This window comes from Cupressus sempervirens, chromosome 1, assembly GCF_028749045.1.
Source record: "Cupressus sempervirens isolate cs-2001-9-10 chromosome 1, ASM2874904v1, whole genome shotgun sequence".
Taxonomy (NCBI): domain Eukaryota; kingdom Viridiplantae; phylum Streptophyta; class Pinopsida; order Cupressales; family Cupressaceae; genus Cupressus; species Cupressus sempervirens.
In genome coordinates, this window is record NC_143118.1 from 331,554,869 (window position 1) to 331,626,957 (window position 72,089).

Genomic DNA, 72,089 nt, shown 5'->3' on the forward strand with positions numbered 1-72,089 from the left:
GTCTTGTTCATTTTATTTCTGACATTTTCAACATCTACCTTGCCTCTTCCTTTATCAAATTCACAACTTGGTGCTTTTGACCTTGTTGGACAATATTGACTAGTGTGACTAGTCTTCAAACAACTAAAACATGTGGTCTGACTGAACCACCTTTTGTAGTCACTTCTGAAGTGTGTCCTAATACAATTCTTAGGAACATGTACATACTCTTGACAAAAATGACAAATGTATCTTGTATTATAATCCAAGTTATACGAGTTTCCATTGTTCCTTACTTTTGTTTTCTTGTTTGATGACCACATGGGTTTGGATCTATACTCAAAAGATCTATGTCCATAATTTTGATAGTTATAGCAATATCCTTCAAATCTTTGAGTGTACATGGTCCTAGTTCTACATTCATATGTTTGATGACCTTGTTTTTTGCACTTATGATAGTGAACCATGTTCTTATGCTTGACATTCTAATTTGTAGTCTTTCTCCTGCTTACATTAGTAGTATGTCCTTTCTTACCACAATTATGACAAGTAGGTTTGGAGTTCTTATCTTTTTTGCTCCTTTCTTCAACACTTTTGGATGACTCTCCTTCTTCAGTACTTGTGTATCCCTGTCTAGATGTATCATTATTGGATCTAGGAGATCTTAATAATTGCTCAAAGTATTTGATGAATTCACTTGGTTTATTGAAACTTTCAACAAATTCCTTTTCCCTCTTTAGGTCATTATTCAATTGCTCATTCTGCAACTTCAATGTTGTTATCCCAATATCCTTGACATTTAGCTCATAGTTGGCATTTATCATTTGACTCAAAGTATCCAATTACATGTTAGAAATCTTAGTTAGCTTTGACGATTTCTCTTCCAATCTATTGTCTAAGACTCTTTTGACTTCTTCAATCATGGCTTTGTCTTCCATAGCTTGCTTCTTCTATTCAATCATCTAGCATAGTAGTATGGCTTGTGATTCTTTCTCTAACTTGAGATTTTTGATTTCCTCGGCTTGGGTTCTATTCTTTTCCATTAGATTTGCAATTGCTGCATCAAATTCATTAGAGTCTCCATCAGAAAATAACTTAGTAGTGTTCACATGTGTCATTCTCCTTAATAGAAATTTCCTTCCTTCTCTTTAAAGATTTCTTTAAATCTTCTATTGCTTGATTCAATTAATGTAGAATGAGATGTATTTCAATCTCTTGATTCTCAATAATCTTTCCCAACTTGTAGACTTCCATTTCTAAGATCTTTCCTCAAAGCTACAAAGTTTCTCTTCTAGAGAACAAGGCTCTGATAACAATTGTTGGAATTACAATAGGAAAGGCAAACTTCTAATTGTGGGGGGGGGGGGGGGGGGGGGGAGGGGGGGGTGAATCTATAGTTTAAACTTTGACCCATAAAAACATTCACCACACATCCATCTCATACATTTACTAAGCTAACTAAAATACCATGTAAAGCATGTACATCTAATTTATGCAAACATATAAACATTCACATGTGTATATGAGACCTAATATGATTACCTAGAAACCCTCCAATGAGAAGGTAAAACTAGGATGGGGATGAAACCCACAAATCTTCACTACTATAGTAATAAAATGTATCCAATGAAGGCTACAATGTTTTGATCATGAGACATGATCTACCCTATGAAAGGTCTGCCCCATTAAAGGCTTACAAAGACTATTAGGTCTCACCCTGCTAAAGGATTTCAACACCCTATTAGAAGTGTGTCTTGCTAAAGGACTCCAACTCACAATTAAGTAAGCACCTTGTTAGAGGATTTCAATAAAACCGGTTAGGACTACTCTGTTAAGAGATTTAACTGATTCACCTACTAGAATGACTCAGCATTGATCCTGAGGTTAGTACTTGGTTGCTTGATGATAGATGACCTCTAAACTAATGTATTCTCGATCATTCTTGGTCAGATGTCTCTTTGATGTATGATCTTCTCTTCCTCTATTCTCCTTTAATTGATTCTACAATGCAATCTTAGATCATAACTCCTTAGCCACCATGAATGCTCTATTGTGCATGCAAAATTATTTGTTCTCTCCTTCATACACCTTAGAAAGTTTAGGGTTTGTCCTCCTTAGAAGACATAGGTGACTTAGGGTTAGGTATGAATCAAGTGTTGTGATTCATCCATTTTTCCACTTAAACCTTCCCTTTACTTGATTGGCTACATGAAATTTCATAGGGATCCCAATTTAAGATTCGTCCTTATCTCCAAAATATCATAAATTAATCTTTAAGTCAACTGAAAAATGGTTTACATAGTTGTTTGTGCTATTACAAAAAACTATGACAAAACTATCTTACTTAGCATCTAAAGTCTCTAATGCTCAACATATACTAATTTCTATTCTGTAACTAAGCATCTATATTGCTCGACATGCACTGCAGACTTGGCTCCTAAATCATTTGACATACACTGTTGGCTCAACACTTGAGTGACTCGACACAAGTGACTTGAAACTCACTATGGACTCAACATGCTCTATTATATACATGTTGTACTTGGTATATACTAGTTGTTTGGCATGAACTAAGTAAATGACTTAAGTGTGTAGACACTAATTAGTCAAAACCAATCTGAGATCAACAATAATGAATTAATCTTATTTCTCAATTGAATACAATGAGAGATCATCCTTAAACGAGATCAAAACCACAAAAAGGTCTAACCTAGTTTGCATCAAAATAATTAATAAGATAATTCATTATTAGATGCCTAAAGTTTAGCTTAAGAAACTAGAGTTAATTAGGAAATATCTAATTACTCTAACACCCCCCCCCCCCCCCTTAAGATAAACTTAGGGAGTAGATAAACTTAGAGGTGATCAATCTCAGACACTACTTGAATCAGAAGGCAAAACAAGGAAAACAAATGAAATTAAAATAAAGATGTAGAATGACACTTTATCTCAATGCATTTGCAAGAATGCATACAAATGATGTCTAAATAAACTAGAAGAGACACAAGAGTAATAAAATAGATAGTACAAGTCATGAAAAATCATCTAAAGAAACAAAATTTATCACCAGACATGAAACAACCAATATATCCACCAAAATGCAAAAATGTAGAAGACTAAATAGAATGTGCTTAGAGTAGGATCTTGAAAAATAACCAGCATCACTAGAAAGATCTTAGAAATACCTTTCCAACAATATAAAGGATTCCCAAATCAAAGATCAAATGCTCAAGATATGTCTCTTAGAGTGCAAAAAGAAACTTTGGACTTTGATAGTAGAAAAAGCTATCAAAAAAGCATCAAAATTGAAAACTATCTATCATTGTAATGGACTCAAAACCAACTTTCTAGCCATATCTCATTTGCAAAAAATAGAGTCTATATACCTAACATATGAACAAAAATGTGAAGGTAGGTCCAAAGAGAGGCCAAGAAGGTGACAAGAAGTGGTGATGCAATGCTGATGTGGTGCTGACATCAACAAGTGACAAGCCAAAATTTGACAATCAAATGGTTGTCGAGGCAAAACAATGCCATTAAAATGACCCCTACTAGAAAAAAATCTAGCTACTAGAAACAAGACAATGTGAAAAACAATGTCGCCGGTAAAAGAGTTGGTGTTGGAGAAAAAATCCGGTGGCCAAGAAGCATGTGATAGAAAAAAGATTCCATCTTTCCAAAAAAAAACATGAAGTGACTACCCAAAAAAATGGTAAACCATCCAATCAAGAACCAAATCACCATAAATCACTCCATAAAAGTCATCCAAAAAAATACGAGTTACCATTAATAAAGGCACAAACTTGGGAGTTTGAACAAAGGGTGGGTTTGCTATTAGAGGAATATGCACATCCCCCAAATTGATGTGTCCATATAGATGCCACATTGGATGGATGAATTACCAACAAAATTGTTGCATTAAACAAAGACAAGGAATGGTCCACTCAACTCAAGATCAACCATCGAAGAAATGAACTCTACGCTTGCCCAACATTGGAGGTCCAAGAAAAACAACAAATCCAAGTTATGCATTGACAACAACGACTAAAAAGAACTCCACTTGGGTTCTCCAAAAAAAGTTGCACATCCATGCCACCCATAATTTGAAGGTAGAGTGGGCAACCATGATGAAGGTGTTCAAGGTGTGGATACCATTATAGCATGTGTAGAATTCTAAGAAAGCCACTATCTCTAATAAAGTTTCCAACTCCCCAAAGAATGCATAGATCACCATATCAAGTGGAAAAAATGCTTAAACTACTAATCAATTAGAAAATTGCTCCATTTCTATTGGTCCAGACACCAAAAACAATATCTTCTCCATTATAGCACTCACTCATACAAAGATGAATTGAAAGTTGGCAGTCGCTAGTGGAAGAAAAAAGAGGGCCATCACCTAGGAAAATATAGCTCACACTCCATAAAAAAATGCAAATTGAATGCTTTGAATAGAGCATAAATTCTCATGACTTGGCATAGGCCTAAGACATCTCTAGTGAGTGCATAAATAACTAAGCAAAGATGCATTTTGGGCTTCCAAAATTGCGTAGGTGATGGGGCCAATAAAACTTCCATAATTTGACATTCCTTGATGGGCAAAGAGAGAAAATAGATCTTCTCTAAAGAATTTTTTTTACCTTCTTTTACCAAATGGTCAAGAAAAGATGAGGAAGGACTGCTTGAAGTCATGAAAATCCACTCCCATCATGGTAAAAACAAAAAATGCTTTAATGCCCTTTCTAAATTACCCTTTTCGTATGTATTGTTTGTTATAACCTTCACTGGATCTGTGAGTTGTTTGACCCTTGCCACATTGCAATGTATGCTTCACTTCCAAGACTCAAGTACTTGGTCTTCAAAACTTCCTTGCAGCCTACATAAATTCTCCAACAAATTCACATTCCTAGAAAAAATGATATGGCATGCCCCTCCTATGATTTGGAGTGAAAAAATTGGCCACCAATCAAAAAATAATGCGCTAATCTTTTATGCAAAAACCACCTAAAAAAAGCATGACTCTAGCATGAAGCCGAGTAATCAGTTACAAATTGCTCCCTCCAAACACCCAAAAAAAGGTATGTTCACCAAAAGTGCATGGGGAACAATAAAATGACTATGGGTGGCACTGAAAATCATGCCAAAAGAAGTACATGTGAAATACCCAAGGTGGAGGATTAAAGGAAGTTAGGCCCAAAAAACCTTTAGCTGCAGCCAAAATTTGTCCAAGGATAGGGGTAGCTTGTTGTCTCCAATCTCCAAGGCATGTGCTAATGTGACACCCTATCAACCAAATTCTCATGCATGTGCATCCCATTTCCAAAATCAAAATTTTCTACCCAAACAAAGAGTGTCCATATCAGAAACATACCTGCAAAAGGTGGGCACTAGAAAATGTACAAATTAGTCTCCATGCATGGGACCTGATGAACATCCTTCCAATAAAATAAGTGCCCCCTTGTTTTTTGTGTCTAGGTCAAAATTGCCTAGGTGCAAAAAAATTTGCCTCAGATTTCAAGAGCATCCAAACTGGACATATTTGATATGGAAATGGGGGATTTTGAGCACTCCGAGCTCAACAGTGATGTTTGTTTGGGCTCACAGTACTCCAAAAATAATTCACCCCAGATCCAATACAAAACACTTCTAAAAATTGAAACCTTCTTAAAGAGAAAAAATTAGATCTAAAAATTGATGCCAAATCTCTCATGAATAGAACAGGGGCATGAAGATCTAGAGCTTTGATACCATGTTGAAGTTGATGAAAGATCAACTCCATAGCTCTTAAGAATCACCTACATGAAAACACCTATTACGGAAGAGAGAAGCAAAAGGCTATGGAGGAAAAAAATTTCAGATCCATAGACGAGACATTCTTGATGAGCAGAAAAGTAGATTGCTATAATTAATAATGAATTAATCTCAGTTCTCAATTGAATACAATGAGAGATCATCCTTAAAGGAGATCAAAACCATAAAAAGGTCTAACCTAGGTTGCATCAAAATAATTAATAAAAGAATTCATTATTAGATGCCTAAAGTTTAGCTTAAGAAACTAGAGTTAATTAGCAAAATATCTAATTACTCTAACAATAGTGATATACTTTCCTCATCACTCATCACTATGTCAAGATTATGCCTTGTATAGAAATAGAAGAGTTTTCTATATTCTATAGTGATATCTCCTCCTTTTTTATCATGAAAAAAACTCATCAACATGACTTATAGTGATACAACATCTCTATCACTCATCACTGTAATGAGTATATACGTTTTCCATCTACCGATGATCGCTATATGTTATAGTGATAAGCCTCCTTTATCACTCATTGCTAGAATTTTTTTTTGCAAATTCTTCGCACAGTGATAAAAGGGATTGCTATATGTCATAGCGATATACTTTCCTCATTTCTCATCACTATGTCAAGATTAGGCCTTCTTTATTTAGTGATAGAAGAGTTTTCTATATTTTATAGTAATATCTCCTTTTTTATCACCAAAAACACTCACTACCATGACTTATAGTGATACAACATCTCTATCACTCATTACTATAATAATTATATTCATTTTCTATTTGTTGATGATCGCTATATGTTATAGCAATAAGCCTCCTTTGTCCCTCATCACTATATTATTTTTGCAATTTCTTCACATAGCGATAAAAGGGATCACTATATGTCATAGCAATATACTTTCCTCATCAATCATCACTATCTAAAGATTAGGTCTTCTCTATATAGCGATAGAAGAGTTTTCTATATTCTATAGCAATATAGTACCCTAAATCTCTTTTGACCATATTGTGATCTCTATAGTATATCTTGACTCAGGAAGCCTACTTGTTGTAACTATAGTAGTATATGAAACATCAAATGAAGAAACGACATTTCTATCAATTGAGGTTTTTGACATGCCTATACAAAAAAATCGCATTAATGGTTAAATGAAAGTCAAATGGCAGATTCCAATGCTTATTCAATGGTTTGAGTGAGGTAGGGTATCAAAGAAATATACAGAGAAGTCAAGGTAGGGTTTCGTAGCATTTGTTGAATGTTTGGTGGAATTAGTGTGGCTAATGCTTACACAATTTCTAACCACAATGTAAAGGTGAGTTATGCCATCCACCCCTAAAGATATAACAATAAAGCTAAACCCAACATTTCATATGAACCCAACAATGTTTTATCGAATGAGGGTTATAATGTTTGTGCCTTTGACACTTCAATTAATGTGATCTATACAAGGAAGAGACGGTGTAAAACATAGCTACTCGCACATTCTCCACTTCACTTAATGTTATCAAGAAAGAGTCCATTGAAATATATTGAGGAGGAAAGACAAAGAAATCATATATATATATATATATATATATATATATATATATATATATATATATATATATATATATATATATATATATATATATATATATATATATATATATATATATATATATATATATATATATATATATATATATATATATATATATATATATATATATATATATATATATAAGCTAGCAAATTGAAGGAGAATTATCAATTACATATTTGAAGAATTCAAATAGGAAAGGTTTCATAATCTAGCACACATTCAATGAATAGTGCACATGACCCATCTATGACTAGAATAAGCATGCACTAGTACTATGATATTATATTAGACAAATCATCAGTAGATCACTGTAGAATATAGAGATTTAACTAGAAAACAACAATTGGTTATACACATCAAAATATATCCAGAACAACAACTTCATACTCTTGTCAACTCTCAATATTGAACTAGTGCTCAAAACAGATTACCTTAAATCATATCACACTTGGGTGTGGATAATATTATCTATTACCTTCCTCTATCAACATATAAGGTTTTCATTAATAAATTGTTGTGTAAAGGAGTTCAAATTCAAATAAAACCATGGGTGTAAACTTGGGTGTGGATAATATTATCCATTACCTTTCTCTATGAAAGTATAAGGTGTTCATTAATAAATTCTAGTGTAAAGGAGTTCAAATTCAAATTCATATATATATATATATATATATATATATAAGCTAGCAAATTGAAGGAGAATTATCAATTACATATTTGAAGAATTCAAATAGGAAAGGTTTCATAATCTAGCACACATTCAATGAATAGTGCACATGACCCATCTATGACTAGAATAAGCATGCACTAGTACTATGATATTATATTAGACAAATCATCAGTAGATCACTGTAGAATATAGAGATTTAACTAGAAAAAAACAATTGGTTATACACATCAAAATATATCCAGAACAACAACTTCATACTCTTGTCAACTCTCAATATTGAACTAGTGCTCAAAACAGATTACCTTAAATCATATCACACTTGGGTGTGGATAATATTATCTATTACCTTCCTCTATCAACATATAAGGTTTTCATTAATAAATTGTTGTGTAAAGGAGTTCAAATTCAAATAAAACCATGGGTGTAAACTTGGGTGTGGATAATATTATCCATTACCTTTCTCTATGAAAGTATAAGGTGTTCATTAATAAATTCTAGTGTAAAGGAGTTCAAATTCAAATAAAACCAAGGGTGTAGACTTGGGTGTGGATAATATTATCTATTACCTTCTATCAATGTATAAGGTGTTCATTAATAAATTCTGGTGTAAAGGAGTTCAAATTAGAATAAAACCAAGGGTGAGCTAGAAAATTTCTATAACCAGTTATATAATTTTATATAACCTTGTTACTGATATTTGGATGGATCGAGCTCACAAAATGAGAAAAAATCCAACAGAGTGCACCCAAATAAAATCTTGAATCCACACTACTATAACTTAAACATACTAAAATAGTAGGAGTAAACTATGAAAAAAGAAAAAGAAAAATAATACAAAAGTTACTGATATTTGGAGCCCAAAACATAATGGAACCGATTGAGTGAATTGAAAAAGAGATCATGATTGACAACTAATTTGTCATGTTTAACAGGAGACAGGGGAGAAGAAGGTCATGTTTCTTGAGGCACACAATCAACCATAGCCACAACTATAGCCTCAACCTCAACCTCAACTTCGTCCTCCTCTCTGTCTTTCTCCTTCTCTAACTAATTGGTATTGAAACCTTGTATATGGTTTGAGACTTGTTATAACAACATTTTCTCTATAATTACCACCATTGTTCCCCTGATACAATTCAAAGTGTTCATCACTCCTTTCTATAGTAACATTGCCTTGAATTCTAGCATCTTCATTTATTCAAAGAACTTAAGATGTATAACAATAACAAAAACAAAAAAATCCCCATTAAAAAAATTGGACATTAATATTTTACCCTTATCCAAAAGAAATAACATAACATATTCATTGATTAAAGCATCATAGTCATAGCTTGTAGTAATAAAGGGGCCTCCTAGTGCACAACCAAAGTTGGTTCCTCTATGATACTACAAATTGTGCAACTCAAACATTAATTCTACATATGACATTGATGAAAGAGTTCTAAATTGTTAATGATGTATGCTCCAATAGGTATCTCACATCATTCACATAATACAATAGAGATAACACCTATTATATGTTAAAAAAGTGTTCTACCTAATATATTTTAAAGATGTAATATACCTATATATGGAGCATAAATGGAAATGAACAACATCTTATACATTAATTGTCTAAATGATTATCTAAAGGATTGAAGACAACCAAATTATTCTAGAATGCTCATTAAATTGTGGCCTTGTATGATTAATATATTTTTCAACACATTAAGGCATCCTATTGAATTGGAAATCTTTGGAATTTGATGCACCCTAAAATGATTAACTCTCTCAGGTACACAAGAGCCTATTTAACATAAATCACTAGTATATCAGTAAAACATTTAACTTATAGATTTAAGAAAGTTGAAAAGGAAGATACTTATAGTGATGTCACCTTTCCACAACTCTTTTAATTGATTTTTGTGAGATAACCAATATTCACAGAGATTTTAACTTTATAATTATGTGAAACTTGAAATTAAAATCAAGAGATTTTTCCTTTGAAACTCATATAAAAAGATTTGCAAGTTAAATAGGAGAACTCACCAAGCTGAAAGAACCACAAGTACTAATAACTCTGCAAATACATCCATGTAAACCTTCCAATAATGAAAAAGTTAGAGTATTAAATGAGTCAAAAATACAATATATTCAACACAAAAATGAATCCAAGAACTATTTGAACAAACCATGCTCTTTATCAAAAATGATCAAATCATCAATTAGTCCATTAGTCATATTTAGATGAACATACAACATGATAAGAAGTTTAGCTTTTTTTTCTCTATGTTTTTCAACACATCTTTAATTTTTCATCATTTCCTTTAAGTGTTAGTATGACTCTAATACCCAAAGAAGCATTGGAGATAAATAATTTCTAATCCTATGTGAATAGTTAAGATTCATAAGAGATGGATACCTATTAAATGTTGGTCAAGATAAATGGTTCTAAAATGATAAAATGATGTTACATAATTCAACCCATGAAGACAATGGATTGTTCCTACAAAACATATCTGTGAGCAGAAGCTTTGGTCAAATGGGTAACAAGCTCTAATGGCATAAATTTGCAAGCAACTTTGGGGTATAATATACACTACATGATGCTAGATATTGTACATATCTATGACTAGAACCTTTCATCACATGGGGTAGAAAGCTATGTAGGCATAATTATGGAGGACACTTGTAGTTTATAACTTTACCATGCTTTTACTTGTTAAGGAATATGGATCATTGATCCCCATATTGTCATTCCAAATCTCTTGATACATTATCACACACTAGATCAAATCCTGAACTTTTAAACTCATATTTCATAAGACATGTCCATGCATAGGTTTAGAGCCACACAAGAATTTCTAACACCTAAACAGAATTCTTCAACAAGTAACATAGCTAAGTACTCTTGTAATAAATACACGTTTATTTTCTTGCATTTAATTGAGCAAATAATTTTAGTATTTTGAATTCTTTGTCCCTGGTAGTTATTCTAAATTGATTTCTATTTGGATGCATTTGTTTAGTTAACCTTGGATTTAATGAACAACTATCAAAAACATCTAAGTTCCTATTAGCTATCAAGAGTAATGAACGAAATTACCAACTTAATATCAATTGGAGGTCACTGGTAACAAATAAATTCAATGAAGAAGGAATCTCTCAAACATATAAACATATATTCACACATATCATAATATAAAGTATACATGTGTATCATTTTAGTAAAAGTTGACATAAAATGTCAAGATTGCAATATACCTCTTTTGTACGAAGTGTCCTTGAAGCATGAGTTGTGCCCTGTGCTTTATGAATGATTCTCTATAAAATCTGAAATTCATATATTGCAAGAATTATTATGATATCAATAGATCTTTTTAATGAATCCACAATTAAAAGCTTTACTTTATTCTGAAAGTAAATTAAACTAGAACATGTTGAACAATTCAACAAACTACTAGACTACTTTAACATGTAGAGAAGAATACAACAAAGAGGCTCTAGGATAAATGAACCAATCAATATTTTCCTAGGTCTATGAATTGTTGACCTTAATCTTATCATGTCTGTTGGTGTTTGAAAACATTGTAGGTTTCCAATCACCCCGATGAGAATATGGTATGTCTAGGGGCAACTAACTCCCATCTTCAACATACTATTTTAGGCACTGGGCCAACTATTAGGCTAGACCCTTCTTCTACTTCAGGCTCTGCAAAACCTAGGTGGGTGAACCTTAGATCCAACTAATATGGTACCAGTGCAAAACATATCCCTGGATCTAACAAAGCAAATTGCAACCCTTATATCTCCTAATGACTAATGAAATGACATAAATCTACAATAGCTAAATGCAAATCTATAGCATCATAAGCTGAGTGAGGGCATTACATTTTGATTCTTCAACATGAAAGGAAAAAATGTTTGATTAATGATGTTGATTCAACAAAACCTCAAATATGCAGCAGTAAGACCTAATGATCCTGTAATTGATTAGTGCCTTAACCATTGGGCAATTCCATGAATCAAATGCATACATTTGTGATATCAGGACATATTTCATATACCCAGACATTAGATCTATCTAATCACCTTGTGATTTAAACATCAATGTTCATTTAGACCTCATTCTCATGAAATATCCTTCTCAAAATAACCAGAAACCATGTGAAACACATCAAGCATTTACTTGGTCCTTTGTTCCAACAGCAAAACCTATTTGACATACAATTTTAAAGGGATGCAAATGGATCTCAGATCTTTGTTCAAAGACCACATAAGACTATAGGTTATTGAGATAGGAGATGAGAATCAAAATGAAACTAATGAAATGCTTACTCATTTGTATTGATTTCCTTGAAACTATACATTCAGATGCATAAAATTAAAATGTGAAAAACCTAATAGATCTGAACTATCTGTATTAACCTTCCTAATGCTACTCATACAAGAAAGAAAATGTTGAAAGAAATGGTGTCTCAGTATTGGGAATGCATCAAGATTGGAACCAGAACTTGGTATCATAGCAATGAGCAAATTTTCTCCAAAACTGGAACCCTACTGGTTCACAGAGAAAACTGCCAACCCTTGCAATGAAAGAGAGAAAGAATGATACATGAGAGAAAGAATTCTCGGATCTATTTTGTGTCTGACATCTATCCACTCAAAATTCCCTCTTGTAGCAATGAAAATACTCTCTCTACCTTCTCTCCTCAACTGCTAATCATATCCCAATTTTTTTTGCCTTTCCAGGAGCAAAAAACCTCAGCAAAAGACAAAATTTAATAACTAATTCTGGAAGTGTCAATTTATCAAATTGAACCCAAAACATCACAAATACTCAAAATAACTTGATACAAGAATCACTGAACACTTTTATGATGTTTTTCCAACTGAATTCTACAACTGGTGACTTGAAACACCTGATAAAACATGTAGATCAATCTCTAAGAGAAAACCTCCTGTAGCATGAATAGACTTCTTTCTATGCAAAAACTAACTCCATAATTGGAAAATTTAGTTTCTCCCAGTTTCGACGATATATAACATTGTATATTTAGCCTATCAAAAACCTCTAGAAAGTAGATTTGAAAATCACCCCCTCTGGTATAAGGTTCAGGTCTGCAACTCTTTTAAAATTTAAATTTTTCAAAAATTTCATTTAATCTAAAGTTTAAACTTCAGAATATGAGTCTCTTTTGATTTAAAAATCCTGTATGTGCAAACCTTCTAAGAAACAATAAAAAATAATTTTATTATTATTATTTTTAAATTGCTCCCTATCCCTCAATTTTAGGGTCAACTAGGTTTGACCACCCCTTTGCCACATGGTGGTTCATGATTGGCCCATCTGATTGCCACATCACCACTCTGCTTTGTCATTGCCATGTCATCACTGGATGGGCCCATTGACATGTGTTGGCCACCCACAAGCCCACATTTTTAAACCCATGAACATCTCTGTGATGCAGGCGTGTGCTATCTATCAAATCATGACACATGTCATGATCTGGGTGATTCTCACCTGAGATTGTTGTCAATCTCCACTTAACCATGTGTGGGACCTGCTGCCACTTGTCACATGTCCACTTTCCCCCAAATTTTAACTAGTGCGCATCTCGATCAAGTGGGCTTCTGCCATCCACAAGATGTGGACACATGGCGTGATCTAGTGCCATCTTTGCCACATTAGTTCGGGTGCATTTCCATTTAAAATTTGTGAAATCAACAACTGTCTCGTCAAGGTCAACTGCAAGGTGGGGTGCCTTCATAACACACTTTCCCTTTCAAAAGGGCACATCCCTTAAGATAGAACTCATGTTGCTTGTTTTTGTATTTAAACAACATGGAATATGTCTCACAATGAATGTGGGACAAATGCCTTTTATTATTTCTTTTCTCTTTAGCTGCTCATGCTTTTCTCAATGCATTGGCTTAGCTCTACCTCCAACTTGGGTGTGGGATGACCTTACTTGCATGCTTCTATTGTTGATTTGGCATGAAGATCTATGAGGACACCTCTTTTCCATGTGAGTCAAGCTCCCTTGGGATCTCAGATGACTTGTTTCTTTTACTTGCCTATGGCTTGTTTCCTTAGATGCATTTGTTCCTGTATGTGGGGTATCTTTGTCTAATTTAAAATCTACCCTTTGATTGCCCCTACTCTTTCTCATGCTCATAGGTAACCTCTTGCTTGTGGTCTTTTTAAATTGATGTGCTCTATTCTTTAAAACTTGCGTGGAGCTGGGACTTTGAATGCGTGGGCTCTTCTGGCTTTAACTAGCGACTTATAAATTTTATTAGGCATTTTTTGGCTGCTCATGCCACTTCCCTTTAAAATTGCAAGTTCTCCTCCTCAAGAATTTTCATTTTTGCTTCACCTGAACTATCCTTTATTGCTGCAGGCTCTATTTTTTTTTATGCTGATTGCTTGTCTTTTTTTTTTAGCTGCATTTTCAATGGTATCTTCAAGTGGAGCTCCTCCCTTATATGCTGCATTTTTTTATTTAGCCCATTTTCTTTTAAATGCACTGGGATCTCTCTTACTTTGGAACCTTCTTTTGACTGCAATTTTGTGAATGAGAGGGCTTTGACACTTACGTGAGCTTCCTCTTCACACAAGATGTGCTCTTACTGAATCGACTCCTCCTCTGTTCATGCACTTTCATGTGAACTTCTCATGTAGATCATTGATATCTGTGATACATAACACATTCCTTCTTGGCTAGATGCTATCATTGTCCTTGAATCCAAGAGCTATGAAATTCCCTTGAACATGTCTCTAAGGAATCCCCCATGGGCAAGCTTCTAAATAAACATTGCAAAGACATCTAAACTTACCTGTCCATTCAAATATATGTTGTATGTGGATTGCTTCACTTAACATTTCCTTTGACACCTAAATCTATCCAAATCACATGAAAGTTGTGATTCTCTATCTTTTATTCAGTGTGCCTCGTCAATAATGATATATTTTCAGTCCACCCTTGAAAGCTTTGCTTGATCTCTCATAATGAACTCATACGTTGTGACAAGCACATTAAAATTCATTGCACAAACCCCCTTCGAATAGAGTCACACCTATTGATCTTTGCTACCACATAATAAATCTAGGACAATGTAGGAAGCCAATTGTGCATTTCACTATTCCAGTTAACCATAACTGCACTGGGAACAATTATGAGATGCAAACCATAATTCCCCATTGTACTCTATAAGATAAGCTATTTGATGCTTCAACCTTCAAAATAAGTATGGACATTGATACTTGATTCTCCTTTTCTTTTTATATAATGACGCATCATTTGACATTGAATAATGGTGTTCCCATACCAATCACTTATAATAACTTTTAAAACAACTCCAATTCTGAATACTTTATTAGCTTGTTGAAGTCAGTCGGACCCCAAAATGGGTCCGGCTAAAAAAAAATTCATTTTCAGGCAATTGACATCACAAAGTGTTCTACTAATCATCTACTACTAACCAAAATCAAACTCAAGCACTAAAACAATCATTTAGAACTTTGTTTACCCACTTTATGCAAACTAGAATTTTCAGCTAATAGGACCTGTTGGCTGGCTTTAAAAATTGACCTGAATAGATAACTAGGCTCTGAAATCAGCAATACTAAATATCTGTTCTGCATATTCTTACCCTGTCGAACCTTTTCTCATGACGAATTCTTAGTCAAAAGATATTGACTGACAAAGTTACCCTGTAGAATTGCCTACAAGAAAACATGTTAGAAAACAACAAATTGGGTTTGGATTTAGCTTTGAAAACTAGGCAAATAGACACTTGGGAAGATGAAAACTAGGGCATTGGTTCTCTGTCATGAGGACATTATGAATCTAGGATTTGGGCTCATGATGAATAACTGGCCGCGAATGGCGAGCAATCAAAGTGAGATACTTAGAATTGTAGACTAGAAACAATGAGAGAAAAGTGATTTTTGCAAATGGAATGGACCTAGAAAAGTTTGCAAATGGATTCATCATGGCTTGCAAACTAGCACACTTGAAGTATTTTTGGAGGACAACATAGTGGTACAATTCATTTGATCTCACCTATCATGGATTTTGAGATATAACATCACGAATAGGGGTTCCAACAAATCTGCACTTTATGACACCAGTAAAAAGATAGAAATTCTATTTGGAATCGCGTTTGAAAACTGATCAAACGGATTCTTCATAAGTTGAAACTTGAAACATAACAAGTCTCTAACATCTACAATGCAATGCAAAAGGAATTTTAACATTTGGGTCAACTAGGTCAAAGTTATAACACATCAAATAGGGCTTCCCAGAATTGTGTGCAAAGTGCATCAGCATGAAAACAATAAACTACCAACTTTGAGGGATTCAAAACCTAGTCAAATGGATTCAAAACAAATTGAAATCTAAAACATAGGTTCTCTGCTATGGAAACTAGATACTCTCAAAGTGGTGAATCATGAAACATTTATGGGTGCGAGCTTTTAATGACAAACACAACCTCTTGTCGTTGTTTGACACTTTGGTGAAATGCAGATTTGGAAAATGCTCAAAATGGGACTCCACGAAATGGCTCGAAATCTCATTTTAACTTCATGGAACACTTAGATAGGCTGAATGGAAGGTGCTAGAAGCATTGAACACCTCTTAGGCCTTAAAGGTACAGCTAGGTACAATCTCATTAAAAAGCATTTATGGGGCTTGATTTTCTCATTGGTACTCAAAACAGGGAAGGCAATTTTGAGTTCCAACAATGCCCTCAAAGAAAAAGTTCAAATACTGAAAATAAAATAAAATAAATTACTTGTGTTGTAGTAACTAAGAGTCAAAATGAAATATGAGAAAAGTAAGAATGAGGAGCCCCAAGACAATTACACAAAAGAATCAAACAAGTAGTTGACATTAAAATGGAGGAAATAATTGTTAGATTTAGTAAGATACTCACTCGCAATCCCATATATAATTGTCTCATCTCTTGCCTTATCCCCTTCCTTAGTGTAGTCTTTTTGGTGGCACACTTAGCCTATTATACATCCCAATATGCTATTTTTTGTTCAATAGGGATGTTGGGTGGTAATATTATGTGTTTTAATGTTTGGCAAAATTATGTTAATTTATTCTCAAAAATTTACTTAACGTCAAGTTGTTAATGTTTGTTATACAAGGTTGCAACCTCTCTATTTAACAAGTCCACTTTGTCTCATAACATGGGGTATCTTTTCCTTGTTGCCACCTGCCAGTACCAATTTCTCATGCAATGTACATTCTTGCATGCATAGTTGTTTTCAAAAGTCATCACTTCTAAAAGGAGGTCATCTAAAAAACTTCTTTGGGGACACATTCTTGTTACATTCCCTATGACTAAAAGTTCCTTAAATATGCAAACCTTGAAGGAAAATATATGGCATAGCTCCAATCTCTTGGTGTGAGTCTTCTTATGGGATTATCATTGAGCCCACTAGTTGTTTGGACAATTTGGGATGAATAAAATGGAATAATTCTAGGTGTTCAAATGTGAGGTTCTGTTTACAATCTCAGTGAGTATTGCTTTTCAAATATATGACCACTTTTTCTTGCTAAGGAACATTGTTTGGGTGAAAGGTAATGTAGCTTTTGTGAGCTTAGACATGTTTTTTTCTAGTGAGTTTGAGATGCTTTGAACATTTTCTTCCATTAGGTTTCAACTCCTCCACCTTAGAATTGAGTTGGTTCTTAATGCGTAGTTGGGCCCAAGTTGCATACATGCATGATATGCTTGCTATGGTAAATCAATGTTGTTATAGTTGTATCAAACAAAGGAGATGAAATATCTGACTTTAATACTTCGATTTAGCCCAGATGTTGGAGCACAATAATTTGTCTCATATTAGAATTGTAGATGGAACCCTTGATTACCTAGCTCCTGAGTGTATGATGACTGGAAGAACAAGCCCTAAATCAGATGTTTATAGTTTTTGGGTTGTGGCCTTGGAAATTTCTACATGTAAGAGAGTAGTAGATGTGAGCTTGAAAGAGCATCGACAAGAACCACCTTCACATACTCCAACAGCTACAAGTGGACAACCACAAGGGCAAGCAACACAAGATGCATTTGCTAGGGTTGACACCACAGTCATAGTGACTTCAACTATCGAGGAGCAAGCAAAGGAGCAAATAGGACATAAGGATATCTCTATTCCTAAAGCACAAAGTCAAGGTGCACTCCCTTAGATCACTATAATTGATCAAGGAATAACTAAAGAGGACAAGGAAGAGAGCCCTAAGGAAAAGGAACAAGAGGCAATTCAAACATTGATAAATTTACCTACTATAGGGACTCCCACTAGAACAACATAGTAGTCGAGCACTGATGCAGTACCACTACAAATATTAGCACTAGGCTTGAGCTCTACCAAGGTAGCAAGGGTACTTCACTATGGAGACCCTGCACTTGATGAGGAGATAGTCATTCCAAGATATGATGATAAAACTATGAATATTGATCAGATTAATGAAGTGCAAGAGGCACTAGAAAAGAAGAAGAAATAAGAGATACTCAAGAATGAGTATAAGCAAAAGCAAGCATTGATATAAATTAAGGATGACTTTCTAGATGCATTTAGCTTGCAAGTACCTGATGAGACAAAGCCCATAATGGAGCAATTGTCCAACATAGTGGACTAGGTATAGAATGAAGACCTAGACACCAATACCAAATTGCTTGAATGGTCTAAAAAGAAATTCTAGATGAAGGTAAATGAGAAAATATCTGGTGAGATAGCACTTTCTCAAGTAGAGTTGGAAAAGAAGATAGAGAAGGTAAAAGTAGTACTTGAGAATATATTCTCACTATACTCCAAACTATGTGATTCCTAATACTTCACACAAGAGAGTAGCCAAAGGATATTGAGCTTGGAGAGGAATCTTAAAGTATCTAGCATGTAGCTACCAAAGGATCTAGCTCAAAGTGAGAAGTATTTTTCTACGATGCTTCACACACAAAAGGAATTAGTTGTACTCACAAAAGATGATGCAAACACCAAGGCCAAGATAATACAAATTTAGTCTACTATAACCCTCACATGAAAGTTTTGCACAAGGAACTAGCCTATGTAGAGAATGTCTTGAAGAAAGATCCCAATCTTTCTACTTTGGAAGGCCTAGTACACCTTGTAGCAGAGACAACCATCCAACTTAAAGCACTAGAAATTGCATTAGACAATTGGGATGTTGCTCTGAAGATCATTATGGAGGTAAACAAATCATTTTTGGCTAAGCATTCAATTAATGCATAGAACCCTTTGACATACATGTCAAAGGGGGGAGATAATAAATTTTGAGGGAGATAATTATTTAAGATACCCAAAAAGGGGAGATAATAAAATTTTGAGTTTTGAGGAGAAGATAAAAACTGCAAGGGAAGATGTGAAAAACGGGGAGCAAAAACATGGAAAACAAGGGAAGGAATGACAAGGTAGAGATAAAGAGTATCAAAATAATCAACATGAAACAAATCTAGCATAAGGAGTTTTGGTTATAGAAATGGCACATCAACTCAGGGGGAGTTACAAGTTTTGAGGTATATAGTCTTCTACAAAATTTTGAACAAGTTTTTGAAATTTTGTACATATGTTGAACAAGATGAACATTATTCTCATAAAGATCATATTCATAATGATTAGTTAAGTGTTTTTAACACTCATGTCAAAGGGGGAGATTGTTGGTCTCAGATTGGTTTTGACAATTGAGTGTTAACACACTTAAGAAATTTCTATGTTGATGCCAAGTATAATATAGATGCCGAGCTACAATATGTGCCAAGCCAGAAATTCAATAGGTGTTGAGTTATTCAAGTGCTGAGTGACAATTGATGTCGAGCTAGTAAATGTGTTGAGCAAAGTATAGGTGCCAATAATATAGATGTCTAGCTACAGTATGTGCCAAGCCAAAAATTCAATAGGTGTCGAGTTATTCAAGTGTCAAGCAAGTTTCAAGTGTTCAGTGACAATTGATGCTAAGCTAGTATATGTGCCAAGCAAAGTATAGGTCCTGAGCAAGATAGAGTAAACTATAGGTGCTGAGCAAAATAGAACAACTATAGGTCCCAAGCAAGAAAAATTTATATAGGAGCCGACCAAGAAAGAATTCATATATGTGTCGAGCATTAGCAATCAGTAAGTGCTAAGTAACACAGAATCAACATAAGAGTTTGTGCCCTCACAAACTCAGATGTAAACCATTTTTGAGTCAACTCAAGATGAATCTTGAAGGATCTTAAAGATAAGATCGAATCATTTTAATTCCCTATTAAATCAACATGCAACCAATCAGAAAAATAGAAGGAATTGAGCGAGAAAGATGGATGAATCTCAGTCATAGATTCATACCTAACCCTAAGTCTTGAAACCTTTTTAAGGAGGAAAAAATGCCATAATTTAGAGTTGTCATATGGATTATATGGAATGCATGAGAGAATGCTAGTAAAGTTTTGAAGGAAGTGAAAGGGGTTGTAGTGCCTACCCCTAAGTTGCATTTTTGTTATCATTGTCAAACTCTTTTAGGGCTAGTTTTATGTTGATGATTATTAGTAACATTATTTTGAGATTATCAGATATTGTTTCAGATTTAGTTTATTATATGATGAGATTACTTGGTACTTTATAGTTCATGTATGCATGATGATTATTCAATTGATTTCAGTTATTGATGATGAATAGATAGATGGTTTATTCTATGTGTGTTTTCTTATGGATACTTACCCCATACTTACATGTGTATGGTGTGCGGGTTTGTTTTCATTCTGTATGGCATTTTTGATGTAGTTAAGGAAGGGAGTCGTAGTCACCTGCTAGTCGGGATCTACACAATGCACCACTTCCTACCATTGCCTATTTAGCTTAGGATATATTGTGCTTATACATGCATGGATTTTATGTAGGTTGCAGGTACCAGGTATCTACTTCCATGAATTGCCAGGATGAGTGTACCCTATCGCATTATCTCAATGGTAAGAGAGGGGAGATAAATTCTCAAGTCCAAATTCCAACCCTTTAAGCCATTTGTCCTAATTGAAAATTAGGACAAGTATTTGAGTTGAGTACCCTCTAAATGCATTAGATGATGTAATTCATGATATTAATCCTTTTGGTTTGATTTTGTATGCGTTTTTTTTTAATGGGTTTTTGTATTTTACTTTATGAGTCTTTGGTGTATTTTCTATTAATTAAGTCTAATTAAAAGATTTAATTAATGATTTAATTAAATGGAAAATTAATATGATAATTTAATATTTTATTTTATTTAATCAATTAGAAAATTAAATAAATAAAAATAATTAAATTTGAAGATAAAAGTTATAAGTTTAAATTTGGAACGTGACAATAATTATTTAATAATATTTTAGAGGTCATTTTTAATAAGTGCTAAATAATATTATTATTTAAGTTAATAAATATTTTATCAATCAAGTTTCAAAAATAAATTTAAAAGTGAAAAAGATATTATAATTATTAAAAGATTCTAGATCACATGATGCATGCATGTGATTAAAATATATTAAGATAAAATAAGTGGATTTAATAAAGTGAGTGAGATTTAAAATTAATAAATTAATTTAAAAAGGAGTCAAGTGAATATTAAATAAAGAAATTTAATTAATAAATTAACATGCATTATTTTAATATTTATTCACATAGGAGTATGCGAACTCTCGGGAGTTGTCATGTAGACAACACAAGAGTTTGCACTCTAATTATGCACATGTTGTCTACACTTAAGAGTTAGCATATTATTTGAGCACATGGTATCTACAACATTCTAGACACCTCATCATCTTTATCTTCTTATCATGGAAGTTATGTGCTTAGTTGTCATGCTTATCTCCTAGTTCTTTCTAGACACATTCTAGATGCATCCTAGAGGCCTTTATATACAGGCTCTCCTAGTGTGTTTGGACAAGCTCATATGCTTTGAAATCCTCATATGCTTCTACAAGCACTCCTAGTCACTTGGGGGGGTTTGGTTCTTGAAGAAATTGTGAACGTTGGAGAAGGAAGGAATTTTCAAAAAGGAGAAGGTTCTAAGAGGAGGAGCCTCTCTACAATTTTTTTGGGCATAGTGAATTAGCATCAATGTCTAGGTAGGAACTCGTGATTATTTCACATATTTTATTATGCTCTTTCTCTTCCTGTCTTCATCATGTCTGTTATGTGTGTCTGAATAATTCTCTATGAATGAATCTTCAATTTTGTAATTTAAAATTCGAAAATGCATATTGTTTCATCTAGTTATGGGAATTAAAAATATTATTGCAATCTTCCCTTAGTAGAGTCAAGATTTGGAAATTGATTTGGGTTTGGGTTTGAATTAAAATAGAATCTTATTATTACGCATTAGTTTTATATGATTTATTAACTAATCTAATTAAATTTAACTTAATTAAGATTAGTTAATAGTAGAAGAAGTGTAATTAATTATTAGTCAATTTAAGTAAATGGATTTTTAAATGAGGGAAAATTAAAAGAAAAGAGATATTAATAAGTGTTTAGTAGAATTAAATAATTGAATTATTGATGAGATTGATTTTACTTAAAATCAATGAAGATTATTTTAAATAAATGTTTGTCCTTGAAGTGTTTTAAGGAAATTGTAAACTAATTATTTGAAAGTTGATAAGTATTATTCTTATGATTTGAATAATGGGAGATGCTCTTGGAATTAAGGGAGTTTCATTTAATTATTAGTAACATTGATTTTAGTAAAATAATGCAATGATTTTATTAAAAGTCAATGGGAATTAGTTTAATGATTAAAATAAATAAATAATTATATTTTGACTATTTTAGAAAATTGTTTTAAAATAATGGAGGGATAATTCTATGTTTTATTTGAAAAGATAAATGGGTTGACTTGGAGATTAAACGGAGAATCTTATACACTTGAAGTATACTTGAAACAAAAACTAAAACCTCATATTTGGCTTAACCAAGTGATTGTGAAAGCAAACTAAAATATGTGTTTGTATCTTGTTCTTTATGCTATCCATGTTTGGGGTTTGGGTGGTCCTAGAGTGTTGACCAATTAGGACATCTACCAGAGGCTTGGGAGTTATGCAAATGTGATGGCATGTTGATGTTATTTGATCTTGATCTTTTTAAAACCCAATCAAGGTAATGTGATGGTGTGCTCTATAAGATGTTTGTATTTATCGTTTGTTGATGTTTTTCAATCTTCTTATGTGAAGCTGAGATTTATGTGTATGAGACACTTGACTAATCTATTTTTGAGTCATTGATTAGTTATACTTGTGTTACTTTCTAGTTGCCTTGATGGGATTGAAGTGATGGTTTATTCTTTATGTTGTTATGTTGTGACATGTTTTGACTCAACCATTTTGGAGTCTTCGATCAGTATTATTTGCTTGATATGTCTTTTTGGTTGCTTGTTGAGAACCAATAGATATTGTGATTATCATTGATACCTTCAGTTGCCAATAGAGAACTGTTGTGGTTATGATTATCAATGGATTCTTTTTAGTTGCTCATGAATATTTGATGTTTTTATTGTGGATTATCTTTATGATGCTTTCCAGTCGCTTGTATAGGACTGAGGTGATTTTGTGATTTGTGATTTCTTGAATCTAGGGTAGGTTATCTACTTGTAGTGTCGAGAAGTGGCTTGCAATGGGGGTCATGGCCCTAAGTGGATGCCAGGGTAACTCATTGTAGGTTGTTTTAATAAGTGAAAAAATTTACACTAAATGGGGATTAAAATGAACCTAATAAGATAATTGTATGTTCTCACCCATGCCTCAAGTGCTAGTACAAACTAGGATGGGAGTAGAGAGAATGCTTGGTTGTGACCTTGCATTCTGTAGTATGCCTCATCAGTATGAGAGGATACTAGTGGCTGTATAAGATCACTAGGGTTTCGAGGTCTATTAAGCAACTACCAAGGTAACTCTAGCATGATCTGCACGATGACACTTTCCCACTTACATAGTAGGTATCCTACATGTCTTTGTTGTGCCTCTGGGAAGTAGATGTCAATATGTGTATTGGAACCTTTGAGTTAGTATACTTTTAGGATTCTTGAACTTAGAGAGTACTTGTGTTATGTGATTTTATATCTTGTTTGGGACTTGAGACTATCTCCTCAACATGGTGGGAGTGGACCATTTAGGTTCCACATGGTCGGGTGGTAGTGCTTTTTCACTCTTACCATTTGAGATCCATCTGAGACACCGTGGATGATGCATTCCTTATTGGCATCTATCTTCATTCTATTCTTGGTTTATGATGATGGACACGTATCCTTATATTGATGATTAGCATATGATAGATGATTTTGTTTACTTATCTTATGTTTTTAATTTGCATGTTAGATTTCTTTTTGCATATAATGTAGTATGTTTTAGGAGTGACATCCCTACTATGATAATGCCAATGATCTCTTTGATAAATTGGGATGTTACACATGGAGGGATGGCTAGGGCCCACGATGGTCTAATGATGCTATTTACGGTTAGGAGGAACCATGCATTTAGATAATTATGTGTTGTGTTTATGATTTATGGCTATCTTTTATGATGGATGTTTATATCTTCTATGATGATGTATCGTGTATGGAATTTGGTTTCATTTACTTTATTGCACTTGCATCATGGATTAGAATAGGATGATGTACTTCATTTTCACACATGTTTAATCTTTTGAGCCTTTCGTACCTTGTGTCATGTCTAGTGGATGATTGAGGATTCCGAATTTAGTTGCCAAGAGGCATTCAGAACAAATGTGTAATATGGACATTGGACTTTCTATTTATTCTTTCATGTGGATGTGGTAGTGGTTAGCATTAGTATTAATTAGATCAAATGTGACTCAACGTCTTGGGATCCTTAAGGAATGTAAATTGTTATGAATGTTTCTAGTTGTATGTATGTTATTACTTCCGCTACTATGTGTTTGATATGAATGGTTTATCTTTCATGTTTAAAAAAAAAATTGTTTAGCAAACTTAGTGAAAATTTAGGTTAATTATTTTGGATCCCTTGGTAGGGTGCTACAGGGGTGTAAACACTTAGAGGAGCAACAACATTGTAGAATCAAGTTGATTAGAATAGACTATCAACACTTCAAATAGAGTTATATTAGATCAAGAAGAATCAGATCAGATTGGATAGAACAAGGATCTAAGATCAGTAATTGAAGATTATAAGTTATCAAGTAAACACATTCTACTATACTTTCTAGCCATTGTATCAGGAGAATGAAAATCCTATGAAGATAGGTTGGTTTAACAACCATGTTGTAAATCCTTTAATAGGGTGACATTCCAAGTGAATGTTTGTAGTAGCCTACAGCTCCCTCAACATCTTCTAGTAGCATACTCAGCCTCTTTCTTTAGATAGGTCACTTTTAACAAGGTGTAGAACCTTGAACATGGTAGGTCTTTCATAGGGCAGACCATTGATGATGGTCAAACTTTGTAACCTTGACAAGTTACATATTGCTACAGTGATAAGTTGTGGGTGTCATCCCCACCCCAATTTTACCTTCTCATTTTGGAGGGTTTTTGGGTGATAAAATCTTGTGTTATCTATTTTCATGCAATTCTTTACTTTCATGTTAATTAGATGTGTTAGATGCATGTGATTGATTTGACTTTAAAAATTTTAAGAAGTTAAAAGTTTGGTACTTCTAATTCACCCCCACTCCCCCCTCTCAAAAGTATCCTTCCCACTTGTGAATTCCAACAAGAGCATTTTTAAAAATCATTTCTTCTTTTTGTTTTTCTTAGCTTTCTTAAGGAAAAGGCTGATAGGACTATCAATATCTTCCTCATTTTCCTCCTCTTGTGGCACATTTAATGTCAAATTATGATGTCACATCCTATTTTGAGGAGCATGAGGTTGTTACACTAAAGGGGCTCTATTGCAGTAACAAGTAAATGGGTTAAATTGGCATACTCTTTTTCTTTTTTCTACTATTACAAGTATTTGATTAACTAGTAGAACATAACATGCATTTTTCTTAGCTACCAATGCCACATCATATACAATAACATTTTGATCCATCACCACCTCCACATTCACCAATCGACAAAAATTGTGCCCCCCTTCAATGTGACCATGTTTTCTACAATGAATCTGGGCTATTGTGATTAGAATTCTTTGATTCTTCAAGCCCTTACACTTTTTGCAAGGGCAATTGCATTTATCAACTTTTCTTTAGAACTAAGACCACAATCTAACAATTGTCTTGTTACTTATTTTTGGGTTCATATTGCTAGGCATGGTCTTTCTTCATAGGAAAATATATCTACAAAATTATTGGACATGTTGTACTTAATGTTTATATATGAACATATGGTTTTGAAAGAAAAGTTTGGTGCACTTAATGTGTATATCTACAAAAATACTGGACATGTTGTACTTAATTTTTATATCTACACATGGTTTTGAAAGAAACATTTGGTCTAATTAATGTGTATATCTGCACTTATGGTTTTGAAAGAAAAGTTTGATCACCTCACTCAAATTAACCCATATTATAATCAATGAAATTTTTTTAGCTCACAATGCTCTCTGTTAATATATTCCTTTGTGTCACTTCATTCTTAATTCTTCTTGAATATGTAAATTCTTATTTCATTGGTTTATGAACTTCATCACTAAAACACCCAATTCTTGGTTTTTGAGTGTTTTGGTGTTCAATAATGGAAAATATGTTTGTTTCACCTTAGACATGAATTTCTTACCATTCCTAAAGGTTTGGGATCAATTGGTGTCCATTAGGATTAAAAATTCAAAATAGTTCTCATATTTGACAAGAAATTGCAAATATGCAAAAATACAATTTTGGAAAAGTTGTCAAAATTGTCTTTTTGGCCTCCCAACATTCATAACCATAAAAATTTGGTTTGAGCCAATTGGATGAGGGTATTTAAGAATCATTGTGTCCATTAAATAATTGATCATCAAGTTATATAGAAGAATCAACATTTTATGAAGGGAAAAACCTGAGACCAAATTTTGATTTAATCAGAAAATTAGAAGGTACATCACTCATACTTATTTTGTTTTGTGATGCCCTCATTATTAACCTAAGAACAAGATAGAAATGAAACACATGTGGTCAAGGGGTGGAGGACCTTGAGTACCTCAAGATACTAAATAGAAATTGGCAAATTGTACATAGTAGATAAAAGTTCAAAAAGGTAATTTGTATGCTCTTTCAATAAATTCAATAGCATCAAGGTGTTATCAAGGAAAATTGTGAAGTCTTATATATATGATGATTCTCCTATCTAGCTTCAAGTAAGTGCACAAGATATTTTGAGATCAAGTGATGTGAGCCAGGGTTGAAGATATCAAGTACCTTCGTCAGCATAGAACCGAAGTATGATCCAAACATTAAGCTAACATGTTATTAAGTATAACAATCATTTGGATGCCCGAAACCCACCTTATCATTATGTGAATCATGAATTTAGTAATAAATGATAGTTCCATAGTTTGTCTTATCCTTAAGACAACATCCTTTATCAATCATCATCGAGAAAACATGAAGTATGATTCCTAATGAAGATATAGTTGTCACATCATAGCATCCATCCATTGATCATATATGAATACAAATCCTTATCATTAATCATAAAAATATGAGATAATAAAGTTAGCAAGAAACATGATAAGACAAGTAACATGATCATCCAACAATTATTATCACTAAGGAGATAACCAAATAGAGCATCAACTACCAAACCAATCTTCAATAAATGGTAATGTTAACTAGTAAGCATGTCAAGATTATCACCTTATGTATTTCTCAAATGATTATCATAATCACCCATCAATTATAACCATTACAAGAGGTATTGATTAGGAAGATTGACATCAAAGGACAAATTTTGTCACACCGTTCAAGTGTTCCCATATTCGCATCAAACAACTTAAATGCAACCATAGTTGTGTGTGTACATATGTATGCAGTTTCCTATAAGAAAATAGATAATCACATTAGTGAAAATCACTATGATATTTTCTTTATCACCACTTATGGAAGATTAATCAAATAATGACGAATGATGATAGATAAATTTAACTTAAACAAGTCTAGTGAACTCACTCTAATTAAAAATTCAGAGATTTTCCCTAATAGTATTGCCATCCATTTAATAACATCTCTTAAAACTAAAGAAAAATCATTTGGCAAGATAATATATGGGATAGTTAAAGAAAATTGATTTGAAGATAATGCATGGGATAAAGAAAACACACACTTCATGTCAAAGAATAAATTATGTGCACACTTTCATGGTTTACAAGGAGCTTGTCACCAAAAAAATGTTTTCCAATGGAGGCAAAAATTATGGGGGACATCATTATGGCCGAGTTGTTTCTACCTATTTCTAATGTAAAGTTAAGATTACTGAACTTGTTACAGTAATTGTTTATCACAAATGGGAAGATTGAATAGTCCCAAACTCACTAAGCTCTAGTCTACATTATCTATCTCAAAATTTAATAAATTAATTTATGGTTCTCTTACAATCCTTTGAGCGTAGTATATAAATGATAGGCTTATTAACCCATCTATACAATTGAAAACAGATAAAAATTATACAAACTCATTTCCTCCTTGCAAAAAACTTTGATGAAACAACCGCAGGATTGAGAAAGCAATCATTTACTATTTAGATAAAAGCCACATTTTCTAACACATCTTCAGACCCAAAATTGAAATGAAATATAATAATATCCAAACTTCAAATAATGATATAAAAGACAATAAAACCAAGATAAAAACAAAACAAAACAAGATTATCATTATGAATGTGGCCTAAAACTATCTCAACACTAAAATACCTATAGTGTTGAGATAATGGGTGTTGCACACATTGCATAATATTGTTATATTGCATTATTTTATTTTATTATATAATATTTCACCTAGATGGACATGTAATATGTAAAGATTCCCATGGGATATACTTGATGAGTTGTATTGTAACATTGTGATAATATTTCATTTAATTATTCAACATTGGGGAAAAGAATTAAATGTGGGGTCAATGGGTTAGGTAGTACATGGTTTTAGCACATGGTTTATGTAATACCACTTGGTGGTTTTGTGGGACTTGCTACTATATAAGTGACCACAAGGGTAGTTGTTGTAGAGTAAAGAAGAAGGCAAAAAGGCATAAGTCAACCAAGACAAGGCTTGACAGGTTAAGCAAGGGAGCATTTTTTGTGAAAGTTGGAAGCATGGCATGTGATGTGTGGATTCATGCTTTTTCACATGGATTTCCTAGTTATGGCTATGTCATTGAAGGCTTCTATGGTTGTATTGCAATGGTAATTTTGTTGAATAATACATGGTGATGGATACTTTTGGAGGTTGGGTTTTTTCCCTCAATGAGGGTTTCCTAGGGTATATCTTGTGTCATATTTTTGTGGGTATGTTGTCTATTCTCTTGCATGTGGATTTTAATTCCATATTCATTTTTAGATCTATTATGGGTTATGTGAAAATGGTTATCTTCTTTGTTGCAAGTTTCCTTACAAGTGATATCAGAGATATAGTTTTATTGTTGTAACCCTAGATTGAATTCATCAGAATGCATGAGAGGATAAAAGAAAGTGCAAGATATATGATTTTTTATTGTAAATCTAAGGGTTTTGGGTTTGTTGTTATGATGGGATATTGGTAGATTTTTGGCATGTGAAATTGTTGGACAAAAAGGTTTTTTGGATGTTTCATTTAAATGAGGGTTGTAGGGAGAGCTTTCAGAAATGACCTCTTAGGTAAAAACAAGCCACACCATTGGATCCAAGTCAATGTTTCCATAAATTTTGATATATAATATGCCCTGGTTTAGCCATGTTTAGAGGAAAAGGAAGATTTTTTAAGTTTCAGCCCATGATGGCCATCAAATTTAATCCCATTAGGATTTTTGTCACAAAAAAAATCGTAGTTAAAATGGTAAAAAGACTGTCTTAGTAAAATGGTCATAACTTTCTCTCAAGATATCAAATTTTAGACTTCTTATAGGCAATGGAAAGATAATTAGAGAACTACAACTTGGTGTAGGCTTAGTTTTATGATTTTGACATTTTGTAGGTTTCAAGAGCTTTAAAGTTAGATTTTGTTTATTTTGAGCATAGATTAGGGCATAACTTGGGCATATGAAGTTGGATTTTAGACTTTGAGTAGTCAACATAAAGCTCTTGGAAAGCTCTACATATTGGTTCATATTTGGTGCAAGTTTGACATGGTTTATTTGGTGATATATTGATCTAAATAATTTATGGTATATATTGACTATTATAGCATTGTGAGTTTATGACATTATATATTTGAAGATTTGAGTTTGATGTCATTGTATACTCAGTTCATATTTCAGATTGGTCTCATGATGATATGGTTATTAGTATTTGGTTTAGATATGTATGATGACATGTTGAGTCTACAAGTTGTGTAATGTTGTAAGTGGTCTATACTTATAGGTTGCATTTATGGCTTTGATATGGGTTGTCTTTGCCCATTGATCTTTCATTATTGGTTCATATTCAAATTGGTGGCTTGGATTTGGGTTGTCTATGCCCTAAGTCACATGATTTGCTATTTTTTCTTCATATAGAAGGGATGAGATATTGTTACTAGGTATGGTCATGGTGGAAGATTTTAGTTGACTATTTTATGCTGATAGGTTGGATATGTTGAGATTTAGATGCTTAGTTCATGGATGTGATCATGGTGCCATGAATTTTGGGATGAAATGATTGGATATACAGGTACGTCCTGGATGTTCATTGGTTTGGATTCCTAATTTGGCTATGGTGGTATATCTTCTTGGTTGAGGAACATGGTTATTCAGTTTCTTTTGAAGAGCTCATGATGTGCACTTTGAGTTCTTTGATGTTTTGATGCCTTGGTTGATTCTCATGGTTAGAGGATGGCTTTTCATTATGATGTCATGGATAGCTTGGATACATGGTTTAGTGGGAGCTTGTAGCAGTGATGAGGTGACAGTGTAGGATTAGTTCCTGGTTTGGTTAGTATCTTCTTGGTTTGGAGATCTTGGTTTTTACATGGTGCCGACAATTTGGTTGTGTGTGTAGACTTGGAGGATCTTCATGTAGGAGATGGATTTTATGATGCCATGGGTGAATTGGTACTACCGTTGAGTGGGAGTTATTTGCATTGATATATTTATTGAGTGTTTGCAAATGTTGGTTGTTTGTCTTAGATCATATTGTTGAAAAATGTCTTTGACATTTGTATGGTGCACTCGTTATCTTCATGGTGTGTGAAGATGGTTAGATCTTGAGGACTCATGGAGTTCTTGGTTATCTTCATAGTGTGTGGAGAAGGTTGCATCTTGAGGACTTATGGAGTTCTTGGTAAAGGTGTGGTTTATACTTTCATTTGACATGTTATTCTTGGTATGAGTATGGTTTCATTATTATGTCATAGTATACTCTTGATATGTGTTTAGAGTTTTGACATGTTATAGTGTGTTCATATGGAGCATGTTATCTCTTTGGTTGAGATGGTTATATCATATTGTCATTTTTATGTTCCTAAGGCCATGCTTGGAGCTTTGACAATGGTCTTGGTTTAGTTTCTTGGTATTGAGTACATTGATCATGAGATGGATACTTCCTAATATTGCTATGTTTTATTTGGAGTTGGCATGGATTGATTGGTTATAAGTTCTCATGGATACTTAGAGACAATGGTGATGCTGATTTCTCTTTGATTAGAGAGGTATTTGTTGGGATAGTTGATGGTTTCAGTAGGAATTCCAAGGGGCATTCACCTGATATGGACTTGAGAGGAGATTGTTCTTAGACGAGTCTTGGTTGGAGACTTGGATGCCTTGATGAGCATTCTCATTCCTCACTCTTGATCTACTTGGTAGTTTTCTACTTGAGAGGTATAGCCCATTATTTCTTTTAGGTACATTATATTTATGCTTGTCTTTCATGGATATGGGTCTTGAGCTACAGTACATGAGTTAGTTCTAGAGGGTTCATTTGAGAGATGTTTTAGCATTGGTTATCTCCATTTGTATATGTTGTTATGTTGGTTGAATTTTGAATATGGTTTTATATTGGATATATTCCTTGAATTAGGAATGGTTTATGAGTTTTATCTTCTTATGAGAGGCTTACATCCATGATTAGTTATATGGTATGGTTTGGGTTTTGTTGATGCTTATTGTTGAGGTTTTATGGAGATCATATTTGCATAGTTTATATCTAGAGGTGTGTGTAGAAAGACATGATACAGATTATCATTTGCATGGTTTCTCTTTGATCTTGGTTATCTTCTTGAATATTTGGTTTTACTGACAATGGATTTGAGATTGGTTAGAGATTGTGATCACTAGTTTGTGTTCATGTATGTCATGTGAGAGATGAAATGGTTATTCCTTTATCTCTTTCCTCTTTTGGTTGTGGCGAGCTTGGGAGACTGTTGGAGAATTTTTATGAGATTTTTTCTTGTAGGTTATTGGATTATGTGTTGTAGATATCCTTGAGACTACATGGACTCACTTCTTTGAGATGTTGTGAGTGGATTGGTTATAGATTTTACATTATTTTTTGTAGTGGGAGCTTCTTGGTATTTATGTGGTAGGTATTTCTCTTGAGGCTTGTGGTTATAGGATACATATTGGATATGTTGATGATGTGAGATTCACTTGGTATACCTTTGGAGGTATGGATAGTTGGATGGGTTTGGCACTTGCTATGGGTGTTATTTTAGTTATGGATATTTTGACAACTACAAATATATGTGATTACCTTTGCATTAGGTTTTTTCATGCTTGGAATTTTAGTTGGTATAGGATTTTATGATCTTTAAATGTGGCAGGTTGGTTGGCTTTCTCTTTGGATGACTTCTATGTATGTTTAGTGGCAATGGCATAATAGGAGGTGAGATCATTCATGTTTATGATGTTGGATACTTTGATTTTATTATGAGTATTAAGATGGAGCACATGGTTTACTTTGATCCATGATGGTGGATGTGCTAGGAGGGATTGTTTCCTTGTTCAAGAGATTGTTGAGATAATGGGTGCTGCACACATTGCATAATATTGTTATATTGTATTATTTTATTTTATTATGTAATGTTGCATCTAGATGGACATGCAACATGTAAACATTCCTATGGGATATACTTGATGAGTTTTATTGTAACATTGTGATAATATTTCATGTAATTATTTAATATTGGGAAAAAGAATTAAATTTCCAATATTAAATGTGGGGTCAATGGGTTAGGTAGCACATTATTTTATCACATGGATTATTTAATACGAGTTGGTGGTTTTGTGGGACTTGCTACTTCTAGCTATAGGTGGTTACTTCCAAGTGGTCACTAGCACTTTTTAGAAGATTCACCAAAGTATTGCACTAGATCGACTGATTTCACTGGCACAATAAGCTACCTCTACCTCCACATATGCCTCTACAGCCTTTGGCCTTTCCTGCTCTATAGGTTACTTTGCTCTGGTTGGTGCTACTGCTTCTTTTTATCTTGAATCACTTACATTTATATATAAGCAGCCACAAAGGTAGTTGTTGTAGAGTGAAGAAGGAAAAAAGGCAAGAGTTGAGAAGGAGAAGGCTTGATAGGTTAGCCAAGGGAGCATTTTTTGTGAAGGTTGGAAGCATGGCATGAGATCTGTGGATTCATACTTGTTCACATTGATTGTTTGGTTGTGGCTATGGCATTGAAGGCTTCCATGGTTGTATTGTAATGGTAATTTTGTTGAATAATACATGGTGATGGATGCTTTTAGAGGTTGGATTTTTTCCCTCAATGAGGATTTCCCAGGGTATATCTTGTGTCACATTTTTTTGGGTATGTTATCTATTCTCTTGCATGTGGATTTGAATTTTGTATTCAATTTCAGATCTATTATGGGTTATGTGGAAATAGTTATATTCTTTGTTGCAAGTTTCCTTACATGTAGGAGCTCCTAAAATGAAAAATCATATGAGATCTAGCATAAGAATAAAAAAAGATAAGAGGCATTAATCTATAGATATAAGCTAGTAAATTTGCAAGGTTTTAGCTTTTTCCCTCAAGCTCTCTTTCTTTTCATTTCATGGTTGTCAAGGTTTAGTTCTAGTTTGAAATAATGGTTTTATGTATTCACTTGCTTTCTACCATTCACTTAAGGCTTTGGCATTCACTTGCTTTCTACCTCCTACCTCCTACAACTTATAACCCCACCTCACCTCACTATTTTAAGGGTAAGATAAGGGGCCCCCAAAAAATTATTGTGAGGGTAAGGGTAAGAGCTCCCAAACATATTATTGTAAGGGAAAATTATCATCCCTACCATTCCCCCCATATTTTAAGGGCTTGCCTAGAAAAAAAAAAATGGGGAAAACAATATAGGGCTAGTGCATTGTCCCAAGATCCAGATGCCCTACTATTCTAAGGTGACAAAGATTAAGATTGTGAAGCAAAGGAAGCATTCAAGTAGTAGATAGAAGCATAGGTATAAGCAATTGTCGATGTTCATTCATCACAAGTAGCCAAGCAGTCACCTATAACCTATCATTGCAAAAGTAGAGGCAAGGGCACTTGCAATAGAAGAAGATCTAGTTTCATATCCTACAACAGTAGCGAATCCAATAGCAACAATAGTAGAACTAGCAACAAGAGACCAAATAACCTCCTTTTACATTCCCTTTCTTTCTACCATTACTAAAAACAAAAATGAGCTTGATTTCTTTGTGATTAGATCACTTGCATTCAAAATACTGCATCCTTTTGCATTCACTTGCATTTGAAATGGCATGGGGTTAATGACTTACCAAAGAAATTAGCAACTCACTTATAGCTTAATCCCTCCTCCCATGCTCATGAGTGAATAGATGTAGTGAAAATCCCTCCTCCCGCGCACTTTTCTCTTTTTATTTTGGTTTATAATCCATGTTGGTCAAAATTTTGACCAACTCAGGAGCTTAAAAAAAAAAGTTAAAATCAAATGGAAAATGGCATAAGGTTGAAAATCAAGGTCGAAAATTAACACCAAATCTACTAGTGACTAACATCTACAGATGATTTTGAAGTGTTTCAAGGTACAGATAGAAAAATGAAACAACATATTAACAATGCCAAACTTGAAATCAACATGGTAAGAAGCCTCAGGACTTGCCTTCAAAAATGCTGAGCACATCAACACTTTATCAAGAAAATTAAAATTGGGGTACAACCCTTTTAGATTTGTATGTTGAACAAAACTTAAGTCTCAGATAAGACTGAGGTTTGAATGGAGATTCTTGGATTTTTTTTCCTATTTTATTAGTATAATTCATAAGGCTCTAGCCATTTATTGATAATAAAAAAAATTTATGTCCAAAATTCATAAATAATCATAAAAATATATTTTTTAATTAAATTGTATTTTTATAAAATAAAAATAAAGATGCAATCATTATTTTTGCATGTCTTTGATCTCTCAAATTATGCAACCATAATATACAGTTTAGTTTCCTATATTTACTATATTTATTTTCACATGCATGTATAAGTTTAGCTACAACATGATTTTCTCTCAATTAATCTTTTGCTTCCAATAAATTTTGCAGTTAAAATTATTTTAGAGATAAGAAAAATATTTATCTTTGTTTAAAATATTCATGATAATCACATGAAAAATTTAAAGTTCAAACCTTTGCTATTCAATTTGTTGTTTTCTTCCAATTTTCTATAATAAAAAATTTCCTACATTAGAAAGGGTTTTATAAAAGAATATAGTCACAATGTAGTGCCCACCCATAGTTTATTTTGCTGTTATATTTATTAAACTCTTTTATACCTATTTTATGATTGTGTTAGTTTCAAGGATATTATTTCATAACTTGGATTAGAGATATATCAATGATGATTACTTAGTTGACTATATTTCATGTGTTGTTTAATGATTATGGTTACTAGTGCATTAATGATGCTTTAATGATTCATAGTTAATAAATGTCATTTCTTTCATAGAAATGGTAGATGATTTTTTAATGATGATTACTTCATATTCGTAATGATGCATTATTTTATCTAAGCATTTGATGTTCAACATATAATTATTATGGTACTTACCCCATACTTGCATGTGTATGGTGCATGTGTTTGTTTTATCTTTTTGTTTGTCGTGTTTGATGTGGTTAAATGAGGAAGTCATAATCACCTGCTAGTTGGGATCTACACAATGTACCACTTCTTACCATTGCTTGTTTTGTTTAGATATATTTATATACATGTGCATTCTTGTCTTTTATGCAGAATGTAGGTATTGGGCATCAACTTCCCTGAATTGCCAAGATAAGCATGCCCTATCACAATAACTCAATTGTAAGAATGAGAAGATAATGTTTAGGACTAATAACAATCATAGCCTAAATACTTGTCTTGCAAGAAGGACTCGTAACTGACTTTCCACCCTTTTTTAAACCCACGAGTTTATCTTTGTCTGTATTGTTTGATTTTGAGTTTCGATTTGTTTTGGTAATGTTACTTTTATGTGGATTACGCTATATGATTTATTTGATAAATGATTTAATTATGATATTTCAGTTAGTCATATAATATTGAGAATTATTAAATATTATTTGATTAAAAAGAAAATATTAAAGCATGAGAATATTTAATTAATTTTAAAAAATTAATTAAATATGTACTTTAGTTGTAAAAGTATAATTTAAGAAGTTGTACAAAAAGAGAATTAAAATATTAAAAGATTCAATATTGCTTTATTATAATTATTTATTTAATAATAATTAAATTAGAGTTACATTTAAACAATGAGCTTTGATTATTATTAATTTAAATAATAAACTATGATTTAATTAGTGCTTGCACCAGTTAATAAACTAGAGGAAAATAAAATATAAAAGAATGAAATTTAAACATAAAGTTATAGTTCTAATTGTGACATAGTTATATTTATTTAATTTAATGATAATTATTTAGGAGTTTTATTTTAATAATAAACTGTAAATATTGTTATTAAATAAATTAACAAATATGTTATTAAAAATGCTTCAAAAATTAATTAAAGAGAGAAAGCTAATTATTTAAATTAAGCTATTTTGTAATTAAATATCTAAAAGAGTTGTGCATGAAAAGGTAAAAGGTAATAAGTAATAAACAATAATTAATCAGTGAGTTCCCTCTCGTGATTGCACAGTCAAAGTCCTAATTTAGGGGAGAACTCTTTATTAGAGATCTAGAGCTCATTTTGCAATTACATAAGATTTGGAGAGAAAAATTTGAAATAAGATCAAAAGAATTGTTGAGAGTTTTAGAGGGTTTGGATTTGCATGCATTTATAGATTGGCTCAGATGTTAGCTGTGGTTTTGGGGTTTTGAGAGCGAAAATTTAGAATTGGATCAAAAGAATTGTTGAAAGTTTTAGAAGGTTTGAATTTGCATGCATTCATAGATTGTCTCAGATTTTAGCTATGATTTTGAGGTAGGGTTTGAAAACCTATTTGTAAAATTTTATTGAAAGATCTATCTACTTCATGTCTTCTTGGGTGTTTCCATATTGCTTATTAACTTACTATATTGATTGTTGAATAAAGAATTATATTGTACATTTTGAAAAAGGAAATTTAATTAATCAAGAAAAATTGACTGAGAAATAATTATAAAAAAACTATAAAAAATTATTGTGAGTGTATTCTTATAAACCCCTTTTCTAATATAATAAAAATTTGATTATTGAAAATTAGAAGAAAACAATAAATTGAATAGTTAGGGTTTCAACTTTAAATTTGTCATTAGAACTATGTGATTATCATGAATTTTCTAAATATAAATAAATATTCTTCTTACATCTAAAATATTTTAATTGTAATATTCATTTGGAAAGCAAAAGATTAATTAAGAGGAAAGTACATTGTAACTAAACGTATACATGCATGTGAAAACAAATATGTTAAAAATAGAAAGCTAAATATAGTATGGTTATATGCATGTGAAAACAAATATGCTAAAAATAGAGACTAAGTATAGTATGATTAAATGCATGTGAAAACAAATATGATAAAATAGAAAATTAAGTATAGTATACTTGCATGATTTGAGAGATCAAAGATATGCGAAAATACTAATTGCATGTTTATTTTTAAATTATAAAAATATAATTTAATTTTCAGATTTATTTATTAAAAAAATTAATTAAAAAATTATTATTAATTAATTTCAAAAAATTAAATTAATACTACTCATTTAGTTATAAAGTGAATGTTAGTATTAGTGATTATTTAAGTCTAATTAAACTCTTAGTTGCATATAAATGATTTTATATTTATTAATGCAAGAGGAAGGTTAATAAATAAATATTTATAATTTTAATATATTTTTTAAGAGAAGTTGTGATAGAATTCACTTTGTAATCATTTCTGTTAGTATCTATTTGACTTTATGAGAGAAATTATAAATAATTAAAATTAAATTTATAATTTTATCTCTAGTTACATTATGAATTAAAGAAAAAGTAAATATTAATATTAGACTTAACTAAAAGTCAAATTAATATTTTAGAAATGAAATTGATATTAATATTTAATCTAATTATATATGTAAGTATGTTATTGACTAAATCATTTATGATTTAAGATAATTTAAATTAATAACATGATAATATTGCATAATATTTTATATGCACAAACAGATTGGATATTTAAATACTTATTGTTTTAAATAAGTATATTAGCATAACAATTTATATTAACATGTATATTCTTACTTTATTTTTAAAGATATTCTTATGACCTAAACTAAATAAGAGAAATTGATGGAATTAAATCATGTAGTTGAAAACTATGTGTTGTCTAATATTCTATTTATAGTCTTGTGATGTTTATTTTTGTGATGGTTTTTCTTTGTGGGTTGTTTAATTGGCTAAGTTAGGATGTGAACTATAGGCATTTTTGAGATTTCTTTTATAATTATTTGACCAAATGTCATGATGAACTTTATGATTTGAATTGAGATTTATGTTTTATGAGTTTTATGCTATTGAACATTTATGAGAACTTGGGTTTCGAGAACCAATATTAATTTTTTTGGGTTGCCTATTAAGAGTCAAATTTGATCAATATTACTCTTGCGGTATGGTACACTATTATGGTTTGTGATTTTTTTGAGAAAGTGGTCTAGGTGCATGTTTATGGGAGTAGCTTGCAATGGGGGCTAGGACCCAAAGTGGTTGCCAAGGTAACTCATTGTAAATTGTGTAATAAGTGATAACATAGTAATTAAAATATTTTGCCTAGCCCTTTTCTTTAAGATACATTAAAAAGATAAGTTAGAAATTTTTCTTCATCCATGCCTTGAGTGCTTGTAAAGAATAAGGATGAGATAGAGATGATACCTTGAGAGGTATGACTAGTTTCCTCGTCTTCACGAGAGGGTATCCTAGTTTTGCATAGAGTCACTAGGGCGCCGGGGCCTTGAGAGACTGTCAAGGTAGTTGGCTTGTGTGATGACACTCCATAGTATGTAGCTTGAGTCTCCTTCATAGTTTTTTAATTTATTTGCCTCTAGTGGTGTACTTGTTGGGTATTAATTTTGATGGTGTATTTATTGTGAGTTGTTACTCATTGATTGGTTGGATGTCATTTATTGTTGGCAATTGACTTTATTAATGAATGATTAGTTATTTATTAGTGGTGTTTTTATTATTGGAGTTAGTGATTGGTAGTTTACTTTTATTGATGAAAATTGTTATCTATCGATTATTGTGCTTGTGACAATTGACATTATTTTAGAGGTAGTTGTATCTTTTTGGGTTTTGACACTTGTTTTATATTCGATTTTTGAATGTTGACTTGGTATGAGATGTTAGTATTAGAATGAGTGTCCTTTTGATTTTGATTATCTTTTCTTCTTGAGTAGTTTGTGTTACCCTTGAGGTAGATTTGGCTATCAGGATTTCCTACCTAGGATTATTTTATGATTTGATTATCTATGTGTGGATCGTACATTATCTCTCCTACATGGTGGGAGTGGGATCTTGATTAGGTGACCATGTGGTTGGGAGGTAGTGTATTCTTACCATTTGGGCCCCCCTCAAATTGACAAATGTGTCATGCCTAAATTTTTAGGAAAAATCACAACTACTTTTTTTTTTGAAAGAAAACTAAGGTTAAAGTTTATAGAACTATACTTCTAACGAACACTCTGTCAAATAGTGGAGAGTCAGGACAACAACTCAAGTTAGAAAGTACCAATTCAATCATTATGTTGTGAGGTGGCAAGGTTAATTGGTGGAATGATATTTTTCTTCATTCAAATTCATGTACATTCAAGTTCTCACGGGAGGTCAATCATTAACTGAATACATGGGTACAACATACTAGCTAGGAAATGTTATTATATCAAAATTCATCTCCTATCCTCAAAGTGAGACCTATATAAGTATGAAACATAATTTTCTTTGTCGATGTTGTGTATAATGGTTCCATAGTCACTTGAGGGTGAAGATATTATTAATTGCCCTAGGAAAAATGCCTCCACTCATTACATTCCATTTCCCTCTTTGACCTTAAATTTCATGGTAGGACTATTTCGATGAAAGTTTTGCACTACGTCTTTAAACCCCTCCAATTAGCTAGATGTCTTTCCACTAAATAGTTTAAATCACTTATCATTTATGCATCTTCTAGTTCTATGATGCATAAGGATTTATCAAAATCGTATCATTTTATTCTATTATTTATTTATTAATTTTTTTAAAAATCATCTTCTTTTATTTAGGTATACTAAATTTGATGTTCATCTTGTACAAGGTCATTTCATTAACTCCTAATTTAATCACCTAACGCTATACTATTACTTGCCCATGAAATCATTATGTGTACTATTCATTTTGAACTCAAAAAAAAAAATTATTATTTAACATTTTTAAGCATTGATAAACCTTTAAATCAAATTATGAAAATAAGATTCTTAAGAAAATATAACGGATCCAAGCATTCATTACACGTCTCCTTTCAAATCAAATTCTTTGCTTTACTTTACTATTCTACTATGATAGAATGATGGTTGATTTTTATTTTTATATTATTATTAAATAAATAAATAAATAACTCATCCTACATTTAAATCAAATTCCTCTTTCTATTCACTAATTCTTAATATATGATTAACACAAATATGTTTCCAATAATTCAAATATAGTTTAATAATTTAACATGATTTAATAACTTAAATGTGACCTAATTTTAAATCTTTATTATATGAACTAATAAATTTAACCAAATTCTACTCAATATCAACAATGGATATCATTAACTAACACCTAAACTCTAACTCCCTAAACACTACTAACTACCATTGGTTTCTATCAAGTTGGCACCATCCTTGTACCATACCATTAACTTTGTTAAATAACCTATTTAATAATTGACATTCCCTACTAATGCATGGTTTCCTATATGATTACCTAACCTAAACTTAAACCAATCCACCCCTTAATATAACCTAGCAATGCCCATCCTATGATATTAAATACAATTCTCCCTCAACATGGGTTCCACAACCTCCTTAACCCTTACCCTTAATGCCTACACTTCTCCCTTTATCTTAGGTGACATAATCCAACACCAGGTGCCTTGACCAATGTGGGGCACCTCTCCATGCTTCAATGGTGCCATAGGAGGAAAAGGACTGACATGTGTTAGTTCAAACCAAGGCTAAACCTCCCTGCCAATACAAATCTTCACTTCCAAAACTCCAAAACTGCCTTAGGCATACCCCATTCCATGTGGAACTTGTGGCAAGGATATGGGACACCTACAAACCAAGGAGGGCCTTTTTGAGTGCCAATTTCCATGCAAATTTTGGGTTGGCTTGTCTAATCCCTAGGTTGCCTTTTTTAACAATTATTACTTACCTTAGTTTTAAATTGTTTCTTGCCCAATTCCATGTGCTAGGTAGGGGTTATGCTAGTGGGGACTCCCTTCCACGTGGGAGATGATGGTGTTGGGGGCTTATACCAAAGTGAAATCAGCTTTGGGATGGGTTCCCAATAAATTTTAGGCTTATTTATAGGTTAGAACAAGTGGTTACTTTCTCACCTAGGTTAGGATATATATATATATATATATATATATATATATATATATATATATATATATATAATTATTTTTTTATTAATCTTAGTTATCCAAATTAGTCGTACCATATATTGGTGTAGTTGTTATATGCATCTCTCATAGGCATTAATTTTATCATTCTTACTATTTTTAATTTTTTTTATCATAGATGGTGACATGTACTGACATTGTCATAACTTTCTATCAAAACTCATATTTTAATCCTTCTTTGATGTGTCCATTTAGTTGATAGGACATGGTGCTTGAGTTAGTATTTTGAAAATTTTATTGTTTGTATTTGGGGAAGGAATTATTTTCCTTCCCCATACAATTTCCAGAGAGCATAAAATGCACCTACATGATTATATTCCTTAAACATTGCACTAAGTATTCTTTTCAAGTCAATTTTCCTTTATTTATACCTTTAGAGTTTTAGTGTAGATGTTTGATGTTGTGATGGCATTATCTAGCTTATAAATTTATTAGAACTTAGAAAGGACAAATGGACTAATTTTGGTACATATGATATGAACTAACCAATATGATTATCTTTCTTTCATTATATTGAATGCCTGCATAGATATTTACAATACAACCCTCTAAATATTGATTTTAATCAACTACATCAAGAGAATGTAATTACTATGAAATCCTTGCACTAATGGGAATTATAAGAGAGTATTTTATCTACATGATTTGCCACATTGCATCAATCACCAAATATGAAAATTTACAATGCATATTTCCTTACAACTAACTATATACAATCTCTCTACTTTTCCTTGCACATTTTCAACAATATACAATGTTAAACAAATATCTTATACATCACAATGGAAATAATCATGGAGACTTGACATCCAAACACATTGCATTAGCAGGGAAGAATTTTATCTCCACACACACTTCGTTTCCAACATTGCCAAGAAATAACACTAATATCTCCAAGGGATCCATCAACACAACCTGCAACACAACACAAAATTGGAACCATGGAGGCTCACCTCCCAACCTAGGCCTCAAGTAGGCCACCCCCGCACCAAGGGAAACAAGGCTCAACCGAGATACATTCAAACAACATCACAATAACAAGAATCAGCCTGAATACCACAATTTAACAACACATTTCCAATCCCCAACCAAAGCTTGCACAATGATTCATAGTTGGAATCATAAACATTGGGTGAAGGTGGGCTCTTCAAGGAGGATAATGCCATATCCTTGTGAAACAAAAAATCTTGCGATTGCAATATTTCAATAATGCTTCCAAGAAACATGCCACAACAAGGCTATCAATATCACATGCCTCAACAAGGCTATCAACACTTACTCCTCTTCACATATCCTCACTTATACCTCCCATAGAACAATAGAAAGGCATATGGCTTCAATGGAGCCCATACTCCATGAAAGCTATCCCCTCTCTAAGAGAAGGATTTCTCAACTCCAATGAAAATCCCAACTAATCCCTTCACCCTAAGGCTTCTCTTCCCTCCCAAGGGTGATTGAAGCCTTCACACCCAACACAACATACAATCCAGCACAACAAAATCAAGAAACAAAATCAAATTCAAGTGAATCCAACATGCTCATTTACATACACAACAACTATTACATACCAAATGCAAACACATACATCTTACAAGAACATTCTTCCAATTTCCTTCTCTCAACTTTCATGAAATGAGAGAGAACATGGCATGGAGCACTAACCTCTTTCCAAGCTAGGGTTATAAAAAATGGTGATGGAGAGCTTCCCCTCTTTTCTTCCAAGTTTTCTTCCTTCAAACCCTAAGTATCTCTACAATTAGAGAGTGGGTGCACAACCACTAAATTTGGCACAAGCTCCCTAAAAAGACCTCCACTTCCAACCCCACCTACCCCTCTTACACCCTTGTACCTTTCTACCAATAAAACCTTAACCAAGTGGTGGGATGAGGGAAGAAGTCATGTGACACTCATATTTTCGAATTTGCTTGAAAATGACTAGTTTAGAGGGTCTCCTAAGTCCCCTAGACCAACTTATGGGTATATTTAGACCCCCAACCTATACTACTACCATGTGGGAGACTTATTTTCACCAAAATAACACTTGGGAACCACTTTTAGACTCTCTAAAGTTCCTACCAAATTTAAAATTGAATTCCATCGTGAAGGTGACTCATCCTAACACTCTCCAAGGTGGGTTAACTTAATTTCATAATGGGATTAAGTTTAGGTTAAGTGACTTCATGCCCAAAATTCTACATGACATGTCATTTACACATAGACAACACAAGTGTCAAATGACACACACACACACACATTGAATACTTTACACATCACGATGACATGTTGCTAATTAACCATGATCTTTAAACTTATAACACCCATGCACAATCACATTACGAAATAAACACATTACGACAAGGTTTTGAATCTTCCAAAGATTCACCTTGGGTTTACCATGTTCACATAGGTTTGAACCTTGTTTCCCCAAATAATTTCCATGGTTCCACTTTCCTATACACTCAACTCAACATCAATAGCCCAATGAAATAATGTAGAAATACATGCAGATAAGTGCAAAATAATCCAATATCACTTAATTTGCATTAACATATTTAGTTAACTTCCATCTAATTATTTCCATAAAATATTCAAAACATTACAATATCAAAATATGTGTATCAATCATTTATCTTTCTTATCATAATGAAATTACCATTCTAAACACTATCACAATGCTTGTCTATCATAACCATGAAACATTGAGGTCATATCTAATACATCATTAAAACAAACAAAGGGATCCTAGCATATATCTTAAGTGGAGATCACTAATATGGGAACAAGTACTAGTATCTTTTCAGTCAAGTTGAACATCACAACATTCTTAGCAATATCCCTTTATCACATTACAAGGGGTTTGTGTGAGTTTCTAGGGTTAACTCCACAGATTGTTAAAATGTTTCCATAATCATGTCATCATAATTTAAAACCAATTTTAGAATGTAATCATTTGTCTTGTTATCATTATAACCTATATTCATTGTTGTCCTCACTAGAGTAAATGTTAATTTATCTTTCCTTTCTACTTTGTAGATCATATCATGAATCTCGTGACCAAGTTCTCAACTTGAACACATTGAGATTCACTTCCATGTGGTCTTATCTTATCAACCTAGTGTTATTGGATAGGGTATCAACCTTATAATAATCAAAATCTACCTCAGTCTCTAATAGGATCTCATAAATCATTGTTAGTAACAAAAATGCCAATCATAACTTAATTAACTCCTAATCATATTTATTTCATCAAGACCTATAGTAGGGTGCTAGTGTGGGCCTTACAAAATGTTGGATGTTCCTTGATACAGTAGTACCATTATCATTCTTCCTCTTATCTTGAAAACTTCTATTCATTTGACATATCTATGTATCAAGTGTTTTGAGATCCTACGGGATATTGTATTGTAAATTAATGTACTTGTATCTATTTTCACATACCCTGTGACATGTGTAGTGGGTTTTATTCATTAGATGTACTTTCATATTATTAGTTGTACTTATGCATTTTCTTATATGATTATGTATGTGTTTATTCATTCTATGATTATGGATGTTGTAATTGAGACTTAAACTTTTTAATAAAACTTTCTTAAATGTGACTCAATGTGAAGGAACCCTTGAGGAATTAAAATTAAATTTGTAATTGATTCTATGTTCTTGATGTGTATGTATATATTGCTTCCACATTATTATTACTTTGATATTGTTTAAACTTCAAAAAAAATAGTTCAGTAAACTTTGTAACATATTAGGTTTATTTCTTTTGGATTCCCGAGCAAGGCATTATGCATAATAATTTTCTAAATTTTTTTACAGTTTTTCTCTATCATGTTTTCTTTTTTAATAAGTTTTCCTTTTCAAAATCTACAACATAATTATATATCCAAAAATTAATACAAAAAATTAATAAGCATTATGCAAGCAGCCAAGAAGACACGAAGTAGACAAGTCTTTCAATAAAACTCTACAATGGGTTTTCAAACCCTATCTTAAGACAGTAGCTAAAATTTGAGACAGCTTATGAATGTCTGCAAATCCAAACTCTTCAAAAATTTCAACAATTCTTTTTCTCCAATTCCAAATTTTGCTCCCCAAAATCTATGTATATAGAAATGAGCTTGAATCTCTTAATAAAGAGCCTAACCCTATGTGGGGTTTCCAGATTATGAACATGAAAAGGTCACTCCTTAAAATAACTTTTGTTATTTTAATTTATTTAATTAACTTGTGGACACTTTTTTCCTTTAATTAGAATAAACCTTTATTTTAAATTATTCCCACTTCATTTTTTAATAAGAAAGATGTTTTTAGAAAATTAATTTAACTAATAATAATATTTAAAGTCTATTATTTAAATACAACTTCTTAATTTATTATAATTAAATTAAATAAATATAATTGCACCAAATTTAGTCTTTTAATTAAATCTTTAAATTTATTTCTTTGATTTAATTAATTTCTCAATTAATTAAACATAATAAAATTGATTTTTCTCCATAAAATTTTAATTTAATTAAATCATTTAATAATATATTTGGTTGATTTGATTATACTTGAAAATCATAACATACCCACAAACTCAATAAGATAAACTTGACTAAAAAGACAAAGTATGAATCAAACTCAAAGGTTAAAATCTCAAATTCATGTCACTTTGATGAATTCAGAAAGGTGAAGAACTCAAGTACTTGTCCTTTATTCTATGGAAATTAGGCTTGGGTTTAGGATATGGACTTAAGAACTATCTCCCCTCTTTTACTATGAGATACTACAATAGGGCTTGCTCATCCTAGAAATTCAAGGAAGTCAATGCCTAGTACTTGCAATCGGCACAAAAGTCAAACATGTAAATACACACACACACACACACACACACACACACACACACACATATCTAAACTAAATAGGCAATGACAAGGAGTAGTACATTCTATAGATCCTAACTAGAAAGTGACTATGGATCCCTTGCTCAACCACATCAGATACGTCAAATATAAAGTAAAATATGTATATGTACACCACACGCATGCAAGTATGGTGTAAGTAACCATAAAATCATATATAAACCATCCATATAATTGTCATCATGAAAGCAACTAAAATCACTATATGAAGTATGAAAAACATTATTTGTTGATCTCTAAGCCTATGTTGTTGATTAGTGTCCCAACACTTAGTCATTTGCAAGTCATTTACGAGGCAAGATTACAAGGTCATCATTGCAACCGAGTTATCTAGTAATGATTGAGTACACAACACTTATACTGAGTGAGATAGTGATTATCAAACACTCAATAGAAACTAACCTGTTATGTGAGCCAAGCAATATAATTAAGACTAAGCATATTGAAATGTAATTAAGAGCCAAGAAAATAGACATATAGAAGTTAAGTAGAAACATGAAGGTTTATGCATGATCAAATGTTAGAATATTCAAGTGCTGAGTACTTTAGATTTGATATACGAGTTTGTAATGGCACAAACTCATATATAAACCATTTTGGCCAACATTTCTATGACATTTAATAATTCTAGAGCTAGAATAGATGTTGATTATGCATCAGTACAGAAGGTAATGATCCCTAGGCATACAATTCAACCAATTAGAAAAATGGATGTAAATGGTAAAAGATGATGAAGTGTAAGTCGTCACTCAAGATCTCAAAACTTCACATGAAATCTATATAAGGAGGATTCTAACCCTAGAATCAATATACAATACAATGACAATGCATAAGGGATATGTGCAAGTGAAGGAGTGAAGTAAAGTTTCAAAGGCAGATCCAACAAAGAGCAATCAGAGTAGTGAAGGACTAAATAGACATATCAAATTATAGATAAAGGAAAGAGGAGACCCAAGATCATCTTGCAGAGAAAACCAAGGGTTAGGTACTGAATTAGTTATTTTGTAATTTAGATAGGGTAAATCTCTTAACAGAAGGGTTCTAACAGGCCTATGTAAATATCCTAACAAAGTCCTTACTTTATTGTAAGTGTAAAATCCTTCAACAAAGTGAGACCTAATAGTCTCTTAAGATTTTTATAGGGCAGACCCCTCATAGGGTAGATCATATATTATGGTCAAACATTGTAACCTTAACTGGTTAACTTTATTGTTACAACAATGAAGATTTGTGGGTTTTATCCCCACCCTAGTTTTACCTTCATCTTGAAGTGTTTCTAGGTAACCAATTCATTGTGCTATGTGTTGAACTATTATGGATGTGATATATTGCATTTATATTTGAATATTATAGTTTTATTGATAGATCTATGAAATGATTTGGATATAAATTAAAGGATTCATTTTTTTATGAAAAAGGTTTAAGATTCCGATTCACCCACACCCACCCCCCCCCGCCCCCCCTCTCTCAATATCTTGTTTCCCATATACTTACTCCAATAATTGGTATCAGAGCTAGTTCTCTTATCACGAAGCCTCACAACTTGAGAGGATAAGATCATAGAGATGGAAGGGTATAAGTTGGGAAAGGTCATTAAGAATCAGATGATTGAAGTCCATATTAGGTTGTAACAATTGGAAAAAAAAAGAGAAGAGTTAAGGAAATCCCTAAAAAGAAGAAGAAAGATAACTATACAGCTTAATGACAATCAACACATAGAAGTTGATACAGAAGGACTACTAGAAAATGGAAAGACTGGTAATAAAGATCTTAAGATAGAACAAAAAATTCAATTAGTTACACTTTGTGAAGCTATTGAACAAAGGAAGAAAGAAATGGAAGATAAGCTCATGGATGAAGAAGTCAAAAGGAAAATAGCTAGTAGACTTGAAGAAACATCATTTAAATTTTAGCAACTTACAAAAAATCAGCTTGACATGAAAAATCAAAAGGTAATTGCAAATTAGGAAGCAAATAGAAAGGATGTGGAGATGACAAATACAAAGTTACAGAATGAACAATTGAAAAATGAGTTGAGGCATGAAAAGGAACTCATGTAGAGGACAAACAAACCAAATGAAGCAATCAAGCATTTTGAAGATATGACGAAGTTGCCCAGAGAAAAAGACACCTATGAACTTGGATTCAAACAATGTTCAACTACTGAAGAAGGAGAATCATCCAATAGTGGAGAACAAAGGAATGACAAATCAAAAGGAAAAACCTACATGTTACCACTATGGGAAAATTGGACACATGGCCAACATTTGCAAAAGCAAAAATGGTAAACAAATCCCTAAACCTAAGCCAAGTAATAATTGTCTAAATTCCAAGAGAATAGGACATCAAACACATGAATCCAAATCAAAGAAAAATGACTCAACCATAAAGTTTTCTATATTCCAAGGACATTGCTACAACTATAAAAAATATGGACATAAATATTATGAGTGCAGACTTAAGAAGAAGTCACACTAGTCACCTGAGAAACAAAATCATACAACAAAGAAAGGCAACTCCTATAATTAGGATTATGATATATGGTACAATTGTCACTATTATGGAGAGTATGGACACGTTCTATAGAATTGCATCAAGACACACTTCAAAGGAAACTACAAGAAATGGCTAAATGGAGAGATAATATGTTGAACAATTGTCTTAAAATTGGACACATAAGTAAGAACTACAAAACTAGGACGCCAATAGTAGCACAAAGTAATGGAAATGAAAAACCAAAAGGAAAGAAGACATGGATAGAGATAGTAAGAGCTGGAAGAATCAAAGTAGAAGAAACTATGATCACCCAATCTAATGGAGCAGGTGGTCATACCACATCTAACTAAAGAAAGAAGGTATGTAGGAACTATATTCTCAAAGCTATATTTTACATTAGTTCCTAGCATAGAAGTAATGCAAATTCATATCTACATAAATTAAAATGCATTGAGAACTGTTAAAATTAAGAAATTAGTAAGTATCAAGCATTAGTGGTACAATCTATATTGATCGAGCCTTGTGGTATAGACTAAGTAATCAAAAAAGTTTGCTTACTAATAGAGTGAAATGGTTATGACCAAGTGAATAACCTTAGTCTAACTAAAAGTGTAGATCAAGCTAGTTTTCATACACTATTTGAGTATGAAGACATTAATTGCATAACTAAAAGGAAAATTGAAGGTATTTATCAAATTTAGAAATTCATTTTTTCTCACCAAATGATCAAAAATCTCACAAGAATATTTAAAGGAAGTAAAAGTGATTTTAATGACTAGAGCAAATAATCTTAGCAAGTTATTAGAAAATTTGAGAAGTGGAGTAAGTGTTACTTTCATTACCAAGGTACTTAGTAAAGGTATTCTCTGAAAAGATTTTATTGAAAACCCTAGTTCATAATGGCATCTGGTAGTGAAATGGTAAAGGTAATCAATGCACAAATCATTAGGAATGATCAGGAACCTCCAACAAATTTTAGAAATTTAGTTAACATTGAAACCCCTATTGATGATATTGCAGTGTTGTCATCAATTCCAACTAGAGTTTTGACTATTCAATATATCAGATCATGCTATCAATGTAAGATTGGAGAGTTTGGAGATTATGAAATAAGAGCAACATATGAAAAGTTATACATTGATGGAATTATGAAAGATGAATTCAAGATCATTGCTAATAAAGGGCTAACTTGTGCCCTAGGTTTTCCTGAAGTTTTCAAGATTTAATAGATCAAGATTGTGCTCAATTGAGTGCATAACATGATAATATGGTTTGAAGGGGGATCAATAAAGATAAACAAGGGAATCATTCAAAGGGAAACTAGGTACCCTACATTGGATCAACCAAAGAGAATAAGGAGTGGAACCAAGAATGAGATTGAAAACTTTACCAAGGCAAAGTGGAATAGTCGTGAAATGTCAATAGATAGTATTGAGGATCCACTACTTGAATTTTTTGTTCATGTGGTTGTACACAATTTCTATTAATCAAGAATATTAAACAACAAATCTTACATAGCAGTTAATTTGGGCTACAAATTTGTGAAGCAAGATCATTCATATGACCTTGTCAAGCTACAATTGCATCAACTTAGAGAGAACCTACAAGCAATAATGAAAGCGAGGAACTTATCTTCTAAGTTTGGCTCCTTGTTAGTTTGTATATTTTTCTATGTGCAAAATTATTTTCCTAACATTGGAAAGATTAGATGGGATAGAAATAGAACTAATGTGGAACAACTAAATGACCTAATAGATAGGTTGGGAGAAAATTTTGAGGTAGTGATGGACAACTATTTTTAAGAGTTTAAAGAAAAAATGAAGAACAAGATGAGGATTCCAAAGTCTACTGTAGATAAATATTATGACAAAATATATTTCATGGTAGACATAGATTTTGTGTATGGATAGGCAATATTATCAAGGCTATCATAGCTGAGGCCAATGTCCTATGAGGTAAATGTAGATGATGTTATGGCTGCAATTACTGCACTATTGGTGGAAGATATTGATGCTAGTGTTGAGTAGTTTGGCACATACAAGACTATTATTGCCAAGCTAATTGTAGATGCCAACACACCTATGACAAGAAAGTAAAGGAAAAGAAAAGTTTCTAAGGCTAGTAGGATGGAACAAGGAGAAGGGTCTGGACAACCCTTAGAGTTCAAGGAAAGAAAAGGGAAAAAGCTTGAATTTGTGAAACCTAGGGCCACTAGGAAAAAAAATCTTGTAATAATTGTTCTTAAAGTGAAGGAAGACCTTTAGAAAAACATGCAAGAAATGGTGACACCACTAATGCCAAAAGGCAAGGTGATTATCACCAAAAGAAGGTCAGAACAACCTCATGTTGAGCTATTACCAGAAAGCCCATCAAAGAAAAGGAAGTAGGAAGATGTCTAAGTCAAACCAAGAAGGAAATTGACCATTTCACAAGAGAAGGAGAAAGATGAAGAAAAGATAGAGTTTGATGAGGCCAACAAACTACAAGTAATGAACAAACTCCCTCTAATGATTGTAGATCAAGTATGTGAAAAATTGAAAGAGTTAGCAAATGGAACTTAGAGTTATAGTATGATTCTTTGGGCAATGACGATCAAGTCAAACTTGAAGGCAAAATAATTGATATGTTAATTAAGTTCAATCATATACCCATGGAATTGGGAACTGGAGTTCTAGTAGGATTATACAACAAAGTGGATGCCAAGTGGAAATGGGCATTGACCACTAAAAAGAAAATAAGAGAAACAACATTAGCACAAGTTATACCAAATCTAGGAAAGACATGTATGTCTATAGCCCTTATAGATTTTGTTAAGAAATTTATGCCAAGGGACATGGTATATAAAATTTTGAAGAATAAAGCTCCTAAAATTGAACAAGATAGTATAATAGTATGGAAAGAAGCATTTGGAGTTCTTACTCTTACAGTAGAGGAGAGGGAAGGTTGGGATGCTATAGAATTTGAATATTATTATAAGCAAGAAGTGGCCAAGATGACAAAAAAAATTGAAGAACTTGTCACACTAGTAATTTGCACTCAAATTTTGATCAAGATTTTCGACCAAGCCCTAAATGGGCTTCTTCAATACTTTAAAAAAAAAATTTGCCTGATTTGGTCAAAATTTTGACCAACTCAAGGTTTCCCAATTTGGTCAAAATTTTACCAAATTAGGCCCATAATTTAAAAAAAAGATATAATTTGGGCATTGTTCTTTTTGGTCATTTTTTTATTTGGGCATTGGGTATTTTTGGATCCAGTCTGTAGTAGCGCGGGAGCCACTAATAGGTTAGTACAAGATAATCCATCCATGTTTCTTGTTTGAATTTATTTTTTTAGATCTATAACTTTGAAACTTCACATATTTTTCCACATTCAAATTTGTTAAAACATTGTAGACAATTCTTCCTCTTTTCTCAATTGAATAGATTGACTATATTAATTCTTTTGAATTGACTTGTATTTATAGAGCTCACCACACATAACGCAATACCTAGAATCTAGTTGCCTCTCTCAAGTCTATAACACAAATTACTTTGATAAGAACACCCCCCTTTACATATATCTTCCCAACAAGAAATTACTAAACATACTTGACTCCATGAGTTTCTGGCCAAGTGCATTCAACAACAGCTAACAAATTTCAATGGCATAAAGCAGCTTTATAAGCCTATGTTTATAAGCCTATGTTTATGTTTTAATCACAAAAAAACCTGACGGGTCGCTTGGTCGGCGAGTGTTTCGCAAAGCCACCCACACTGACCTTTATCTTAATGCTTCCTCGCACCACCACCCCAAGCAAAAGCTTGGTATCCTTAAAACCTTGGCCCTGAGAGCACATAGGATCTGTGACAGTGATAACCTTGACCAAGAACTTCAACATCTCCGTCAAGTTTTCAAGTGGAATGGATATTCGAGCAGACAAATCACTAAAGCCTTCCACTTGGCCAAATCTCTCCATCTTTCGCCACCCAACATCTCTCCCTCTATCCCTAAGACCTCCCCATTTTTTGCCATCCCCTATGTTGCTGGGATCTCCCACAAGATCTCTAAACTTCTTAACAAAAAGGGCATCAAAGTGGCATTCAAGCCCATATCCACTCTGAGACACTGCATCCCTCCCGCTAAGGACCATAGAGACGTCCTTACTGAGGCTGGGGTCTACAAAGTCCTGTGTTCTTGTGGAACCCCTTACATTGGAGAAACTGGCCGCTCTTTCAACACTAGAATCAAAGAGCATGCCGCTGACATCAAACATGAACAAATTCTTAAGTCAGCCCTTGCTGAGCATTCTTCCTCGACCAAGCATCACATATGCTTAGAGGATACCCAAATCGTGTACAGAGAGGACAATTTCTTCAAGCGCAAGCTCAAAGAGGCCATTGAAATCAATAACCATCCCTCTAACCTCAATCGAGATGAAGGTTGGAGTTTGAGCACTTCCTGGCGTCCTTTATTATCTTCCCTTCTCAGCAACAATCTGGGGTCCTGACCTTCCTTCTGTCCTTTCCCCTTCTCTTGGGTGTCCCTTCTATCCTCCCTTTCCCTTGTCGCCTTGGTTCTCCTTTCCCCTCCTTCTCCCCCCCCCCAATCCTCGTCCCCTCTTCCCCTCGTCTTCTTTCCCTGAGTTGAGATCCTCGCTCTCTTTCCTGTGTTCTCAATCTCTTGTTTCTCCCCCTTATCATCTGCGCCCCCCCCCCCCCCCCCCCCCCCCACACACCGCCCCCCCTCGCCCCCTCCCCGTCCCCCCCTTCTTTGTTTCTGTAGGTCACCTCTCGGCGCTTTATTGTCTTGTGTGGCTCGGTTTCTCTCGCAGATTTATTCCCTTATTGTTATAATTGCTATTTCTAGGGAGCAGTTTCAGTTTTGGATATTTTTATTATTTTTTATTTGATTTAATTTTTGACTTTTATTTATTTATTTATTCATTTATTTATTTATAATTTTTCATTTTTTAATTATTTTTTAATTTTTTAATTTTTTAATTTTTATTTTTATTTGATTTAATTTTTGACTTTTATTTATTTATTTATTCATTTATTTATTTATAATTTTTTATGTTATTTTTTAATTTTTTAATTTTTTATTTTTTAATTTTAATTTTTATCTTTATTTTTCTAGCTTTCTCCGGTTGTATTTACCCCCCCCCCCCCTTTTATATTTATTTTTTCACCGTTGGCTCCTTATTCCCTTAATTTTCTTCTCTTTCTTTTTCGTTTTTATTATTATTATTGTTTTATTCTTGTCACCCTTGGTACTCTCAACCTAGCTACCCCCTCCCCCCCCCCCCCCCCCCCCCTCCCTCTCTCCTGTGCCTTTTTTAGGAGTTTGCTACATCTGCATCTTATCATTTTTTGTTCTTCTTGTTCTCTGGCATCCTGATGATGGATCATGTAGTATGATCCGAAATGTTGATGATTAAAAAAACTGCACACAATCTAACCCAGAAACCAGAACTCTTATGCATGGATTGTGGAAATCTCATTGATTTGATTGATACCCTTCATGGGAGGGAGTTGTCGTTTAAATCTAAACAATTGGAGAATTTAAGAACCAGATTGGCTAAGAAGATTGCAGATTTAGCATTCCTAAAAAGATGTCGTGACTTCCAGCTTGTTCCCACGTTTGTCAAGATCTCCCACCACCTGTGGAATGCTCATACCAGGCATATCTTTGTGCAAGCTTCTCTATCCCTCCTTAGGTCTGTTATCAAATCCACCAGGAGAGCGATCAATTTGTTGAACACCAAGCTGCTGTCTCTTCACTTAGAGCTGGCAGCCACCTTAAGACCAGACCTTTGGGCTCGATTGGACCTCACCTCGTTCGCCAAAGCTATGGGACGTAAAGAAGATGTTGTTAGAAGGCAGAGGCGTAAATTTGATGCTTTGTTGCGCAGGCAGTTGGGGTCTGTTGCGCTCCACCAGTCGGATGCTCATGCTTGGTCCTTGGAATGTGGTGCTCTGCATCCCCAGTCTCATATGAGCCACCCTGCACGTCAGACCTGGGGGCATAGTAGCATGGAGGATGCCCAGTCGCACTTGCCACTTTTTGAAGCCTCTGCAGTCATTGATCGCGGTGGTAGCCACCCTACGCGTCAGACTAGGAGGCTTAGCATTATGCAGGTTGCCCAGCCTTTTATTCCTCCTCTGGTTGCCTCTGATGTTAGCGATCTCTGCTCGCCCACTCCTTTCCGCTCTCCTACTCCTGTCCGCTCTCCATTTCGTGTTCATTCCGCTAGCACCTCCGCGCAGACCTCCCCTGGCTCTCTTTTTCCCTCCTCTCCACCTGCTCCTGCCATCCTCTCGGCTTCTAGTATTGTTTCTTCGCCTGCGCCTGCCCTCCACCCAGTTTCTAGGGCTCCTCGACCTGCTTCTGACCTCCACACGGTGTCTTCTAATCCAGTGGCTAGGGCACATTGGCGTTTGGATCTCCCTGGCGACCTACCCCCTGCGGTGGAACAGCAACGGTCCAGTCTCAACGGTTACCACTCTCTGCCAGGTACGAAATCTCTTCCTTCCTTGGTTGATGGCTTTTCTCATTATGAGTCTGCGTTCTGTTCTTCTTCCAACGTTGCCCTTTGTCCTGTCTCTGACCAAGTTGTCCCTCCCCCCATTAATGGTGGTGTGGACAGCTCAGTTAGCTACCCATCGGCTTGCACGCCTAACCTACCACCTCCCTCCAATAGCGTGACCCCCAGCGGGAGTACCAACCCGCTCCTTTTGCCTCATTCTCCGCGTCTCGAGCACCTTCCCCCCTCTTGCTCAACTTCGACCTTGCCTTCCCTGTCTCGTTCCCCTTGCATCCACCTTCTTTCCTCACCTAGTGGGAGAACCTTGGCTTGTCCCCCTCCTGCTAGCATGGCCAATTTAATTAAAGATTGGGAGGCGAAATTAGTAGTCAACTTATCTAGTGCTGCCATTGACCCTCTCTCTTTTAACTTTCTTAAGCGGGGCCTTAATTTTTCCCTTTCTCCGCAAGCCATCCCCCATGTTAACTTTCTTGCTGACATTGAGGCTGCTCTTTGCTCTCTCCCTGCCAACATTGCGGAGGAAGTGAGACAGGATTGTGCTGTGGCTCTTCGGAAGGCTAAGCCTCCTAAGTGTAACATCCCCACAGCGGAGATTAAGGCTTTCAAAAAACTTCTCCGCAACCATGATTTGGTTATCTCCAAGGCTGATAAAGGAAATGCCACAGTGATTATGAACAAACCTGACTACACTTCTAAGATGCTCGACCTTCTGTCAGACACCAGCAGCTATAGGGTTGTCCCCCACAACCCTTGCACCAAAATCATTAAGAATGTCAAAAAAGCTATCAGCAATTCCTCTCTTGATGATGCCACTAAAAGCCGTCTTCTTCCCTCCAAGGACCTTACCCCCCGAATTTATGGGGTTCCTAAAATCCACAAAGCTAACATTCCGTTGAGACCTGTAGTAGATACTATTGGTTCCCCGACCTACAAGTTAGCTGCCTATCTCGCCAAATTGCTCGCCACGCTCGTTGGCAACTCTGATTCCTTTGTCAAAGACTCCAACCATTTTGTCCAATTCATTAAGGATGCTAGATGTGATAATAATGACATCTTGGTTAGCTTTGACGTCGTCTCCCTCTTCACCAAGGTCCCCATCCCTGAATCCATAGAGATTGTCAAGCGCAAGGTGAATGGTGAGGTGGCCTCTCTGGTTGAGTTGTGCTTACGATCCACTTTCTTCTCCTTCCAGGGTGTCATTTATGAACAAGTGGATGGTGTGGCAATGGGTTCACCACTCTCCCCTGTTATCGCGAACATCTACATGGAAGCCTTTGAGGACAGGGCATTACACTCTTTTCCCCTCAAGCCCAAGTGGTGGAAACGGTATGTAGATGACACCAACATTTGCTGGCCACACGGTCTTGAAAAGTTGGAGGAGTTTCACGCACACCTCAACAATTTAGTCCCTTCCATTTCTTTCACCAAGGAGCTCGAATCTAACAACTGCTTGCCTTTCTTGGATGTTTTAATCACAAAAAAACCTGACGGGTCGCTTGGTCGGCGAGTGTTTCGCAAAGCCACCCACACTGACCTTTATCTTAATGCTTCCTCGCACCACCACCCCAAGCAAAAGCTTGGTATCCTTAAAACCTTGGCCTTGAGAGCACATAGGATCTGTGACAGTGATAACCTTGACCAAGAACTTCAACATCTCCGTCAAGTTTTCAAGTGGAATGGATATTCGAGCAGACAAATCACTAAAGCCTTCCACTTGGCCAAATCTCTCCATCTTTCGCCACCCAACATCTCTCCCTCTATCCCTAAGACCTCCCCATTTTTTGCCATCCCCTATGTTGCTGGGATCTCCCACAAGATCTCTAAACTTCTTAACAAAAAGGGCATCAAAGTGGCATTCAAGCCCATATCCACTTTGAGACACTGCATCCCTCCCGCTAAGGACCATAGAGACGTCCTTACTAAGGCTGGGGTCTACAAAGTCCTGTGTTCTTGTGGAACCCCTTACATTGGAGAAACTGGCCGCTCTTTCAACACTAGAATCAAAGAGCATGCCGCTGACATCAAACATGAACAAATTCTTAAGTCAGCCCTTGTTGAGCATTCTTCCTCGACCAAGCATCACATATGCTTAGAGGATACCCAAATCGTGTACAGAGAGGACAATTTCTTCAAGCGCAAGCTCAAAGAGGCCATTGAAATCAATAACCATCCCTCTAACCTCAATCGAGATGAAGGTTGGAGTTTGAGCACTTCCTGGCGTCCTTTATTATCTTCCCTTCTCAGCAACAATCCGAGGTCCTGACCTTCCTTCTGTCCTTTCCCCTTCTCTCGGGTGTCCCTTCTATCCTCCCTTTCCCTTGTCGCCTTGGTTCTCCTTTCCCCTCCTTCCCCCCCCCCCCCCCCCCCCAATCCTCGTCCCCTCTTCCCCTCTTCCCCTCGTCTTCTTTCCCTGAGTTGAGATCCTCGCTCTCTTTCCTGTGTTCTCAATCTCTTGTTTCTCCCCCTTATCATCTGCGCCCCCCCCCCCCCCCCCCCCCCCCCCCCACACATCGCCCCCCCCCCCCCCCCCGCCCCCTCCCCCTCCCCCCTTCTTTGTTTCTGTAGGTCACCTCTCGGCGCTTTATTGTCTTGTGTGGCTCGGTTTCTCTCGCAGATTTATTCCCTTATTGTTATAATTGCTATTTCTAGGGAGCAGTTTCAGTTTTGGATATTTTTATTATTTTTTATTTGATTTAATTTTTGACTTTTATTTATTTATTTATTCATTTATTTATTTATAATTTTTCATTTTTTAATAATTTTTTAATTTTTTAATTTTTTAATTTTTATTTTTATTTGATTTAATTTTTGACTTTTATTTATTTATTTATTCATTTATTTATTTATAATTTTTTATGTTATTTTTTAATTTTAATTTTTATCTTTATTTTTCTAGCTTTCTCCGGTTGTATTTACCCCCCCCCCCCCCCCCTTTTATATTTATTTTTTCACCGTTGGCTCCTTATTCCCTTAATTTTCTTCTCTTTCTTTTTCGTTTTTATTATTATTATTGTTTTATTCTTGTCACCCTTGGTACTCTCAACCTAGCTACCCCCCCCCCCCCCCCCCCCCCTCCCTCTCTCCTGTGCCTTTTTTAGGAGTTTGCTACATCTGCATCTTATCATTTTTTGTTCTTCTTGTTCTCTGGCATCCTGATGATGGATCATGTAGTATGATCCGAAACGTTGATGATTAAAAAAACTGCACACAATCTAACCCAGAAACCAGAACTCTTATGCATGGATTGTGGAAATCTCATTGATCTGATGAGAAATCCTATCTGGAAGATGAAATTGTAACTTGAATAAAGTTTAAACAAAAAAGAAGTGATAATTCAGTCAAGACAATCACTCCACCACATAGATTATAATGAAGAACTATTACGTTTCTATCTTTTGAAAGTTGTACTTTTAGATTGTTTATCTATTTATATGAGGGTGTATCATTAACTAATGAGTAGATCAATTGGTCAGTTAAGGCACTTAGAGATCATAATCATGAAAAAGGTAAAATAATGATGATTGTGACAAGTAGGGCCCTCATTTATATTTGTCCTCTCAATAAAAATTTAGAAATAATGAACATTGCATAGGAACACTAAGAGTCTAGTGTCCAGGAAATCAAATAACCTTAGAATCCAATAGTCCACTAGATGGTCTTATAGTTTGACTAAACACAACTTGATACAATTACCCTGTTAAACAACTATTAATTCTAGGTAGACATTATTACCAAAAGTTATGTAAGTTATACTTCCAGTTTGTGAATTCATTCAACACATAATATAAGAGAAACAATTGATCAATTTAAGGACATTGTATAAAATAGAGATAAGATATGCTTGATTTCTATTCCTTATGTTACTATGTAGGAATATCATAGCTCCAAATAAATTTTAAATCTCTAGATGCCTTGCTTCAAAATTAAAAATTACGTTTAGGTCATAACCAACTGAATAAGCCTCAGTCTAGCTACCATCCATGTTTCTTCCAAATAGAGGATTGGCTTGTCATCATATGCATCTTTATTTTATCACTTATCCTTGTCCATGGACTCATCTATCATATTCAATACTTTAAAAACAAAATAGTGGAACTCAACATACATCACGTTTACACTAGATGGCTAAATAATAAATATAAATCTGTGATTTTGAAAACATTCTAAAACTTTATCTAATGCTTATGATTACTATCAGTAGTGTTATTTTTTTATTGCATGGATAAAGCTCACCATACAATATTGGAGATAATATATAGCCTCCTCTATAACAGCTGAAAATGCCTTCAGAGTTGAGAAACCTGTAGGTTATGCCTTGTGATTCTTTCAATCTCTCACACACTTTTCCTAGTAATTGTTACTAACAATGCCATTAGAGTTCAAAGCATATCATAGTGTGTTGCATATGTATTCTGATTGCTTCAAGACTAAACTACATGTGTAGCTTATAAGAATTTGAAGAAGCCTTAGCTCAATGTATCCTTCTTTATTTTATTGATTGTAATAGAAGTAAGGATTAAAATTCAATACATACTCATGATTTAGATGGTTGAAGGAAATATTAATATATTAATCACTACCCACCTAGGGCTGTAGGATTGGTTGTTTCCTCTCTAGTTGGCCCATCCTTACTTTGTTCCAATGTAGAGGTATAACAAGTTGTTCTTGAGCATTAACTACTGCTACCATTGCATTTTTTTATGTAATTCCCTACCATCATTCCTAGTTTAGTCAGTTAAGGATGGGCCACTCCATTTATAAATATGGTAGAAAATGATGAAGAATCATTTATGAAACACACTAAATTCTTGTACTACAAGATATTTCTATTGGCATTGCCAAAAATAGAAAATAATGACTTCTACAATAACCCCTCATTCTGAAAAGTGTTGCCTCTATAACGTTTCCCATTGTATTTTACATATATTTTTGTGATTGTTTTTTTAGGGAGGGTAGACAATATTAAGATGGAAAAAATGGACTCCATAGATTTCTTTGGGTGTCTGAATGCTTCCCATTTATTTTGAATACTCAAAATCTATTTTTGACAAAGAGGAGAGTGAATGTGAACAAGCATCATAAAAGAGAGCTCAGTTGAAGCTTAAGTTGTGCTAGCTAAGTTGTAATATTTAATAGGCTTTTGGAAAAAGAGGAACAAGAATGAGAGCTTGTATGATAATGGAGATCTAAAAACGTAGAGTGTTATATCCAAATTAAAATCTTTAGTAGAATTTCAGAAGGTGCAATTTGAACAAATCATAAATTGGTGTATTGTTTGAGCCAAAATGTTTAATAGATCTTCCAAAGACCAAATCCTAAACATAGTAATGCCTCTATCGTTAATAACCATACATTTCTTTTGTGCTCTAAAATTGATACCTGAGTTGACACAAAATCTTCTAGTTGGTAAAGCTCTGGTAGAAGAGCAAGATGCTTGAGTATTCACTTGAGCCATTCCTACTAACAAAAATACAAAGAAATATTTCTACTAGATTTTTTTCATTTGGTTTTTAATATATACATCTCTTTTAAATATGCAATAGTGTAAAGTTAACTATATTAATGTGTTTATGGTAAGGGGTGTTTAATATTAACTAAAATTAATAATAATATTAGTTTAAACAAAAATCTTTAATGTACACTTTAGATAAAGTCTGTATCCCGTTTGAAGATGTTGGTTGTTGTTTTCATATAGTTTTTATTCATTATGGTGTAACACAACAATCCTCTACTAGGAGCATAAAAATGGTGCAAGTTACACTTAAAAGCATTTTGTTGAGATCTGGTGTAATTTTAATATATGATAATACAAAAAAAATTGAAATATTTATGTAGTGCATGTTCTGACTAATAATTTTTTAATAATAGCCATTGTACATTTAACTAGTAATTGGAAAATAAATAGAAATTGTGGCATTATTATAGTCATAACAGGAAGAGTGGGTGATAAAGTTACAAAATTTTCTCTAATCAGTTCTATTTTATCAAAAAGGAGCTATAAGAGAGCAATATATGTTTTTGAATTTTATGCCTTATATGAATAGCACTTTTGAAGAAACCACTACATGAATGGCACCTTACTTTCCATAAATCTAAGGTCAAAAGAAATAAAAAACAATCATTCAAATTAAATCCTTTATAAACAATATATGGTTGTCATTCAATGTAATTGGTTACAATAAATTCTTCTCCATGTAACCAACATATATATTGTGGAGATTGTAGTTCTGATAAAACCAAGCATTAATATTTAAACCTTATAGAGCACCTACCTTTAAGTCATGAGAAGAGAACATTTGTGTCAAACATTTCTCATTGCAGGATACTACAAATGTGAATTATGGTGTAGGTTTGAGTTAAATTTTCAGCCTAAGTTTTTTTCTCGATGGTGGTGGGTTTTTTTTTTTCTCTTTTTCTATATGTAGAGCATATGTGGTTTAGTCTAGTTATTCAACCTATTTTATTTTGATCTTACATATTGGTAAGTTGGGGTTCAGAAAGGTGTAGCTCATAAGTAGTCCCTCTAGAAGAGGATCAAATTCAGAATCTATGGAAAGCAAAACCTATAACTCAAACCAACTCATCTACACTTATGAACTCTGGCTTCTTTAGCCACGCCAGAGGCTCTCTGAATGTCATTTTATTTCCTACTACTTGTTTTTTCTTATGTCATCTAAAAATATTGAGGAATTATGCCCACATAATGATTGCAAGTTTAATTGGTACTTTGATGATAAAATTCAAAGTTTCCTCAATATTGTGAGCTCCATTGAGAATTTTGACCAAGAACACATAGTGATTGGTTTTCAACACAATGCAATAGGATTTACTCATGATATTGAAATATGTATAGCCCTCATCCACTAGACTTGGATGGCTACATGCAAACAAAATAGGTGTGCAACTAACATGGCTAGGATATGTTCTAGAGTGCTTCATTTTTCAAAGTGTTTGGGAGAATTATTACAAAACCTATTTTTTCCATTTCTCATAACCATGGCATTCCATGATATGACATCTTTTTGAGGTATTTTAATTCAAATAGTTCACATGTCATGTGTATGTTTCCACATTTTGCATACACAACTATCAAGGCATTAGTAACTACATTTCTTTTAGTAAATCCATTTTTTAATGAATTGATTTGTACCCATATTTGAAAGATCCTATTTTTATCTGGCTGGTAAGATGTTGCTGAAGATTTTGAAGCTTGCGTTAACATCTATAAACAATATTTTCTAAGACCCATTTTGTGCATTACCTACAACAATGACATTCCATGAGATGGCATCTCTTTAAGGAAGTCTATCAAACATTTCACTTGCTTTGATTTTGATGGCATCTCTTTAAGGAAGTATGTAAAACATTCACATGCCTTGAGTTTTCTATCACTTTTTGCATACATGTCTATCAGGGAATTTATAGTTACAACATCTAACAAAAATACACTTTTTATTATGCTTTGATGGAGGTTCATATACAGTTTCAATGCTTCCATTTTGCATAGGTTGTTAGGATTCTCACAAAGGTTGTAAAGTATAGCATTACTTCTACCAATAGCATTTGATGAAAGGTTTCTATATCATTTTTGGAAATTACAATAGGAAAGGTAAACTTCTAGAGGGAGGGGATGAATCAGCAGTTTAAACTTTGACCCATAATAACTTTCACCACACATCCATCTCATACATTTACTAAGTAAACTAAAATACCATGTAAAGAATGTATATCTAAATCATGAAAACATATAAGTATTCACACACATATGACACCAGATATGATTACCCAAAAACCCTCCAATGAGAAGGTAAAACTAGGGGTGGGGATGACACCCACAAATCTTCACTACTGTAGTAATAAAGTGTATCTAATGAAGGTTACAATGTTTTGATCATGAGACATGATCTACTTGTTGTCCCACTTTTCAGCATATACAAGTTTTGCAAAGTGGAAAGTAAATTGAAGTCACGATTTGTCAAGTCAAGTCAATAGGTCTTTCTTCTTTAGGTGCTGAGTTTCTCCATCGGGTTTTCATCTTTTCCCTTCTCTCGTATCATATATGGTTTGGGTGGGTATTTTCTTCATTGTCATGAGTCTTAGGGGTAGTTTAGAGCCATCCTAGATGGAGAATCTCGATTTGTGCTACATCGTTCATTTTTTCTGCAGCCCATTTAATCTGGAATCATAGAAAATAGCACCGGCAAAAAATCAAGTTCTGACTTCTCCTTGATGGGTTTTCGCACCCCAAAGGTAAATTTTTGCAAGACTAGTAAATGCTATTGGTAAGCTTCATTGAAGTAAAGTGAATTATGCTAAGAAAAGATCGTTCAAGTGATGTCATGATTTCATAGCGAGAGCCATTTAAAAACTTGGAAAATGATCGGGATGAACATTGGCGAAAAACCAGAAAAGAGCTTCTTCGTAGCAAACTTCGAAGTCAGTTCTTAATTTTTTGAAGAACTATATGTAAAGGAATTAAGGAAGCCAATGGGCTCCACCCCTAACTTTCAAAGTTAGCTTTGTGTTTTTTGAAAGTTTAAAATAAAGCGAATGGAGCAAAGGAAGTAAACAATTGGCTTTGGCAGGAAAACAAGTTTCCTCTTATTCATTGCAGGTTTTCGCCCCCAGAAGGTGAAACTCCGAAGCAATCTATAAATTCTATCCATAGGCTGAAAGGGGGAAAGAATAAACAGTGTCGGAAAATTCAAAAAGAACTTCTCTTCTGGCGGACTTCGCACCCCAAAGGCAAATCTCTGCAAAAGCCCAAATAGAGAAGTAAAGTAACTAAGCGGGCCCCATTTTCCTCGTGCAACTTCTCTTAATGTTTCCCGAAGGTTAAAATAAAGTACTTAAGGCAACAAGGTAAAAGTGAAAGCTTAAAAGGAAAATTGGAAATCTGTTTCTCCACTGCGGGTTTTCTACCCTCGAAGGCCATTTTCCGCATTTCAAAGAAAGTCAATTTTTGCAAGCATGGTAAGTATGTGGTTTAGTTGCAGATTATTTTGGCTGAGTAAATAAAAACAAATCAGTGGATTGATTAGGTTTTTGCAAGCAGAATTGACCTAAGAAGATTTTGCCCAAAGGAGTACTCCGTTCTTGTTCTTCCAAAAGATGAATGAAACGGGAAGTAAATAGTTAATTAATGAGAGTTACCGTTGAGCCAACGGAAACAGTGAAAAGAGAAAGATAAACCCGTTGGAACTTCAGCATCCACCAATCCAATAGATTTACCCTTAATTTTTCTCGTGTGGTGCGAGTTATGAAATTGAACGGGAAAATCTAGGTTGTTCTATAAAGAGGGAAGTAACAAATTTTCAAACTCTCGTCTTACTATTATACTGTTGTACTAAATAGTGCTTTCAAGTAATTGTCAAATTACAGAGTTTCCTCCTTGTATCAATTGCAATTGTTCAAGCTGTTGCTATCATACATCATAGAAAATGGCAACAAGATTCACAGGTTTTGATAGTTTGGGTGGAATTAAGTCGGAGTGGTCGACTTTCACGGATACTTCACTTCGCTTCTATGATATGTAGGACTTTCAAAGGAGGTTAAGATTGGAGCCAATTCATCCCATAACGGAAAACCTTCAGGGAAGCAAATTAGTTGAAGTAGTTGGGTTCCCTGTAGTAGTACAAGCCCCTGAGTTGATTCTAGAATGTATCAATTGTTACAACCTGGATACAAGGCAGATTCTATTGCCTGATCAGACAGTGTTAATTTCAACCAATCGATAATTAGTAGTGAATTGCTTGCAGATTCTAGAATAGGAGGAGTTCTCTAATTTGGAAGTGAGTGGAGCCATGTCTGAGTACTCTTTGAAGAAGATGGTTTGGAGGAAGGAGATCATGCAGTCTTGGTTTCAGAAACCAAGGGGAGCTAAGAGTAAAGTCCCTAAAACTCTTTTTGGCACAGACCTCAAACCAAAAATTGTTGACATTTTGGTTCTATTGCATTGACTCAAAGGTGAGGTAGAAGCTTTTAATTTTGTAGAACAGTACTTTTTTCTGGTGCAAGTTATTTTCTCAGACACACAATATATTGACTGAGCGCATGAGGTCAGTGAACAGCTTTCTAGGGCTCTCAGTGCAGCTAAGTTTTATAATTGTTTTTATATGTCCTCATTCTTGATATACATGTTGGCTTCTCTTCAATTGTGGCTGGGACTTCCTAGAATTGAGGATTTCCCTAACAATGTAAAAAGTTATGAGTTTTATCCATGCTTGCAATTACAAAATAGTTATTCAGAATACATCCAGGTAAATGATGCATTCACCATGAGGATTTGCAGGGAACTATAGGGACGCCTAGAGCAGAGATTTAGTCCAGAGGTGATGGCGATCATCAACCAATTTGGCAGTTACTTCATCTAGTTCTCATCATTTTCTTATTTGTGTCTTGTAGCATTTGACGAATTCCCACTGAAGCTGCCCAGGTATCCAAATGATATGATCGTGCTCATGGAGATCATGGGACAAGCAGTACAAGTGAACGTGTTGAGTGCCAATCTGAAGAAGAAGGGGTATGAATTCCCTATAAAAGTTGGAGCATACAATTGAAAAACTAGATTAGATGCAAAGAATATACTCAAAGCATTTGAGAATAAATACAAATTGGAAGAGTATGAAGCAGTAAGGCCCCTGTTTGATCCCGATGGATATGCTAGGGATATGCTCTAGATTGGGAGCGTGATCAAACATGTAACAACCATGGAAGATTATTGGGTAGATTGTAAGGATGAGCTGGAGAGCCGAGACTGCACCTTTGCCAGATTTACAATTGATCAAATAAAGACATATGGAATAAATTTAGATGTAGAAGGGCTAGAGGATGATGGTCAGAATATGTACAATAATACATATTTGACAAAATTGAGGAATACTCCCGTTAGCTCTGAACCATATGTTGACATAGAAGAAAATTTTGATGTCATGATGGCAAGAATTGTCAAAAGAACTGGGAAGTGGGTTGAATGGACAGCTAAGAAAGGCCGAAGCAAGGGCAAAGCTACTCAAGCTTCTCCAACTGTAGCTACTTCTACCTCATCTCAAAGTGTCACTCCCAGTGCTACTACCACGGCTGCTCAAAGACCAGCCCAATCTACGGGAGGAGGTGATCAGCCCCCAAAGAAGCATATTCCAATAGCCCCAACCTATCAAGGTGGATTACTACCAGTCATTGGAGCTTAAGTTGAAGCTGAGAAGGGAACGAAAGAGAAAAAAGATGGATCCCCTACTCCAATCTCACCCCCACAGACCGCTTTACCCCCATCTCCTGAAGCTTCTCCAACTCCATCTCCTCATGTCACCCCTGTCTTATCCCCTCATCGTAGCCCTACACTATCTATAAGTGCTCCCCTTCTAAAGCCCACTGGTTCTCCTATTCAAATAGTAGAAGTTGAAGATGATAAAAGTAGTAGTAGTGAATCTACTGATTCTGATGAAGTTGCAAAGAAAGCCCAAAAAGAAGAGAAAGATCCTGGTTCATCTTGGCTTCTTTCTCGAGATCCAAAGACCCCCTTTTCTGTAACTAAAACAAAAATGACTCCAGTGAAGAAGAAGATGTTTAGCATTGAGTCACTTGGAACAGCATCCAAAGTGATTAGTATAGAATCTTGGCTCGAGGATACTTTGGAAAAGAAGAGGAAAAGGAAAGATGAAGGTGTTCCTTTGAGAGATGTTGTATCCCAAGAGGTTCACTCAGGATCTACCATGGTGAAAGCTAAGAAGCAGAAGACTTTGTCAATTCTAGGACAAGATGCAGAAATAGGACATTTAACTCTAGAGGTAGCGAAACCAAACAAGGCAGGGTAAATTGAAGATATGATGCCAGAAGACTTCACTCTGCATTCAATTGATCTTGGGGAAGCCAGGCATGATACAAAAGTAGGCCTATGGAGATCAACTAACGAGGTGATAGAGGAACAACTAGAGGATCTCAAATTGTCAAAAATTAGAATGAAAGTGGAGATTGGGGAATTAAAAAGATTCATCAAGCAACTAGTTGTTCAATTGGCAACCATTACTGGTGTGCCTGCTACTAAGAACCCTACTACAGAGGAAGTGCAAGCCTTCATCTCACAACTCCAAAAGGACAGACATTATGGCCAGATCGAAAAAGAATGGATTGAGAAGCTCAGTACAGATGGAGCTATTTTGATTGATCAAATTGGAAATGTTATCCTTCGGTTAGAAATTGAGAAGGATAATATCACTTCTAATCATAACACTTTAGCTACAGAAAAGGAAAGGTGTGAGGAATGTGTTTCTCTCCTAAATATGATCATTCAAATGAAGACAAAAGAGGTGATTGAAGCAAATATTTTGAAAAAGGGGACTGAGCCTCTATTCGAATGGCTTCAGAACATGCAGTTCAAGCAAGAAATGATTCAAGAGGTGGAGGAAGGACTCAAATAAATAAAGGAAAAGGTGAAGAAGATCCAAAACAGAGCATTTGAGCTCATGCAAGGGTTACACACAGATCCACAAAGTAGCAGGCAAGGAAAGGCTCTCATTGGGATAGAGGTAATGAAGGACAACTTCTCTACATACTTGAATAATCTATCTGGGATGATTTCAAGTAGTCAAAATAGAGTGGTGGAATTGCAAACACTCAGCGGATGCGTGCATGTGGCTACTGGAGAGTTGACAAGTCAGCTAGGTGCAGTAAAGGAATTGGCTTGGGAGCATTCAAAGTGGCTCTTAAGATTCACCAATGTACATGTGCCTAGTCACAAGGAGATGATCCCAATTATAGTGGCTGCCAAAACATATAGGGCAAAAATTAAAAATGGAAAGAAGTCTAAATGACTTATTCAATACTCCTTTTCTATTTTCTGATGTAAATGTTACAAATTTTTATAAATTTTGAAATTTGACAAGTTGGCATCTTGCCATTTGTCATCTGAGAAGATGAACTGATTGATATTCCTATTGTAATGGTCATCTCTCAAATCCTATATGTATGAAATTTAATGATTAATCAAAGGTTGGCAAATTTTGGTGTGAATTACTATCTGTTGTAGAGACAATTGAATGGCACTTCGTTTCAATCATTTTTCATTCTAGTAGGTACTATAATTAGTTAGTATTTCCTTTCCACGTTACGGAGAACTAAGAAAGAACAGAGTTTCATTTCCCCTATTTTCTAGAATTCAAATGGATGCGATAAGTATATTTATATTTCATTTGACAAAAGGATTTTGTTAGTTTTTCCGATTCATCAATTGTAATTTAGTTTTAGATTTCAACCTTTTTTTAGTCTTGTGCAGATGGACTTATGAATTCATAAGAAGTGTGGATACATAAATCTGTTTCGATCTTGAGGATTTTTCCTTGCCTGAATTAAGTTCTAGATAGGCTTAATTTGGTTTGCCTCTCCTGCTCTCGGGTCAAGAGCATACCCCGAATTAGATAAGTAGAAGAAAACATCATTCATTGAAGATTATTCATATAGGGAGTTGTACCTACCAATTTAGAGAAAAGCCAGTAACCATAAAACGGCTTTTCAACTATTGTAAATAGACATTGTTCATGATTTGGTCATTAAGAGTCATAATTTCATGCAAGATAAAAAGAACAAATCTGTTTACCAACACTACTCTATGAAAGGTCTACCTTGTTAAAGGCTTACAAAGAATATTAGGTCTCACCCTGTTAAAGGATTTTAACACCCTATTAAAAGTGTGCCTTGCTAAAGGACTTTAACTCACAATTAAGTAAGCACCCTCTTAGAGGATTTCAATACAGCCTATTAGGACTACTCTGTTAAGAGATTTAACTAATTCACCTAGTAGAATGATTCAACAATGATCCTATGTTTAGTACTTGATTATTTGATGATAGATCACCTCTAAACTAATGTATTCTCAATTCTTCTTTATTAGATGTCTCTTTGATGTATTCTCTTCTCTTCCTTTGGTCTCCTTTAACTAATTCTATAATGTAATCTCAAATCATAACTCCTTAGCCACCATGAATGCTCTATTTGTGCATGCAAACTTCTCTATTCATTCCTTCATACACCTTCTTCACACTTTAGAGAGTTTATGACATTTCCTCCTGAAGAAGACTTAGGTGACTAAGGGTTAGGTATGAATCAATAGCTATGATTCATCCATATTACCACTTAAACCTTCCCTTTTCTGATTGGCTACATGTAATTGCATTAGGAGTCCAACATAAGATTCGTCCTTATCTCCAAAATATTGTAATTCATCTTTAAGTTGGCTCAAAAATAGTTTGCATAGTTGTTTGTGCCATTATAAACAACTATAACAAAACTGTGTCACTTGGCATCTGAAGTCTCCAATGCTCAACATATACTATCTTCTATACTATGACTCAACATCTATATTGCTTGACACACACTACTTTCTCAACTCTTGAATCACTTGGCATACACTATCTACTCAACACTTGAGTGATTCAGCACATGAGTGGATTGGCACTCACTATGGACTCAACATGCTCTATCATATAGATGTTGTGCTCAACATGTGTTACTTGTTCAACATGAACTAAGTAAATGACACAAGTGTGTAGACACTCACTTGTCAAAAAAAATCTTAGATCAACAATCTCCCTCTTTAACATGACTATCAAAAACACTTGGTCATGTATTGATATCCTTATTCTTACCAACATAACATTTCTCTTAGTCAACCTATGTACAAAACTTCAATATTTTAAAATTTTGTAACAAATTCTACCTCAAATTTTGATAACTCCTACTGAGTTGATGGGTCTATTCTATATTCAAAATTTTGTACTCCTACTAAGTAAATGTGTCTCAACTGATACTCTTTGAATTCATGATGTTTCTCAACTTGCTCCCCCTTAGCTTATTATGTCTTTTTCTCTATTCCTTTTCTTACTCTGCCCCATTCTTCTCTATCTCTTCTCAAATTCTATATCTCCTGCTTTTACACTCTTGCTATATCTCCCCCTTTTTGACACTTATGTCAATGGGCTATACAATAATAGTGTGTTTGTCTAGAAAATATTTATGGACATCCAGTATAATCTTGAGAGATGCATCCCAATTTTCACATGTTACATTCAAAGACCTGATTTGGATGACCAGCTTAGCAGTAAGGTGGACTAGGCCATCTAATGTTGAAAGATTGGGGTCTTTCTTCATAAGTGTTTTAGTATAGCCTAACTCCTTATGGAAAATTTCCATGTGTGTGGGGTAAGTGTTGTTTGGATGCTAATCAGTTTTTCCCTTATATTGGCTTCATCTACAAATAGTGTTGCTAACTGACTTTGGGTTTGGAGCAAAAATCTAAAGTGCTTCTCACTTTGAGCTAGTGTCATAGGCATTTTTACACTTGATGCATTTATTTGACTTTCCAAACTCAAAATGTGACTTCTAGTCTCTTGTGTGAAGAGTGTTGGATTGCACAATTTAGTGTATAGTGAGAAAATATTCTCAATTACCTTCTTCACACTTTCAAACTTAGTTACCAATGCAACTTTTGTGAGTGCTATATCACCTAATATCTTCTCATATACTTTATTCTAAAATTCTTTTTCTGACCATTCTAATAATTTTGCAATTGTTTCAAGATTTGCATCACTAACCTTCTCCACTATATTTTTTAGTTGTTCAATGAGTGGCTTAGTCTCATCTAGAGTAGGTAGACTAAATGCATCTAAAAATATGTCTTTAATGTCTAGCAATACTTTCTTTTGCCTGTGTTCCCTTTTGAGTAGTTCTTGATGCTTCTTTCTTGTTAGGGCTTGTTGCAATATACCCATTTTCTCTATGGTCATTGTGTCATAATCATATTTAGGTAACATAATCTTTTCATCAAGGATTATGTCTCCATATTGTATCAGTTCTTCTACCTTTAATGAGCTTGGACTTGACACTGAGATCTACAATGGTGTTGCATCTATGCTCAACTTCTAAAGAGTATGACTAGAAGGTGTGCCAAATACTAGTAAGGTTACTAGGGATTAAATGGCTACTTTCTCCTTCACCTTTGGTGTCAACT